Source organism: Gobio gobio, assembly GCF_949357685.1.
Source record: "Gobio gobio genome assembly, chromosome: 25".
NCBI classification, from domain to species: Eukaryota; Metazoa; Chordata; class Actinopteri; order Cypriniformes; family Gobionidae; genus Gobio; species Gobio gobio.
The window spans coordinates 40,000,282-40,072,370 of record NC_137121.1 but is presented as its reverse complement, the minus strand read 5'-3'; the positions used below and the strand labels follow the sequence as shown (position 1 = coordinate 40,072,370).

Here is a 72,089-nt window from a genome sequence, read left to right as displayed (position 1 = left end):
CAGGGTGGACGGGGTAAGACCAGCGGAGAAGCGATCTTGGAGGAACTCCAGCACTGAAGCCACTGGGCAGTTAACTGGGTCCACCTCACGCTCTTTACACCAAGTGGAAAATACATTCCACTTGAGGCTGTACAGTCTCCTGGTAGAAGGAGCCCTGGAGCTGAGTAAGGTCTCAACTACCTCTGCTGACAGGCCCGCCTCTAGGTACTGAGCCCCCTCAGGGGCCAGACCCAGAGGCTCCACAACTCTGGCCGGGGGTGATATATTGTTCCCCCTGCCTGAGAGAGCAGATCCCTCCTCAGAGGAACCTGCCACGGAGAGCCGTCTAGCAGAGCTATGATGTCCGAGAACCATACTCGAGTGGGCCACCGGGGTGCTACTAAGAGCAGGCTGATGCCCTCCCGGCGGACCCGCTCCAGAACTCCCGGGAGCAGAGCGATCGGGGGAAATGCATACAGACGCAGCCTCGGCCACGTCTGCATCATGGCGTCCAGCCCTAACGGAGCTGGATGCCTGAGAGAAAACCACAGTGGACAGTGGGACGTCTCTCGAGACGCGAAAAGGTCCACTTCCACTGGGCCGAATCTCTCGCACATGGCCTCCACCACCTCTGGGTGGAGTCGCCACTCCCCGGGCCTCAGCCCCTGCCTCGACAGGATGTCTGCTCCCTGATTTTGGTCCCCGGGAATGTATATCGCCCTGAGGGACGATAACTTCCCCTGGGACCACAGGAGGATTTGATGCGCCAGTCTGCATAGAGGGCACGACATCAAACCCCCCTGGTGATTTAGATACGCGACAACCGAAGTGTTGTCTGAGCGTATCAGGACATGGTGGCCGCAGAGGTCCGGGTAAAAGCTCCTCAGAGCTTTGTAGACCGCCAGCATCTCCAGGCAGTTGATGTGCCATGATGAATGCCGGGTCTCCCACAGACCTCTCGCAAAACGGCCTTCCATGACCGCGCCCCAACCAGTGAGGGAAGCATCTGTTGTAATGGCTCTCCGGCAACATGATGCTTCCAGCACTGGTCCCTGGGACAGGAACCAAGGTTTCCGCCATATGACGAGGGAACGAAGGCATTTGCGCGTTACCCTGATCATACGAAACGGATTTCCCCGCGGGGAAAACCCCAGCCTCTCTCGAGGCTGGCCTCGGGTGTCAACCGAGCCTCGTTCCCGACCCCCTGAAGCGGCTGACCGGCAGGGAGAAGTCGGGAACGATTTTTCGGTGGGTGCACACGTTTGCTGTCCAGCCGCAAGTCCTGTTGGAGGCGGCGAAGACAGCACGCGCGTGCGCGAGATCAGTGAGGCCCGAAGCGTCAGTGACGGCGGGAACACAGCACTGATCTCCCAAGAGCTCCAGGGGGAGAACGACCTCGGTCGTTCCGCCCCTGGGGGGGCAGCTCTCAGCGATCCAGCCGCAGCTAGGACCGCTTGGTGGCAGCCTTCTTCGCCTGAAGGACGGTCCTCAGATCGGCCTTAGGCTCGGAAGGCTTGCCACGAGAGCGCCGCCTCTTTTGCCAAGCTCCCTCAGGAGGGGCGCGAGAAGCAACGCTCTCCTTCTGCACCTGCCGGTGCGAGGAGCTAGTAGACGGCCGAGGCTGTCCCTTTGAGACAGCCTTCCCCGAGGAGCTGGACCGACGAGGGAGGTATTGTTGGAAGGCCGCCGCCTGTTTTCTCACCTCCTGGAACCTCTCGACGACGGTGTTAACCGCGCCGCCGAAAAGTCCAGAAGGCGAGACCGGGGAGTCTAGGAGAAAGTGTTTCTCTCTCTTCTTCATCCCCGACAGGTTTAACCACAGATGTCTCTCCACACAAACCATGTCCGCCATGGAGCGGCCGATGGAACGGGCTGTCTCCTTGGCAATGCGGAGAGACAAATCGGTGGCCTTCCTTAACTCGAGGACATCGTCCGGAGACGGGCCCTCGCCCTCATCGAGCTCCTTGAGGAGGTCGGCCTGGTAAGCCTGCAACACCGCCATAGTGTGCAGGCAGCTACCAGCCCGCCCAGCCGCCATATATGCCCTACCCACCAGCGCAGATGTATCGCGCGCTGGTTTGGTGGGCAACACCGGGGCCTTCAGGGACGAAGCGGCCTCGGGAGAGAGGTAGCTCGCGAGAGACTCCTCTACCCTCGGCAGCGTCCCATAACCCTGTTCGGCCGCCCTCAGCACGTTACCGTAGTCAAGTACTGGAGGGCTGGTAAGTCTGGCCGAATAGGGTTTGTCCCAAGACCTACACAACTCATTGTGTAGGTCCGGGAAAAAAGGCAGCCCCCGGCGTGGAGGTTGGGGCCTGCGCCTGAAGAACCGTTCATCCAGCTTACTGGGCGGCTGGATTTCGGGCTCTTCGTGTGGCCAATCAATGTTTAGCTTGGCCACGGCGCGGGACAAAACCTCCACTAGCTCCTCTGGAGCGGGTGTGTGAAGTGATGGCTCAGACTCCACTGCACCCGCCTCGATGCTCAGCACATCCGACTCCTCGGATCGCGGGCTTCCGCACGGGGCGGGAGAACATCGGACTCCTCGGACGAGGATAGGGAAAGTGCCTCAGCAGTCCCGTATCCTGTCACGAGGTCCCGCTGCGAGCCCCATGATCTACGGCGCCGCTGTGCCTCAGCAACAGCGGGCCCAGAACTCTGGGGCTCGCGGGCTTGGCCGGCCTCATTGAACACGGCCAGCCGTGAGCGCAACACTTTGAGCGGCAGCTTTTCACATTCGCCACAGGCGGCTCCCTCGAGAGCCGCCCTAGCGTGCTGCACGCCCAGGCATTGCACACACAAAAGGTGTGTGTCCGTGCCCGAAAGGAATCGCGGACACGGATGCACACACCTCGTGAACTGTTGCCCACTAGCCATACTTTCTGGTAATATATTTGTGACAAACAACACCAAATAGACAGACAAATGACATATAGTGCTTCGCTGAAGAGCAAAAAAGCTAGTGTGTGTTTGCATCGGCTTCCTTTTTGTATCTTCCGGGTATGCCGTCATCTACTACGTCACGACGCACCACCAATCAGATTGGCTTGATTTCATTCATGCTTCAGATGCGTAACGCTGAGGGCGTTCCCAGAGTGTCGTCACTCGACGACGCAGTGCGAGTTCCCACGAAGGGGAACTTAAAATGTTTTTTATTATGATATATGTAATTATAAGTGCTTTTTAAAATAACACACATTATAACATTTCAATTAAAACAATTGCATGTTAATCATTTTAAATATATAAACTAATATAGCTGAAAAACATAAAAGCTAGTAAATCATAAAGAGGAACAAAAAAACTATGAACAAGCAATGAACAATGAGTGCTTTCAGTATTTAAGAGTATCTGAACCGTGAGGGATTTCTCTCTTTACTGTTGCCTGATTATTAATGACATCATCATAGACAGCGGGAGATCTGCACTCACACTAATGCACAGATCTCTTTTGAAATATAAGATGTGCCCTATCTGATTAATTCATTAAGACATTACTGTCGGTGTTTACATTAATTTTGCGTCATAACAGCATTTTGAGACGCTCAGATGCGTGCGCGAGCACTCTTCATAAAGAGCGGCGCGAGCATTTGAAACAGAAAGCCTTCTGTCAGTGAGTTTCTTATTTTTAATATAAGCACTGCATTCCTAACGACATAAATTAAGCCTTCGTAGGGCATTTAGGAAAATACCGGCAGGCGAGAACACACACTGTAAGCGTGACATCAAGCAAAGTTTCTCACAGTGCATATCCTGTGCAATGAAGCCCGCGAATGTCATTGCAATTCGCATCAACCTTTCCCAATGTTATGAAATATTATTTTATGGTTTGTGTGTGTGAGAGAGAGAGAGAGAGAGAGAGAGAGAGAGAGAGAGAGAATGGAAGCAATCAGAATACGGGTGTTTCTAAAACACACGCTGCGCCACCGCGCACCTGCATTTAAAATCTAAGCTCAGAATCGATCCAGAATCATTGGAGAGAGAATCTTTTCTCCCTCCTCTATTGTAGCCTATAGAATGACCAACACAATATTATAGATAGAAAAAACACAAACAGTTTTTTTTCTGTCAGGCCAGGCAGAAAAATCAACAAAACCCAGTAATCAACAAAACTCTCTCCAGAATTTGGATATAAAATGGGGCCCCCTGTCAGAAACCACGTCTATCGGGAGGCCATGTAAATGAAAGACGTGATCTACGACAGCCACCGCTGTCTCCCTGGCAGAAGGTAATTTGGACAAGGGAATAAAATGAGCTGCCTTCGAGAATCGGTCCACGACGGTCAAAACGACCGTTTTGCCCAGGGAGGGCGGTAATAAAATCTAGCGCAATGTGGCACCAGGGTCTCGAAGGGACTGGCAGCGGTTGAAGTAACCCATCTGGAGGACGATTGGAAGTCTTATCAATGGCACAAACCGAACAAGCCAAAAAAATTACAGAATGTTATGTTTTGTTTTTACAAATCTTTCTGCAATTTACTGCAGCAACTCTGAACATACACTCAGAATGGACTCATTTGAACTCATAGAGTTATTAGTTTTTCCCCAAAGGAAGGGTGCTCTTATTTTTATGTATTATATATGTATTTATATGTATTATGGATATGTGGGACACTGTTATTTCAGTTTGTGAGCAGCCCGAAGCAAAAGTGTGTTAGAGGGTGTAAAGGCTACTTTTTTAACATGTCCCAAGGAAGGTCTTTTTTTGACGTCTCGACCAGTGATGGGAATAACGGCGTTATAGATAAACGGCGTTACTAACGGAATTATTTTTTTCAGTAACGAGTAATCAAACAAATTACTGTTCCTCCCGTTACAACGCCGTTAGCGTTACTGAGGGAAAAAAAAGCGGCATTAGTCGCGTTACTATAATTGAGCTCACTGAAGCGCTTTTCATCCGAACAGGCTCTCTGTCAGTCGGACCTGCAATGTGTGTGTGTGTGTGTGTATGCGTGTGCGCGCGCACCAGCCATGCGTGTTGGGAGTGGGTGCGGTGGTGCACATAACTGATGATGATTGGTGGGTGGGAGACAAGGTTGAAGTTGATAGGTTGAGTTCACACCTATTTTTTTCACGGTCTATGGCTCACACACACACACACACACACACACACACACACACACACACACCAATGTCGCACACGCATATGCACATTCAGCGATGGTCCAACGACTTCAAAGGTAGCTTTCGCAAACTGGAAGTATAAGCGCTACTTTTCCCTCGTTGAGGTGAAAGGTAAGAATATTTATGTAACGTGCAACTTATGCCCAGGAGGAAAGAGTCTCTCCACATCAGTGGCAAGTGATTCTGAAGCGCCTCACATCATCATAAGCCACAAAATTAGTGGCTAAAAACCCAGGTGATAACGTGAGCTCCACTACCAAAGGAAAGTATAGTACTGATAATATTTACACAATATTTACACTATAGTTGGCCTACTTATAATATTTACAATAATGCATTGAATTCGATAGGTGTCTCTTACATTGTCCCACAGCAACATTACAATAGTGTACATTAATGTACAATGTTTTATAATAATAATTTATTCTATTTAGTGTCCAATTCATTCATTTAACATATTTAATATTGGGGGAATCCAAGTTATTTGACATATTTGAACATTTGGGAAAAAAAAAAAAAATTACGCAGTAATTACTTTCCCTGGAAATTAGTTACTTTTATAATGATGTAACTCAGTTACTAACTCAGTTACTATTTGTAAGAAGTAACTAGTAACTATAACTAATTACTTTTTTAAAGTAACGTGCCCAACACTGGTCCCGACATCCATTGACACTTATTTTGAAGCAAGGCTGTTTGAAGTTGGACTTGTTGGGGTTTTAATAAAGGTCCTTATTAAATGGTCTTTTCAGCTATTTTTTCATGTGTTAATATTTAAGTTTGACTGACCAATGTAGATTCTTTGTAGATATTAGTTTGCTTCAATTTTTGAAATCTAGCAATTAGTACCGCCACCTACCGACTGGATTAAGGATCGGCATAATTAAAATTTTCCATAAATTGTATGCAAACCATACAAACTCATACAATTTAAATAATTTGATCTGACTCGTTCCTCAGCTAGCTATATTTAAACCATATTCATACTTTTAACTGCAATTACTGTCAGAACAGCTGATTATTGATTTGGGATCATATTTTTCTATATTAAAGTTCAGCGCCTTCTTCCGCATGTAAATGTGTAGCAGAAGTGAAAGTGGTCTGTTCCAGTCCAGATCCTGTAACCAATCAAAGAGTGAGACTGAAAATCCCATTTGCATTGTCAGGGTGGAGTGATTGTGATCCTCTCAGAATAGAGCAGCTCTGTCTCCAGAGACCATGTTCAAACCCCAAGAGCTTTATTTGACTGATTTACTGCTACTGATCAACCTTCTGAAAAGCACCTGCATCTTCATCTGTTAGTTGAATGATGTTGTCAGACACAAAGTGAACTTGTTGAGAAGCTTTATTGAATGTTGCAGCAAACACAGCAGATTGAAAGATCACACAGTGCTTTGACACATGCGAGCTCTCTTTCAGTATTGAGTTGTAAATCACTACAGCTGCAGCACTAGACTCATGTGAATCCTGCCTGACACAGGACACTCAGATACGGCTCATCTTCAGGAGAGAAACATCAGCACTCAGAGCTCTTGTGGAACGAGACCTCATGAGGAGCTCCATCATGTGTTACTCTGCAGACGTACACCTCTCCCGCTTCCCAGCGTGCTTTGCTGAGGGTCAGGACGCTACTGCGGCTGTAGCGGCCGTTCTGCTGGCTCTCTGCGCTGGTCAGAACCCCCTCGGTGACCTCTGACCCGTCCAGTGTCCAGCTCACCAGCGCCCCCTGTGGAGAGTAAGAGCTGAGCAGGCAGAGCAGTGCGGCTGAGCCTCCAGAGATCTGCAGAGAAGAGGGCGGCAGCAGAGACACTGAGGGCTTCACTGTGGGACCAGCTGCAGGAGACAAACACAACACATTCACAAACACAAAGAAAACACACTGCACTTTCATTCACAGCATTTCAACAGCAGGACAAATCACAATCACAATCTGATCCTTCATGTCCTTCAACATCACTACAGCTGATATATATACAATAAACAAACTACACAATCACTATATACATTTACATCAAACCTCATCAATCAAACTCAACATTGTAATACACCGACTGATTTCATCACAGCAGTTTTTAACTCAGAACATAAAGTTCTTACATTTTACTGAGATATTCAACTCAAAATCAAACTCAATTTCACACAGAATTAAAAGTCACACATAAATTGTGTTTGTATTATAAAGCACTGAATTATAATCACAACATGAGCAAAAGAGATTCAGTATCATTGACTGAACTACAGAAAGTACAACATTTACATTCTGATGTCAAATCTCTTTTCTCCATGTATGATATCTACAATAAAAGATGAACTATATATGAACTCTGTGTAGAAATAAATGAAGGAAAACAAACCTGTAATAAACTCAATAAACTCATAGTGAGACGCTTTATGGAAATATGTTTAGATTTTGTTGTTGAAAGGAATAATGCCGTTCTTCTGAATGTATAAACATGACAATATCATTGATTTAGATTAAATAATTATTAAACAATATCAGAAACACTTAAAGCCTTTATACACAATGCATTATAAAAGTATTTTAATGCATTAATTATGAATTGTTATACACATTATAATGTATGATCTCATGAATAATTGTAACCACAGTTATAACACATTATAATATTATCTATTCATTGTTACACCTTTTAACTTTGGTTACAATTATTAATGAAAAGATATAAGGCATTATAATCTACATTATGAATATCTTTATAATGCATTATACATAAAGGCTTCAAGTAAAGTTTCAGCACAATATCTAATAATCATTATCATTAATAAATGTTGTTCTTGTTTCGAGTGTAAAACACTTTCTGAAATCTAAACTGTATTTTTTTTATTAGGTAATTAAATAGACAGACTTACCGATCACCAGTTTGGTTCCTCCACCGAATGTGTACCACAGTGATACAATCTAATGAAACGCTCGTACAAAAACCTCTATTCCACTCGAGTGAACACACACTCCAGCAGAGAGAGAGAAACAACACTTCAACACACTGATATTAGAAGCTCCTCAGCTCTTCTCAACACTCACTCATTCAGATTGACTCAATGATTTCTGATATAACACTGTTTAAAGAAATATATTTGATGAGCTGTGACCTCTGAGGTGACCTTTGACCTCTTTGATCATGGATGATGTTGTGGAGTTTCTCATAATGATGCTTCTGTTCTTCATATGCAGCTCAATCTTCAGGATTCACAGAAAAAACTAATAAATAATCAATAATTCTGAACATTTCAGATGCTCATTGTTTAATCTACTCTCATATGATCTGATTATGAGTCCTGATGAACTTCAGAAAATGTGGGAGAAATAGACAACATTACAATATTTCCCAGACAGCAACACGTCAACATTGATTCCTAAGACCATAATGGACTTTTTTTTCTGGTTTACTCAAAATATAATAAAACTGATATTTAGTTCTTAATTTCTGTTAACATGATTTTAAAAAGATCTACACTCATGACAGACTCTAGTGTCTGCAAAACATAAACAAAACATATTTCACAATTAATCAATGTGTATAATTAACTACTAAATAGATGAACAACATTATTCTGAAAGTAAACTCTTCTATGTCTAGTGTGTGTGAGTTTGTTCTGAGCACAAGCTGTTGTAAATCCTGCCCACTTCTTTGCATTGTCAGCACATGCTTCAGTCTGAGAGTGTTTATAGTGCTGTGAGTTTAACACTTCATGACTGAGAGCAGAACAGAACACAATCTTCATCATCACACAAGACACAAGAACAACAATGAACACCATCAACATCTTCATCTGGACCATTTCACTCTTTATTCAAGGTGAGACAAACATGTTGACTCTGGTTTTGGTGTTCTTGTAAAAGTATATGATGATAGTAGTTTTAAACACTGATTGATTTTCTTTTCTCTTCTTCAGGATCCAGAGGAGTCACTCTGACTCAACCTGAAGTTAAAACTGTCCAACAGGGTCAAACAGCTTCAATAGAGTGTCATATAGATGTAGGAATATTAAGCAGCTACTTAGCCTGGTATCAGCAGAAACCTGGAGAAGCTCCTAAACTCCTGATTTATTATATAAACCGCCTCCAGTCTGGAACTTCATCTAGATTCAGTGGCAGTGGATCTGGCAGTGATTTCACTCTGAGCATCAGTGGAGTCCAGACTGAAGATACAGGAGATTATTACTGTCAGAGTTATCACAGTGGTCCAGTGTTCACACAGTGATAAAGAGTCGTACAAAAACCTGTGTCAGTCAGACGTCACAGTGACTGCACTGATACAGCTGAGAGATACTGCAGCTGCTGATGGACCATCACACACAACAAAATGCTGTATCAAACCTTTCACACACTTTATTTATTTATTATGATGTAAGTAAACATGTAACACAATCTTATATCTCTTACTATAATGTGGAGAAAATGTGAGTGGTGCTTGTCCCTGCAAAACTTTCCACTACAATATTATCTATATTATTTACTGTAGGAAAGTCAATCGCTTTAATTGCACTTCCACACTTCACCACTAGAGGGTCACATGTCTTTACATCACTGAGATCTACACACCTTTCCTTTAAGACCGTGGCTGCATCTGAAATCACACACTTCTCTACTATATAGTAGATGAAAAACAGAATGTGACACAAGAAGTATGTCTGGATTCACAGGACTCTGAGCTGGATTGAAATGGTGGCTACAAAGAAATCTCTATCACTCATTTTGGTCATGGTTTGTCTTGAAAAATGAAGACAATTTGATGGTCGTCGTAAGAGAAGTCACACTGCAGGACTGTGTGCCAAATCACCATAGTGAGAAAGTGCCAGAAGCACTGGAGGTCTCCGGCACGCAACGTGATGGCAAAGTCATACTGATCCGCTCCCCAGAAAAGATCCTGATCTGAAAGCTCTGGATGAGGGTCTTTCAACGCTCCACTGTTGCCCAACCCAAACAAGGACTTTAGGCAGCTGCCAGTCCGCTAGATGTGTGTGAACAAACAGACGGCTCTCCTTCTGTTAGGGTTAGGGTCTGGCACCTTGCACAATATGTATTTTGTTTTCAAGATCTGGAGGAGATGTCCCAGGACAGTATTGTCACTGTACTTCTAGTGGGTCAGATTGTTCAGGAATGGGCGTATTTGCTGTGGTTAAATCCACTGGAAGGTCCTCTGGGATTATTGTTGAACTCCAGAAGTAGTTGGTCTGTGTGATGATGCCACTACGTGAATGTTCAGAATGTTTGGTGGATGTCATCGGGGGAATTGATCTTCTCCTCTACATCTTCAGTTTCCTCATTTGAGGTGTCCACTGTATTTTGTAGCAGCTGGGGATGCTCTTGGAAAAGCCACTACATGGATAAGTATCTACGGACACAACTGATCCGGTGTTTTGTACCTCTGCACCTGCAGTGCCATTTACCAGTTTTACTATCAAAGGTGCAGAGAGTTCTTCAGAGCTTACACCAATTGTCCTTTTGGCCTGTATACACAGAAAAGTGTATATATGTATATATCACTCAGAGATGCCTTGCTCAACCCAGAAAACAGGAAAGACACAGTCAACATCCTCAGAGCAAGCCTTCTGGTTTAATGCTGTGCATTCTTCTTGTCTTGATTTTGAACAAAGTCCTTTTTCCAGCATCTCCTGCAAGGACTCATGGCTCAGTGCTTCTATATGATGTTGCTGTCTTGGTCTTTTCTAAGTGAAGACATTCTTTCCCTGGGTTTCCACTGTTTGCAGCTATGCTCATGAAATCCATGTCTCCACTTCACAGGCTAAATATTTCATAACTGAAGACTTTTGCACATGTACAGGTAGTCTCAACCTATGGGATTCTTCTGCTGTCACATATATTACATTCACAAAATCGATGCATATCATTGGTTCCTGCCTGTCATGCTGTTGTCTCTCATGTCTTTTGTAGCTGGATGTGTTTGTGAAATGAATCCCACATTTCTTTCAGAATAGGTTCCCCTTCTGAACTGGATCATGGGTGGTGTCCTGGCAGGGCTCTCCATCATCTAAGAAATTATCACGATACATGGCATTATTACATTTCCCACTTTATTTCAGTTACATTGATGTAGTATAACTGTGGGATGGTTATGTATTATGTGCTGAGCTGAGGGTTCTTCAGTAACCATCAGACCTGCAGCCACACCACAAAAACAAACTAAAGTCAATGACCGAAGATAAAATCAAGCATCTAAAAATCAAGAGTGCAAATTTCACAACTGAAAGTAAACTGAAAGTAATATATATATATATATATTTTTTTTTTTTTTTTTTTTTTTTTTTACAAAGGATGGAAATGAACACTCAATTAAAAATGAAAATCAAAAATTGATTTCTGGTCAAAATGACCCGAGGGAAGGATGAAGGTTAAGCGTGCAGGGCAACTACTCAATAATCTAGCCTTGAGGTCATTAACGCATGAACTAACTGTCCCATATTTGTCATTAAAGCATGTGTCATAGTATGAATGCGGTTTTACTAGAAATGTGGCTTTCAAATGAAAAATGTTGTGGTATCAAAGAGCACACCCAGGTTCCTCACTGACGATGAGGACTTGACAGAGCAGCCATCAGTTATTCTAGGTTACTACGTGCAGAGGTTTTTGGTCCAATAATTACATTCTTTAAAAGCCTTAAAAGTTTCTTCTCCATCTGATGATTTCAGACACACATGAGGCTTCATGATAGATGGAGTGACACCATCAACTCTGATTAGAGATTCACAATCAGTCCTGATACTTTCTGAACAGACTCATGATTCATGATCTGACTTTAGTGATGGCGGTTCATCTAGTGGAAGTGTAGCAGTGATGATGGTCACATGACTGAATATGGACACAGAGATGGACGTTCATCTGCACATCCTCAGTGTCTCAGAGTCACAATACAAATAAAACTACTGAACTAACTCAAATAACATGAGTCAGAATGTAATGATCATTGTGTAACTCTAGTGTGTGTGAGTTTGTTCTGAGCACAAGCTGTTGTAAATCCTGCCCACTTCTTTGCATTGTCAGCACATGCTTCAGTCTGAGAGTGTTTATAGTGCTGTGAGTTTAACACTTCATGACTGAGAGCAGAACAGAACACAATCTTCATCATCACACAAGACACAAGAACAACAATGAACACCATCAACATCTTCATCTGGACTCTCTCTCACTGTTACAGTAAGCTAGTCATCTAAAAACATAAAGGAAGTACTTACCACTACCTCAGTAGTCAGTCAAGAAAGTTTCTGTTTTGTCGAGCGGTCCACCTCCATATCCATCTGCATAGAAACAGACTGCATCAGCTGACATCTTCAGTTCTCTTAAAGATGATAGACCAGACAACTGAGAGGAAAAATGAACTGATCCAATTTCCTCTGCTAAAGATTGAGCCTCAATATTAATTCAGGATCTGCTGACATTTCTTTGACCTCCTGTAGGGCTTCTCTCACTGGTAGGGCCTGGTATTTAATGACTTCTACAGCGTTCACTGTGACTGACCATGACTTTACTGTGATCTTGACATCGTTTATTTAAGACAGACCATCTCTGGGTGGAAGATGAGAACAGGCTGAATATCTTCTACAGGAAGCCAGAATAGCGAGTAGCATTCGTTCAGCATCAGCTACAACACACACGGCACAAACAATGCTCTGGGGTTTATCACCAGCGATCTCGTCTGAACATCTTTCCTTTTGCCCCTCGTGCTTGTCCCGTTGTCATGTGACTGCCCCCTGCAGTCCTCAAAAGCTGTGTTCAGGTGTCACGTCCCTCAGTCATTATTAGATGTTATTTGTCTAGGAATATTATTAGACATAAAGCAGACATCCCAACCTGCAAAAAGACATTTCAGGGAGGTATCCTGAAGCACTCTCCCTCTGTCATATTGAAAACTAAAAGACTAAAAGGATGTTAATTGGCATAAATAAATAATGTATGGGTGTAGTGGTGCACAGTGGTCATGAGAGGGTGCATTTCTGATCAAATAAACCTCTCCGCGTGTCAGCCCCCTGTCATCTTGTGCCCTAGGAAACCGCCTATGTTGCCTATGTCACGTGCCGGCTCTGCTCAAATGTGTAAACATTGAGCCTCTCATGCAGCATCAAGACATTGAGAGCGGTTTGTCATGTTACAATGAAAAGACATTCAGCTTCAGTTACAGAGTGCAAGCCAAAATGTGCAGCATTCGGGGCGACCTCCCAGCCGAGCAAGCTCTGGATGACCCGCCAGTCTTAGACCAACAGACGGAAGCAATCCTCCTGCTCCAACCTGAGGTCCATCAGCGCCTGATGTTGTGTCTGATGAAGACCAGCGAGAGGCTTGACCAGTTCCACATGTGGCATTGGCTGTGACTTCACACACAGCATATTGGAGCTGTAATAGGTTTAATATGTGTCAGGAGTTATAAATATGAAAACAGAGTCAATCCCTTTTGATTGAAATATGAGCGTCAGCCACATTCATTGAGAAAAAATCTTTATGATTGTTATGAAAATGCTTTACATAACAACATCCCTTCAAAAGTGTGCAGATGTGGAGAAATACTGATAGATTTTCATACAGGTGAAATTCGAAAAATTAGATACCCCCGACGCCAGAACACATCTCTATCTCTTAAACCCTATGGTCTATATTCATAAATCTGGTCTTATTTTAAACTAGACACTTGAAATTGTGTTACCCAAGAGTCATAATAACTCAAAGTAGTATAGGAACAGAGTAAAACAAGGTAAAATATACATGTAAGGGACTCACGTTTTTTTAAATTGAAATTCACTTAGGGAAAATTGATGATACTTTAATGTTAAAGTCCTGAAAATAATCTAAATATAAAACTGAATGTCTGATCATGTTTTGATTCCAATTTGAGGATGATTCTCTAGTCAAACTCTAGTGTCTTATCAGCCAAACATAAATAAAAAAATATTTCACAATCATTATGTATAATTAATCACTAAAAGTTTCAACAACATTATTCTGAAAGTAAAATCTTCTATGTCTAGTGTGTGTGAGTTTGTTCTGAGCACAAGCTGTTGTAAATCCTGCCCACTTCTTTGCATTGTCAGCACATGCTTCAGTCTGAGAGTGTTTATAGTGCTGTGAGTTTAACACTTCATGACTGAGAGCAGAACAGAACACAATCTTCATCATCACACAAGACACAAGAACAACAATGAACACCATCAACATCTTCATCTGGACCATTTCACTCTTTATTCAAGGTGAGACAAACATGTTGACTCTGGTTTTGGTGTTCTTGTAAAAGTATATGATGATAGTAGTTTTAAACACTGATTGATTTTCTTTTCTCTTCTTCAGGATCCAGAGGAGTCACTCTGACTCAACCTGAAGTTAAAACTGTCCAACAGGGTCAAACAGCTTCAATAGAGTGTCATATAGATGTAGGAATATACAGCAACTACTTAGCCTGGTATCAGCAGAAACCTGGAGAAGCTCCTAAACTCCTGATTTATTATATAAACAGCCTCCAGTCTGGAACTTCATCTAGATTCAGTGGCAGTGGATCTGGCAGTGATTTCACTCTGAGCATCAGTGGAGTCCAGACTGAAGATACAGGAGATTATTACTGTCAGAGTTATCACAGTGGTCCAGTGTTCACACAGTGATAAAGAGTCGTACAAAAACCTGTGTCAGTCAGACGTCACAGTGACTGCACTGATACAGCTGAGAGATACTGCAGCTGCTGATGGACCATCACACACAACACAATGGTGTATCAAACCTTTCACACACTTTATTTATTTATTATGATGTAAGTAAACATGTAACACAATCTTTTATCTCTTACTATAATGTGGAGATAATGTGAGTGGTGAAGAGTTTTATTGATCAACTCTCCAGTGCAGGAGGAAAGAACAGACATAGTTCAGACATACAGAGGCATTACACAAAAAATGAAATATAACACAATGATAATATAATAAGTAATAGAAATATAGAAAGAAAATATTGACCTAGTTCTGGCATGGACCCATAACTCATTTAGAAGCGATCGCATCATCATCTACACAGAGCATCTGATTGGTTAACTGCGTCGGGCTAAAACTAGCAAAACACACTCGCGTCTCATCTGGCGTCTCATTGGTCCGGGTGTGTGATCGGCCCAAACAGTATCTTGTATGAAAAATAAATGTTAGTGTACAAAATAGACAATATTAAATTAAATACTTAAATGATGGCATGAAATGAACAGATTAGATGGACCTGTAACAAGATAATAATAAATGTATTAACATTAACCCCTAGAGGTCGACAATCACGCCGGCGCGACCTACTCGCTTTATTTCTCATCAGTGTGAAAGAGACTCAAAATACTCCGACATCCTTTGAGAAAGTTCTGCAGTGGCGGCTGGACACCAGCGATGTTTTCAAGGACAGTTTTCCTCATTTGACCCCAAAGCCACTTCACTCTGACCTCAGCCAAAACCATTTGACAGAGAACAAATTATAGATTCATGAGACCAAAGATCGCCAGTTAGATGTATCTCATGTTTAACCACTAGATTTGAGCTTTAAACAACTACATTCTCACCTGAAATACTCTTAAAACTACATTTTGTGACAATAACAGTAGTATTTTTTAATTATGTGGGCTTTCTCATTCGCTATTGACGCTTGCTGGTTGGTATGAGATGCATTCTGGGATATCTGTCTGTCTGAAGTCCACACAAGTCTCCTCTCGATGCGTCCTCAATAAAAGGGCCGGATCAAGAACACATCTGGGGATTTGAACTGTACTTGGCCAGATGTGAACTTTGAATAGGAACAGGACTTGGGCAGCGACTGATGACGATTCACAAGAACACCAGAACACGAGTCCAGACAAGAACACATATTGAGAAACGGCCACTGACTCCACCCATGTGTGTGTCGACTTCATCAGAAGTTCAGTGCTGATCCAACACACTTTAAACACTGAAATATCAACCTCAGCCAAAATGATGGTTTGGATCAAAACTCAACATTGTGTCAAAGTCACCATGATATCAGGAACAACACAATCACACACAACACTGATCACAGCACACACACTAATAACACTATATCATTACAATCAACATCAATCTGTGTTTATGAAGAGAATGAGTCAGTGTTTTAATATGATCATCATGTTTTAGGTGTAATATATGATCCCTGTCAATCAAACTGAACAGACTGCATTCAGTCACTTCTGCTGTCTGGACGAGATGCTTTCCATTTGACCCACAGAAAGATTTACATTCTTACACAATTACTGTCACAACGGCTCATTCTTGATTTGGGATCATGTTTTTATCATATTTTTCTATATTAAAGTTCAGCCCCTTCTTCCGCATGTAAATGTGTAGCAGAAGTGAAAGTGGTCTGTTCTGTTGGGGAAAAATTTAATCACAGAAGATTTAATCTTCCAGACCTGTTTTCTCTATTGTGTTTTAAATGAGTCAGATCAAAGAGGCCTCACCTGTGGAAGCCATACATTGTCCCTTTTATCTTTTATTGCTCTTGGAATCTGAGTTCCTGGCTAACATGCTTTGTTAGATGAAGATGAAGGACCATTGTGTTTCTTGCTTTTAATTCAAATGAGATCCAAGACAGGAGGGGGACCATTTGTGTATTGTCTCACCTCTTGCTCAAGGCGAAACCTTCAGTGGGTTTCGCCAGATGTATGGAAAATTACTGAGGGGGTTGTTGAGGGTATAAAAGTTTGTGCTTTCTTTTGTTTTAGCAGTTCACACTCAAGGTAGCCTCGAGCGGCTGCGTTTGACCGTGGCTCTTCCTTGCAAGGAAAATAAATCTTTATAAAGACAATTGGATCTTGGTTTGTCTCTTATTAGTGATGTCGACGAATTAATTTTTGCCATTACAGTTGGTGTCAGAAGTTTGGGATTCCTTGGATGTGCCTTCTGGACCCCGAGAGCAGACAGTGACCCGATCATCCTGGACTTAGAGTCACAGCCTTACCCCGAAGAATTGAGGGAGAAGGGCTGACTGCTCTGGGGGTGTCCGGAGGGTCCAGACACTGGAATCAGAGAAAAAGAATCCGATGGCAACGGGGCGCTTCTGGTAAGAGACAAACTCTTGAAAAAAAATTCAGGGGGAATTTTTATTTTATTTTTTAGAATTTGGTTAAATTGAAAATTGAATTGATAGGGATAAACCATAGGGGGAGTCTGACTCTGTGACGAATGCAACGTGGTTGATATGTTTATGGGATAGAAACTGAAATCACGTGGGCGAATTGGAGGACTGAGTTGTGTGCGGTCCGGGGACTGAGTTGTGTGCGGTCCGGGGACTGAGTTGTGTGCGGTCCGGGGACTGAGTTGTGTGCGGTCCGGGGACTGAGTTGTGTGCAGTCCCGAAAAGGGCACTATTGCGAGTGTCCGCCCGGCTGATCTTGGGTGAAGAGATCAGATCTGTACGGAGACGTCCAACAGATTAATAGCGCGCGCGCGAAAAAGCCACAGAATCAGACTGCCAATATGGGGAAATCCAAAAGAAAGCTAGCTGAATATGAGACACCGGTATTTTATCAAATGAGAAAATTATATGGCCAGAAATGCATGCAACGTATACGAAGTTCATTAAATGTCATGATTTGAGTGTCACCGCTGAGTGACCGGACTGGGACTGTGAAAGAGTCAGTTGAAGGAAAAGGATAAATCGATGGGCTGTTGTGAGAACGCGTGTGAGAACTGTGAGCAGACACCGAAATGCTGGGTGTGAGAGGCATTGACTGTGGAGAAATGAAACGGAGAAATTAAAATGCCACAGCTGTTTAAAGATCGCTGGTGAGTATGAACTTTGACAAAATTTTAGCTAACAATTTGAGTGATATGATCAGTAATTTGATTAGTCGGTATAAAGATTGTAAGATGAACAAGAGCAAATGCTGTAAGCAGCTCCGCTCTGAAACCCTGACTTCAAAGAAATTTGCTGGACTGATGAAGATAATGGGCAGAAATGTTTTTATTGTAATTGGAAGTTAACTAGCTACAAACAAAGAGAGAACAAGAGAATTCAAATTTGTAGATGTTTGTGCGTATTCATTAATTTATAAAATGGGGGAGGTGCCATACCCGAAGGGAGATATACAATTTGAGTAACTAAAAATAATGTTGGTAAAAAAGCAGATAAACTTTGATAAAGCACCATAAATTGCAAGCCATTGTCTGTTTTATTGGACCTCGAGAGAGCTCTGTTCTCAGACAGACTGCCACTTTTGGAGCACACAGGTTGCTGAACGTTGCTCCATAAGCTAAAGATGAGAGTGTTTTAATTGTGGTCAGCTGGGCCATTGATTTTGCACATAACTGTGTCTGAACACCCATAAGGTGTAAAAAGTGTGGCAAATCAGGCCACCAGACTAAATTCTGTAAATGAAATCAGTAAAAAAAAAAAAAAAAAAAAAAAAAAAAAAAAAAAGGATAAAACAGAGATTTACACTAAGAAAATGAGAAAATAATAAGCTTGATAAATTCTTTAGTGATTATTTTTGAAGGAAGGATTTGAGATAATTTTAATATGAGGTTAAAATTAAAGTTAAAGATGATAAAACATGTTGTAAAAGATATATATAAAATATATAAATCCTGATTAACCGAGTTAAATGAAAAAGATATAATAAATATGTTCTTGCTCTTCTCACCTTTGCAAAACTCTGATAATGATGATTTGACTGAATATTGGGTTGTTGAAATAACTATAGGTGTTAAAATGTTGAAAACCCTAGAAATTGATGTTTTGGTTTCAAAAGATAAGATTGTGCTGATCTGAAATAAACCATTTGTAATCTCAATCCGGCCACCACGTGGCCTAATTTGAGTAACAGAGACTCAATCTGAGTGGAAATTAAAGTTTCTGAATTAATTTTGGGGGCAAGAGACAAATATAAAGTTATGATCATTTGAAAATGTGATTTCTGTCTAAGGATAGAGTTAAAAGGAAAATGTCTCATTTATTTGAAAACAAAGCCAGATCTTACGCTGAGCTAGTGTGAAGAGTGAGAAGTTTATGAAAATGCAGTGTACCAGCCCTGAAGGCCTCAAAGTCTCTCTCTGATCCCAGACCAGCTCAAAGCTGATATATGAGCCTGTGCCACAGATGATAGAAGATATTGATGAGTAAAGGCACAGGGTATCATGTGAACATAATAGACAGTTATTTGTTAAGATAGAAAAAGGTGCCATCAAGAGGGCAATAAGACATGTTTTAAAAATACAGACTTTTAATGAACTGAAATGTTTGACTAATGTATGATATGACCAGTAACTTCTGTCTGCTTTTAGCCTTCACCATGTACAGAACTGATGGCCTTGGTCACAGATGTAGCAGAACATTAAAATGAATGGACAGGTGTTTTGGCTAAATTCACTGAAAATAATCTAAGCACTGCTATGGGGCAGCTTTGAAGAAGTATGCTGGATTTTAGTGATTAAGTTGTGTTATAATTAACCTGTCTCCATGTTTTTGCTAATTTGAAAGCAGACCAGATGGCTCTGATGACTCTTGAATGCACTTTCCGAAAGGCTCTAGAAAATATCGGATCCTGTTTAGGGTCAAAGATCTCAAAGCGATGACGAGGTTGAGCACGATGTGGTTGTTCCCGATGACGGGTAAGACTTCCTACGGCCTGACGGGGGGCAACCCAAGCCAGGGGAATCACGATAAGTCGCCTTGGACCCCCTACCAAAAAAAAAAAAAAAAAAAAAAAAAAAAAAAAGGAGGAGGGGGTTTTATGTGAGGTGTGTATGAGAGGTGAGGCAGATGTCTGTGAGGCCAGCAGCATCTCTGTTGGGGGGGGAGCTGTGTTTCGTAAGGGCCAAGGTCAAGACTGGACACAGCAGCCCCTGCCCTAATATTGGCCCCTCTATACCGCTCACCAAATACCGCATAAATTGAGAGCCAGGAAACACCCTGAAGGAAAAGAGCTATGAATGAGATCGGCATTCAAGAGCCAGCTGAGACCATGCTGTGATTGTGATTGATAACTTTGTGGAGCAGAACAAAATTTATTTGGATTAGTAAAACTGTATGATATTGAACTAATATGTCTCTATCATAGTCTTAATCCTGCAGGTCATTAGGATGGCAGAGGATAATTTGGAGACATGGTGATGGCTTTAAGATGAGGACGGCTTTTGAAGTTTAAAGAGAAGGTCTGAATAACAAAGAAATCTAAACTAAAGATAACTTGAAACAATAAGTTACACTATGAAATTTCTAAAACTTTGTGAAGGATTAATGATTTAAGGGTTAATGAATTTAACATTATAGTTAAAGTCTTAGAAGACTGTTGAAAAGATTATCTGGGTGAGAGAGAGAGAGAGAGAGAGAGGCTGGAAACAGGGATTGTACTATATCTGTTATTGCTCAGTTAAAGCTGAGACTACACAAAAACAATGATATCAGAACAAAACAACCCAGCTGACTTTTCTAAAAATAAACAACTAATGAACGAACATATTTGAAACTGGTTAAGAGACCATGTAAAAGCACATCTTGAGAATGAGCAGTTCATATTTATGCGTCATGATTGAGTGTAGTGTGTCAGTAACCTCTGGAATTAGTGTCTTTATCATTACAGATGGGTTGAGTTAAACAAAACAAAAAAACTTTAGAGGAAGTTGATTATTCTGAGTGAATCTGATGAAAAGATGATCAGAACATGGGACGAGCTTTAAGTGGATTGGACATCCAGCTCTGTCTGTCACTAGTAATTATGACCAAATTTGTCATGGATGAAGACTATTTTAATTTATCTTCGGATTAATTAAGAGACAAAGTGACAATTTAACCGAAGTCACTATCCAAATGATCTAGAGACTCACTCATATTTATGAAAGGCCGGAGGGCGAACCAAAAAGATAACTTCTAAAAGAATATCTAGATAACTTCTAGACATATTTTGATTCATACAGGAAACAAAAAAAAATAAATAGAAAATAAAAATAAAAATTAGGATTTCTGACAGGGATTGTGAACAATCAAAGTCAAATTAGGCTAAAATGGATATTGAAATATGAATGCTTTTTAAAATACAGATTGGTTTTAACCAGCGTTAAAGAAATTGATGTGGCAAGTTTGATGATAAGAATCACTGCCAAATTACATGATGTAAGAGGAGTTTTAATGGACAGGGCATGGAGAAAAGGGTACTTTAAAAGAAATCCTAATTGATTAATTAATTAATTTTGTTTATTGATAACAGGAGCTGAAAAGATTTTGATAAAGAATTGGGTATTGAGTATGATTAAGTATGATGTCACGAGATAAAGATGAGTGAACGAGCTGATTGAACGTAATACAAATTGATAATTTTGTCATTTTGATGAAGTATATTTAACATTAACAAATTTAGATTTATATTTGTTAATGGTTAAATATGAGGTGGGCTATGATGAGTGAAAATGGGTCTGTTGGAAATAGTAAGTAGGGCAGTTTGTGAAGAATTGTGTTGAAATGACTGACTGAAGGAAGGGTGATAAGAATGTGATGCACAGTGAGAAACTGTGGGCAAAGCACAAAATGTAAACTGAAGGATGTTTTATGCAGAGATTGAAGGCGCTAAGATGGATTATTATCTATCTTACTTATTTGTATTGTTTAGTTTGAGTTTGAGTGAATGCCAAAAAGGTCTGTTATGATTTTGATTAATCAAAAGAACCACTGATTGTTGGTTTTTCATATATGTTTTCTAAAGTGTTTAGTCTCTGAGGAGTGACTGTGGGTCTGGCCTAGGGATGTGTGTGTCGTCAAACGGTTGATAGCAGAAAGTTGGCATGTTTGAATTTTGTAGGTATCACACACCCCTAACATGATGGGAGAGCAGTGACAGTGATTACTGACTTAGCCCGGCTTACAGAGATGAAATACGGATTTGTCTTTCATTTTATTGGATATTTTCAGTATGTTTATGGGAAACTTTCAAGTTAAGACTTAAATGCGCAGCGTAACTAACAACAAAGAGTTTATTTCAACAGGAAACCGTGAGAGCAGATGCGGCTGCGAAGGCCGCGGCAGCACAGCAGTCAAAGGAACCAGAATGCATTTTATTATCTGAAACTAACACAAATGCTTTGATTTCCTTACAGAGTATGCAGGCATTTGCCACAGCAGCGGAGAAGCACCTGTGGAGACGTGGCTGGAAACTTATGAATGATGTGTGAATGTGCAAAATGGCGTCTAGACAAGAAGTGATGGCAAGCCTTGTTTACCCCAACAATATTTTCAATGATTATGATAAATGGCTGCATGGGCGAGCCTGCAGCCAAAGGGGGAATGGTAATGGTAATGGTACTCAAATGAATGAAGTTTATAAGGGGGTTACAATATTTGCTGAAAATTTCGCATTTTGATGCATATTGAAATACATGAAAACGAGAAAAGGCCTTGAGTAAATCTGAGCCCGTTTGAGAAATTTTTTTTGGAAGACCACCATTCATGGGAATGGAAGGGGGTAAACAATAGCTTGCATCAATAGAATTGTGAATTATTGCAAAGAAATGTCTTCTCTGTTGTCTGATGTATGTGTGCAGGCGAAAACTGCTACAGGGGAAACCGGCTGAGACTCCCTTGCACAACATCAAGCCAGGAGATCACGTGGTAAAACAGGACCTGAGTACGAAAAGCTGGAAGGCGGAAAGGCGGCTAGGGCCTTTTGTCAGGCTTCTGACGACACTGCCGTCAAAGTAGCGGAGAGAGCGACGTGGGTGCATGCGAGCCATTGCAGAAAGGTCCCAACAGTGATCGGGGAGGAGGAGCCAAGAGGAGAGAGAAGCAGGAGGAAAACGTCTGTGCGGGCAGATATATAAACATCATTTGCCGTTATCATCTCAGGAGCAGAGACACTGGCACAACGTGGTGCTGAGCCAACCAGTTTTCAAGTTAAACCCTATTTCAAGCCTACAGAATCCAGTAGGTGGTGCTTAGAGCTGCAGCGGACATCGAGCAAGGGAAGATTCCAACAAAACATCCAACGTCTGCTCGAAAGAGAACGCAGCGGTACAACCACACAGACATGTTGATTACAAAATTGAGAGTGATGCATGTTCAAGGAGATGTGTGCGTGTGCTCACGAGACTGAAGCTGAACGTGAAAGCAGGGTGTTCTGACTGCAGAGTCAGAATTGACATCAAGAATTCGACCACAGGGAACTGCACAGCGGTGATAGGCAGTATCACAACAGGTTTTACCTGTACGTTTAGCAAACCAAGTGACACTTCGCATGCTGTAATTTGGGTTTGTGGTGACAGAAACCATTTCATGCCACAGAAAGACTCGACAGGTTGCTGTTACCCAGCTTTAATGAATGTGATGAGTGACTATTATTACTACTTCTATTTTTATTATATACACATTTAAAATTTTTCTTTTTTGAAAGTTATCAAAGAATGATAAAAGGGGGAAATTGTTGGGGAAAAATTTAATCACAGAAGATTTAATCTTCCAGACCTGTTTTCTCTATTGTGTTTTAAATGAGTCAGATCAAAGAGGCCTCACCTGTGGAAGCCATACATTGTCCCTTTTATCTTTTATTGCTCTTGGAATCTGAGTTCCTGGCTAACATGCTTTGTTAGATGAAGATGAAGGACCATTGTGTTTCTTGCTTTTAATTCAAATGAGATCCAAGACAGGAGGGGGACCATTTGTGTATTGTCTCACCTCTTGCTCAAGGCGAAACCTTCAGTGGGTTTCGCCAGATGTATGGAAAATTACTGAGGGGGTTGTTGAGGGTATAAAAGTTTGTGCTTTCTTTTGTTTTAGCAGTTCACACTCAAGGTAGCCTCGAGCGGCTGCGTTTGACCGTGGCTCTTCCTTGCAAGGAAAATAAATCTTTATAAAGACAATTGGATCTTGGTTTGTCTCTTATTAGTGATGTCGACGAATTAATTTTTGCCATTACAGTTCCAGTCCAGATCCTGTAACCAATCAAAGAGTGAGACTGAAAATCCCATTTGCATTGTCAGGGTGGAGTGATTGTGATCCTCTCAGAATAGAGCAGCTCTGTCTCCAGAGACCATGTTCAAACCCCAAGAGCTTTATTTGACTGATTTACTGCTACTGATCAACCTTCTGAAAAGCACCTGCATCTTCATCTGTTAGTTGAATGATGTTGTCAGACACAAAGTGAACTTGTTGAGAAGCTTTATTGAATGTTGCAGCAAACACAGCAGATTGAAAGATCACACAGTGCTTTGACACATGCGAGCTCTCTTTCAGTATTGAGTTGTAAATCACTACAGCTGCAGCACTAGACTCATGTGAATCCTGCCTGACACAGGACACTCAGATACGGCTCATCTTCAGGAGAGAAACATCAGCACTCAGAGCTCTTGTGGAACGAGACCTCATGAGGAGCTCCATCATGTGTTACTCTGCAGACGTACACCTCTCCCGCTTCCCAGCGTGCTTTGCTGAGGGTCAGGACGCTACTGCGGCTGTAGCGGCCGTTCTGCTGGCTCTCTGCGCTGGTCAGAACCCCCTCGGTGACCTCTGACCCGTCCAGTGTCCAGCTCACCAGCGCCCCCTGTGGAGAGTAAGAGCTGAGCAGGCAGAGCAGTGCGGCTGAGCCTCCAGAGATCTGCAGAGAAGAGGGCGGCAGCAGAGACACTGAGGGCTTCACTGTGGGACCAGCTGCAGGAGACAAACACAACACATTCACAAACACAAAGAAAACACACTGCACTTTCATTCACAGCATTTCAACAGCAGGACAAATCACAATCACAATCTGATCCTTCATGTCCTTCAACATCACAACAGCTGATATATATATATACAATATACAAACTACACAATCACTATATACATTTACATCAAACCTCATCAATCAAACTCAACATTGTAATACACCGACTGATTTCATCACAGCAGTTTTTAACTCAGGACATAAAGTTCTTACATTTTACTGAGATATTCAACTCAAAATCAAACTCAATTTCACACAGAATGAAAAGTCACACATAAATTGTGTTTGTATTATAAAGCACTGAATTATAATCACAACATGAGCAAAAGAGATTCAGTATCATTGACTGAACTACAGAAAGTACAACATTTACATTCTGATGTCAAATCTCTTTTCTCCATGTATGATATCAACAATAAAAGATGAACTATATATGAACTCAGTGTAGAAATAAATGAAGGAAAACAAACCTGTAATAAACTCAATAAACTCATAGTGAGACGCTTTATGGAAATATGTTTAGATTTTGTTGTTGAAAGGAATAATGCCGTTCTTCTGAATGTATAAACATGACAATATCATTGATTTAGATTAAATAATTATAATACAAGTATTTTAATGCATTAATTATGAATTGTTATACACATTATAATGCATGTATGATCTCATGAATAATTGTAACCACAGTTATAACACATTATAATATTATCTATTCATTGTTACACCTTTAGAAATTATAATACATTAAAACTCACGACAAAATACCAATTTCAAGGAATTTGCAAAAATTATAATGCATTTTAACTTTGGTTACACATATTTATGAAAAGATATAAGGCATTATAATCTACATTATGAATATCTTAATAATGCAACCTACATTTCTGAAATCTAAATTGTATTTTTTAAATAGGGAATTGAAAAAAAGACTTACATTTGATCACCAGTTTGGTTCCTCCACCGAATGTGTACCACAGTGATACAATCTAATGAAACGCTCGTACAAAAACCTCTATTCCACTCGAGTGAACACACACTCCAGCAGAGAGAGAGAAACAACACTTCAACACACTGATATTAGAAGCTCCTCAGCTCTTCTCAACACTCACTCATTCCGATTGACTCAATGATTTCTGATATAACACTGTTTAAAGAAATATATTGGATGAGCTGTGACCTCTGAGGTGACCTTTGACCTCTTTGATCATGGATGATGTTGTGGATCTATTAATAACTTAACATTTCAGATAGACGTTGTTTAATCTGGACTAATGTGAACTGATTTCGAGTCCAGATCATTTTATAAATGTCAGTACGCTTTGCAGTATCTAGTTGTCACAGTTATGTTCTGTTTTGTCCATGGACTTTCAGTGTGTTTTCATGTCACACGCCTGTTTGTGTTGTCGTTTTGTGTCCTGATCACATGTTCCTTTTTTTCCAGTTTCCCGCCACTCATCTGTCACCATGGTAACCCTCGTTAGTTTAGTTCTGTTCAGCTGTGTCTTGTCTATCCCGTTTTATTCCCTATTTAAGCTCTGCTGTTTCCCTTAAGCTTGCTACATACTCTGAAAGAACAAGAAGAAAGGCAAAGCATACTCGGCAGCAGGTCAAGCCGCCGCGTGTCTGCACACAATGTCTATTGTGCAGGCATATCAGGCTGATCTGCTAAGGGTCCTGGGGGAAAGCCACGAGATCGGAGTCGATACTATTAATGAACTTCGATCGACTGCCGATCTCGCTCTCCGTGCCACCAAGGAGACGGCCCGATGCGTCGGCCGTTCTATGGCAGCCCTGGTGGCCACGGAGAGGCATTTATGGCTGAATTTTACGGACATCAAGGAAAGGGACAAGAGCTTTTTGCTTGATGCGCCGCTGTCTCCGGAGGGCCTGTTCAGTGACGCTGTCACCACGGTTACCGACAGGTTCCTGGAGGCGAAAAAACAGGCAGCGGCGCTCAAACAGTTCCTTCCCCGTAAGCCCCAGGTCTCATCTGCTGCTCCCGCCCAGCAGAGTACGAGTTCCTCACACAGGGCGCAGCAGAGAGTGAGTGTCGCCACTCGTACACCCCCGCAGAAAGGGTCGTCGGGTGCGTGGCGCTCACAGGCGCAGCCTTCTAACCCCAGGGCTGATCAGAGGACAGTCATTGTGGCGAGGAAGGCTGCGTCAAAGAAGTCCTGACGCCTCTGGGCCCAGGACAGTGAGGGTGATCCCCTCCGCGGGCGCACGGTGCTTACCGCTGTACACGGTACCCGTGTGTCCGCGGTACCCTCACGGGGTCAGTCCGCCAACCCCGCCCGAGTGCCGGGGCGCGGAGGGGCCCCGCGGGTCATCCGAGGATATACATATCACATATCTCGTTGGGTCCTGCGATGCGTAAAGTTGGGGTACGCGATTCAGTTCAGATGCCGCCCCCCCAGGTTCTACGGGGTCCTCTCCACTGTGGTGGACCCGGTGCAGGCTCTGGTGATGACTCAAGAAGTACAGACTCTGCTGCAAAAGGGGGCTATAGAGAGGGCCCCCCCCCCCCCCCGGACAGGGAGTCAGGCTTTTACAGCCGGTACTTCATAGTGCCAAAGAAGGATGGTGGGCTGCGCCCCATCTTGGATCTTCGCGTCCTGAACCGAGCCGTGGCAAAGCTCAAGTTCAGGACGCTGACACTCAAACAGATCGTGTCTCAGATCAGGTCCGAGGACTGGTTTGTCACGATAGATCTCAAAGATGCATATTTCCATATCTCCATCCTTCCGCAGCACAGGAAGTTCCTGAGGTTCGCTTTCAGGGGAGAAGCGTACCAATATCGAGTGCTTCCTTTCGGTTTAGCCCTTTCACCCCGCACGTTCACGAAGTGTGTGGACGCTGCTCTGGTCCCCTTGCGTTTGCAGGGGATCCGCATTCTCAATTACATCGACGACTGGCTGATACTAGCTCAGTCAGCGCGTCTTGCAGTTCAGCATCGAGATGTTGTTCTCGCACATATGAGGAGGCTGGGGCTGAGGCTCAACTCCAAGAAGAGTGTTCTTTCTCCTGTGCAGAAGATCACTTATCTCGGCGTGAGTTGGGATTCGGTCGCTATGCAGGCTCGTCTGTCGGAGCCTCGCGAGGGGTCGATCCTCTCAGCCGTAAAAGGGGTGAAGCTAGACCAGCCGCTCACTGTGAAGCAGTTTCAGAGACTGTTGGGTCTGATGGCAGCCGCGTCCAAAGTTATTCCTTCGGGCCTGCTGTTCATGAGGCCGCTACAGTGGTGGCTCAAGACCAGGGGTTTCTCCCCGAGGGGGAACCCCTTTCGCGTAATCAAGGCAACGCGGCGGTGTCTCCGCACCTTGGTTATGTGGAAGGACCCCAGGTTCCTGACCCAGGGCCCATCGCTGGGGGTACCGTGTCAGCGTACTTCTCTGACCACGGATGCCTCCCTGACGGGCTGGGGGGCGACCATGAGTGGTCGCTCGGCCCAGGGTCTGTGGCAGGAGCACCAGTGTTTGTGGCATATAAATTGCCTAGAAATGTTGGCGGTGTTTCAGGCTCTGAAGCACTTCCTGCCGCATCTCAGGGGCCATCATGTGCTTGTGCGCACAGACAGCACATCGGTGGTCTCCTACATCAACCATCAGGGGGGTTTGAGGTCCCGTCGCTTATACAAGCTGGCGCGCCTTATCCTCCTCTAGGCTCAGGGAAAATTGCTGTCAGTCAGGGCTATGTACATTCCTGGGCGGTTGAACGTGGAAGCAGACATCCTGTCGAGGCAGGGGCCAAGGCCCGGGGAGTGGAGACTCCACACCGATGTGGTGGAGCTCCTTTGGGAGAAGTTTGGCAGGGCCCAAGTGGACCTGTTCGCCACTCACGAGAACTCTCATTGTCATCTGTGGTTCTCCCTGTCGCCTCCAGCTCCTCTCGGACTGGATGCGATGGTACAGGAGTGGCCGAGGCTGCCCCTGTACGCTTTCCCCCCGATCGCTCTGCTTCCGGGAGGATTAGAGAGAGTGCGCCGGGACGGGGCCCGTCTCCTTCTAGTAGCCCCGTTCTGGCCGGGCCGGGTATGGTTCTCGGATCTGGTGTCTCTCCTCGACGGCTCTCCCCTGGAGATTCCGTTCAGGAGGGACCTTCTCTCTCAGGCGGGCGGAGTTTTTGTTCACCCCCGCCCGGAGTTGTGGAAACTGTGGGCTTGGCCTCTGAGGGGGCCCAGCTCATAAGTTCCGGTCTCTCAACTGAGGTTGTTGAGACCATTCTACACTCCAGAGCTCCTTCTACGAGGAAACTTTACTACCTAAAGTGGAGACTCTTCACCCTATGGTGTCGAGATCGCCTGCGGGATCCAGTTAATTGCCCTGCGAGCGTGGTTTCTCTGCTGGGTTAGCCCCCTCCACACTAAAGGTGTACGTGGCGACCATAGCAGCTTACCACACTCCTTTGAGTGGAGTTTCATTAGGGCGACACCCGCTAGTAACCCGTTTCCTCCGTGGAACCTTGAGACTGAGACCTGTGACACGCACCAGGGTGCCGGCCTGGGACTTCTATCGTCCTTCAAGGCCTTTCCGAGGCTCCCTTCGAGCCGCTTGAGGAAGTTTCTGAGAAGTTTCTCACTTTCAAAACTATTTTTCTTCTTGCTATTTCTTCTCTTAAAAGAATTGGGGACTTGCAAGCCCTCTCTGTTGCACCCTCTTGCTTGGAGTTTGCCCCGGGTATGGCTAAGGCCTTTCTCTCTCCGAGGCCCGGGTATATTCCTAAGGTCCTCACTAATCCTGTGAGACCTATTGTGCTCCAGGCCTTCTGTCCTCCCCCCTTTACGACGTCAGACCAGGAAAAGTTAAATCTGCTTTGTCCCGTTCACGCTTTAGACGCCTATGTCCACAGAGCTGCCCTGTGGAGGAAAACTGATCAGTTATTTGTTTGCTACGGACCTCCATCCCGTGGGGGTCCGGTGTCAAAGCAGAGGATGAGCAAGTGGGTAGTCGAGGCTATCTCACTGGCTTATGTGGCGGCCGGACAGCCCTCTCCTTTGGCTGTTCGGTCCCACTCCACTAGGAGTATGGCTGCTTCTCAAGCTCTCTTGGCAGGGGCCTCCCTGCAGGAAGTGTGTGATGCGGCGGGGTGTTCCTCTGATAGGGAACGAGACGCTGCGTCACCCGGCCATACTCCTTGCATGCCCGCAAGCGCCTTGTTTCAGGCCTTCTTCAGAAGCTAACGGCGTGTGTTTGCCGGTGTGCTTTATAGCTTCCGGGTCTATGACGTCACCCGCCTATGACGTTCCGTCTCTCTATTGGACTGATGACATACGTGCTTCACGACGCAATTACGCAGAGGCGTTCCCAAAGCGGTGACGCAGCGTCTCGTTCCCTATCAGGGAACTAAGGTTACAGTCGTAACCGAGACGTTTTTAACTCAGAACATAAAGTTCTTACATTTTACTGAGATATTCAACTCAAAATGAAAAGTCACACATAACTTGTGTTTGTATTATAAAGCACTGAATTATAATCACAACATGAGCAAAAGAGATTCAGTATCATTGACTGAACTACAGAAAGTACAACATTTACATTCTGATGTCAAATCTCTTTTCTCCATGTATGATATCTACAATAAAAGATGAACTATATATGAACTCAGTGTAGAAATAATGAAGGAAAACAAACCTGTAATAAACTCAATAAACTCATAGTGAGACGCTTTATGGAAATATGTTTAGATTTTGTTGTTGAAAGGAATAATGCCGTTCTTCTGAATGTATAAACATGACAATATTATTGATTTAGATTAAATAATTATTAAACAATATCAGTAACACTTAAAGCCTTTATACACAATGCATTATAAAAGTATTTCAATGCATTAATTATTAATTTTTATATACATTATAATGCATGTATGATCTCATGAATAATTGTAACCACAGTTATAACACATTATAATATTATCTATTCATTGTTACACCTTTAGAAATTATAATACATTAAAACTCACGACAAACAACCAATTTCAGATGCAACAATGAATTTGCAAATATTATAATGCATTTTAACTTTGGTTACAATTATTAATGAAAAGATATAAGGCATTATAATCTACATTATGAATATCTTTATAATGCATTATACATAAAGGCTTCAAGTAAAGTTTCAGCACAATATCTAATAATCATTATCATTAATAAATGTTGTTCTTGTTTCAACTGTAAAACACTTTCTGAAATCTAAACTGTATTTTTTTATTAGGTAATTAAATAGACAGAATTACCGATCACCAGTTTGGTTCCTCCACCGAATGTCCACCACAGTGATACAATCTAATGAAACGCTCGTACAAAAACCTCTATTCCACTCGAGTGAACACACACTCCAGCAGAGAGAGAGAAACAACACTTCAACACACTGATATTAGAAGCTCCTCAGCTCTTCTCAACACTCACTCATTCAGATTGACTCAATGATTTCTGATATAACACTGTTGAAAGAAATATATTTGATGAGCTGTGACCTCTGAGGTGACCTTTGACCTCTTTGGTCATGGATGATGTTGTGGAGTTTCTCATAATGATGCTTCTGTTCTTCATATGCAGCTCAATCTTCAGGATTCACAGAAAAACCTGCAGCTTCAGACTTCAATCTTCAGTGAAAATCTGCTCAAATCATGAGTTTATTGAATATTATAGCCAAAGTCAATAGAAAGTGTCAAGAATGAAAATATAAAAGGTATTTTGCATGTTCTCCACAGTCAAGCATGTTTTCATATTCAAGGTCTGTTCTAAAAGTCTCTGGACTGGTTCTGAATCTCCACACAAGATCATGAAACGTGAACAAGCTCTAATATGTCTCCATCTTTAACAGCCTGTTTCTTCTCCATCTGATGATTTCAGACACACATGAGGCTTCATGATAGATGGAGTGACACCATCAACTCTGATTAGAGATTCACAATCAGTCCTGATACTTTCTGAACAGACTCATGATTCATGATCTGACTTTAGTGATGGCGGTTCATCTAGTGGAAGTGTAGCAGTGATGATGGTCACATGACTGAATATGGACACAGAGATGGACGTTCATCTGCACATCCTCAGTGTCTCAGGAGTCACAATACAAATAAAACTACTGAACTAACTCAAATAACATGAGTCAGAATGTAATGATCATTGTGTAACTCTAGTGTGTGTGAGTTTGTTCTGAGCACAAGCTGTTGTAAATCCTGCCCACTTCTTTGCATTGTCAGCACATGCTTCAGTCTGAGAGTGTTTATAGTGCTGTGAGTTTAACACTTCATGACTGAGAGCAGAACAGAACACAATCTTCATCATCACACAAGACACAAGAACAACAATGAACACCATCAACATCTTCATCTGGACCATTTCACTCTTTATTCAAGGTGAGACAAACATGTTGACTCTGGTTTTGGTGTTCTTGTAAAAGTATATGATGATAGTAGTTTTAAACACTGATTGATTTTCTTTTCTCTTCTTCAGGATCCAGAGGAGTCACTCTGACTCAACCTGAAGTTAAAACTGTCCAACAGGGTCAAACAGCTTCAATAGAGTGTCACATAGATGTAGGAATATACAGTGACAACTTAGCCTGGTATCAGCAGAAACCTGGAGAAGCTCCTAAACTCCTGATTTATTATATAAAAACCCTCCAGTCAGGAACTCCATCTAGATTCAGTGGCAGTGGAACAGCAAATACTGGACGAGATTTCACTCTGAGCATCAGTGGAGTCCAGACTGAAGATACAGGAGATTATTACTGTCAGAGTTATCACAGTCAGTATGTGTTCACACAGTGATAAAGAGTCGTACAAAAACCTGTGTCAGTCAGACGTCACAGTGACTGCACTGATACAGCTGAGAGATACTGCAGCTGCTGATGGACCATCACACACAACACAATGGTGTATCAAACCTTTCACACACTTTATTTATTTATTATGATGTAAGTAAACATGTAACACAATCTTATATCTCTTACTATAATATGGAGAAAATGTGAGTGGTGAAGAGTTTTATTGATCAACTCTCCAGTGCAGGAGGAAAGAACAGACATAGTGCAGACATACAGAGGCATTACACAAAAATAAATTATAACACAATAATAATATTATAAATAATAGTAATATAGAAAGAAAATATTGACCTAGTTCTGCCATGGACCTGTAGTGGGATGTACTGTGGCCCTGTAATTAAACTAATGTGCTTGGGGTAGTGCGGGTCCAATCACGAACAGGATGGGACGGTATAAAAATAGCACGAAAACCACTCTTTGCGTGTGCTTACCACTTGAGTGTCACGTCGTTGCCCGTGGGACCGCCCCTTGTTCCCGTAACACTTCCGCTCTGAGGTAGGTGTCGTTTGAGCTAGATAGTAACACAGGTGTGGGATTTTGTGTAAACGATTGTTTTGCTCATAGTTCGGGATAGTTTGCGGCTGTTGGCGGCTCCAGATCTCATCACATGTCTCTCTTGCAGTCCCGTGTCTCATGATGCTTTGAGGTAACCTTATGTGTGTGTGTTGGCTGATTAATTAGTGCACAGGCATATGATGTGTCGTAACGTCTATGTGATTTATAGCTGCGGGGATAGCTTACAGTGTGAGCTTTTCGTGCCCCTCTCGCATTCCCGTGCTTTGGGGGAGGTTGTGTCCCGTGTCCTGTGTATGCGTGGTGTGGATGGGCGACGGGTTCATGAATTAAAGGTATGTGAAACCTCCACTTCGTACAGCACTCATGTTTTTATATGTTGCAAGTATGCTTATGTGTGTATTTTTAGGAGGAATCGATGTTCTGCGACGCCTGGGGAGCAACGCGATTTGACGCTGCTGCTTTATATATTAAGATATCTTGATCACAAACTCTTCTCCACGCACGTGTACACAGCCTACGTGTCGTGTGTGTGACGCTCGCTCGTCCTCTAGTATGTGCCACCGCTGGATATCTTCCCCCTGATATGTTCTAATTGTTTTGTATTGGGTTTGTTTTCATATATTTGGGGATTTTTTTTGTATTTCTTTGATTTTTCTACTATATTAATTTTTTTCATTGTTTGTGTTGATTTGTTTTGATTGGTTTACCTTGAGTGTTTTGCAGTGTGGTATTCGTTAATTTTGTTTGATTTGTGCTCTGTTTCTAAGATGCTGGTAGAAGGCCAGTGAAGGTCATTTCGTTGGCACTGAACCTTCATATTTTTATTGTAGTATTGTTTTTTTGTTTTATTAATTTAAATGTTATTGTGTATGTTTGGTGTGAGTGTTATTGTATGAGACCTGTAGTAATGTTTTGCTCTCGTTACAGGAGCCGAGGCTTCAGGGCAGGCCACTAGTGGGCCCTTACGTGGTGGCGGGCTTTTCACAGAGTGCTGCGTGGTTATTTCTTGATGTTATTGCGGTGTGTGTGCTGACAGTTGTACACAGGGGCTGAGAGTGATATAGAAGTCTTGTGCTTACTAAGTTTGCCGTTAAGCCTCGGCTTCCTTTATCTCGTGGTCTCCCTTTTTTTATTGTGAATGTTGATGACCCAGTTTTGATACCCTTTTAAAAATCATTGTGAGTAATTAAATAAACCTTTTTGATTATTGGTATCCACGTCTCTAGCCCTTCTTGACAATTTCGTTCCTGTGTGTCTTGTGTAAAATCTTAGATCCATAGTATTAATGTTTTCACTGGTAACCAGGGTGGCGTAGTCATGTTTAAGCTAGAGGTAGTATCCCTGTAATCGCTCCTCGGGTAGGAGAGGGAGCTCCGCTACAGACCCATAACTCATTTAGAAGCGATCGCATCATCATCTACACAGCGCATTTGATTGGTTAACTGTGTCGGGCTAAAACTAGCAAAACACACTCGCGTCTCGTCTGGCGTCTCATTGGTCCGGGTGTGTGATCGGCCCAAACAGTATCTTGTATGAAAAGTACATGTAAGTGTAGAAAATAGACAATATTAAATTAAATACTTAAATGATGGCATGAAATGAACAGATTAGATGGACCTGTAACAAGATAATAATAAATGTATTAACATTAACCCCTAGAGGTCGACAATCACGCCGGCGCGACCTACTCGCTTTATTTCTCATCAGTGTGAAAGAGACTCAAAATACTCCGTCATCCTTTGAGAAAGTTCTGCAGTGGCGGCTGGACACCAGCGATGTTTTCAAGGACAGTTTTCCTCATTTGACCTCAATGCCACTTCACTTTGACCTCAGCCAAAACCATTAGACAGACAACAAATTATAGATTCATGAGACCAAAGATCGCCAGTTAGATGTATCTCATGTTAAACCACTAGATTTGAGCTTTAAACAACTACATACTCGCTTGAAATACTCTTAAAACTACATTTGTAGTTACATTTCAGTAGTATTTTTTAATTATGCTGGCTTTCTCATCCCCTATTGACTCTTGCTGGTTGGTATGAGATGCATTCTGGGATATCTGTCTGTCTGAAGTCCACACAAGTCTCCTCTCGATGCGTCCTCAATAAAAGGGCCGGATCAAGAACACATCTGGGGATTTGAACTGTACTTGGCCAGATGTGAACTTTGAATAGGAACAGGACTTGGGCAGCGACTGATGACGATTCACAAGAACACCAGAACACGAGTCCAGACAAGAACACATATTGAGAAACGGCCACTGACTCCACCCATGTGTGTGTCGACTTCATCAGAAGTTCAGTGCTGATCCAACACACTTTAAACACTGAAATATCAACCTCAGCCAAAATGATGGTCTGGATCAAAACTCAACATTGTATCAAAGTCACCATGATACCAGGAACAACACAATCACACACAACACTGATCACAGCACACACACTAATAACACTATATCATTACAATCAGGGGCGCCGCTAGCGATTATGGGCCCTATGAAAAAATATGAGGTTTGGCCCCCGCTAACACACCCATTCTGCACCAAACATACAAGCCAAGCTAGCTATCCAAAATCTAATACTGACCTCGAGCTTACTCATTCCGCTCAGCGCTGCTCGCTCATCCCAGAATGCACATTGTGACATTGGTTCAAAAATATGTGAAATAAGTAGGGCTGTCTCCGACTAAAGTTTTTTTTTATATAATAGCAGGCCTAGTTGTTCATTTAAGCCATTCGTTGACTAACCACTTTTATTAATTTAATTACATAAATATGAGAATTCTAAACCCGAGCGTTTACGTTGGCTAATATATTAATAATATATCACTGTAATGAGTATGCCACCAATATAATAGGCTATTATTATCACCACTCAAGCGCAAGCATTAAGCTTGCCACAAAGAACCGGCAAAAGTATTGATTATGAATGTGTAAAAAATTGCAAGGAGACACTTGAATTGTTTATTAATAATTAAACTATAGAGTTTTCTGTGTCATGTCAGCTGACGGTGCTGACTCGCCATCTCCGCAGTAGTGGACGCGCCAAGAGAGAAATGCCCATTTTATGACATAATCAGAGAGTAGCCTATTTCTTCTCATTTATAATTGTTTTGTTTAAAAGTAGACATTTCAAGCGACATATTTCTCACGTCTGTGAGTCGCGCTCCAGTTCACATGCAATGCTAATAATGTCGCTGACGCCTCCATGTCACAATTATATTGACTGCTATATTTCATAATTGTTTATTAAATCCAGCCAATTAGTATATGAAACACTGATTGTAATTATGATAAAATGTATACAAAATTAAATTAATTTTAAAGAAAGAATTTATAGGAAACAAAATTAAATGAAATACATGCTCAAAATCCATGTCCCCAGACATCCTATATGCACATCTGATTATGTAGCCTTTCTCATAATGCTCACTTTTCATAATCAACATATGAAATTAAAATAATAATACAATTTAAACATAGCCTAACTATGAAACGAAATAGGCTGCATTTTCTTTAACCCATGGCCGACGAAGTCGTCGGCGCCTTCTAATGGATTTTTTCCTTTATGACAGTGGAAAAAACTCACAATACTCCGTCATTTTTAGCCATACAGAAAAGTGCAAGATGTAATTATAAACTATAAACTGTCTACTGTCTACTTCAATAACAGCAAAGGCCATGGACTCAGGGAATGGATTATTTTGCACTCCAATCCAAACACTGTCTTCATTTCAAAAATATATTTTGTTTATTAAACGCAAAGTTTTTCATTTCAAAAGCGTTTCTAAATTCAGTTTATATTTCCAACAAACGAAATTCCGAGCCAAAATAACAAAGTGGTAAAAAAACCCTTTGAATTACCACCATCAAATTAAAACATTAATCCATCAATGCTTGGATAACACACACGTCTCCTTCTATTAATAATAATGGCGTGCGGTGGCTGGGATATAAACCTAACAACATACATGGCATAATTTTTGGAATAACTTATCATGAGAGGAAAAAAATTGTTTTAGTCACATAACATCAGTTAATGGAAACGCTGTCATTTCGTAATATTTTTGATCGACTTATATATCGACAAAAATATATCGCAAAAGTGTTGTGCAAATCTGTAATGGAAACGTAGCTACTTATGAGTGCGTTAAGGCAGGACCAAACCATTTCATGCAGATACAGGGGGGTGGTCGGTCAATATGGATGTTTACCTTTTGGTTAATGGGGATATTTAACTTTTATTGTCAAAATAAGTAAAATTAAAGACATCATTCATTTTATTATTATTTGAAATATACTCAATGATGATGGTTTATATAGTGTATAATATAATTAAAAAATTTAATTAGTTTTTACCTATTTGTTGGGGCCCTGTCAGTCAAGGGCCCTTGGAATTGTCCTAACTTTTCCCCCCTATACGGCGCCCCTGATTACAATCAACATCAATCTGTGTTTATGAAGAGAATGAGTCAGTGTTTTAATATGATCATCATGTTTTAGGTGTAATATATGATCCCTGTCAATCAAACTGAACAGACTGCAATTAGTCACTTCTGCTGTCTGGACGAGATGCTTTCCATTTGACCCACAGAAAGATTTACATTCTTACACAATTACTGTCACAACGGCGCATTCTGGATTTGTGTTTTTATCATATTTGTATATATTAAAGCTCACCACCTTCTGTAAATGTAAATGTGTAGCAGAAGTGAAAGTGGTCTGTTCCAGTCCAGATCCTGTAACCAATCAAAGAGTGAGACTGAAAATCCCATTTGCATTGTCAGGGTGGAGTGATTGTGATCCTCTCAGAATAGAGCAGCTCTGTCTCCAGAGACCATGTTCAAACCCCAAGAGCTTTATTTGACTGATTTACTGCTACTGATCAACCTTCTGAAAAGCACCTGCATCTTCATCTGTTAGTTGAATGATGTTGTCAGACACAAAGTGAACTTGTTGAGAAGCTTTATTGAATGTTGCAGCAAACACAGCAGATTGAAAGATCACACAGTGCTTTGACACATGCGAGCTCTCTTTCAGTATTGAGTTGTAAATCACTACAGCTGCAGCACTAGACTCATGTGAATCCTGCCTGACACAGGACACTCAGATACGGCTCATCTTCAGGAGAGAAACATCAGCACTCAGAGCTCTTGTGGAACGAGACCTCATGAGGAGCTCCATCATGTGTTACTCTGCAGACGTACACCTCTCCCGCTTCCCAGCGTGCTTTGCTGAGGGTCAGGACGCTACTGCGGCTGTAGCGGCCGTTCTGCTGGCTCTCTGCGCTGGTCAGAACCCCCTCGGTGACCTCTGACCCGTCCAGTGTCCAGCTCACCAGCGCCCCCTGTGGAGAGTAAGAGCTGAGCAGGCAGAGCAGTGCGGCTGAGCCTCCAGAGATCTGCAGAGAAGAGGGCGGCAGCAGAGACACTGAGGGCTTCACTGTGGGACCAGCTGCAGGAGACAAACACAACACATTCACAAACACAAAGAAAACACACTGCACTTTCATTCACAGCATTTCAACAGCAGGACAAATCACAATCACAATCTGATCCTTCATGTCCTTCAACATCACTACAGCTGATATATATACAATATACAAACTACACAATCACTATATACATTTACATCAAACCTCATCAATCAAACTCAACATTGTAATACACCGACTGATTTCATCACAGCAGTTTTTAACTCAGAACATAAAGTTCTTACATTTTACTGAGATATTCAACTCAAAATCAAACTCAATTTCACACAGAATTAAAAGTCACACATAAATTGTGTTTGTATTATAAAGCACTGAATTATAATCACAACATGAGCAAAAGAGATTCAGTATCATTGACTGAACTACAGAAAGTACAACATTTACATTCTGATGTCAAATCTCTTTTCTCCATGTATGATATCTACAATAAAAGATGAACTATATATGAACTCAGTGTAGAAATAAATGAAGTAAAACAAACCTGTAATATACTCAATAAACTCATAGTGAGACGCTTTATGGAAATATGTTTAGTATGTATATTTTGTTGTTGAAAGGAATAATGCCGTTCTTCTGAATGTATAAACATGACAATATCATTGATTTAGATTAAATAATTATTAAATAATATCAGTAACACTTAAAGCCTTTATACACAATGCATTATAAAAGTATGAATGCATTAATTATGAATTGTTATACACATTATAATGCATGTATGATCTCATGAATAATTGTAACCACAGTTATAACACATTATAATATTATCTATTCATTGTTACACCTTTAGAAATTATAATACATTAAAACTCACGACAAACAACCAATTTCAGATGCAACAAGGAATTAGCAAATATTATAATGCATTTTAACTTTGGTTACAATTATTAATTAAAAGATATAAGGCATTATAATCTCCATTATGAATATCTTTATAATGCATTATACATAAAGGCTTCAAGTAAAGTTTCAGCACAATATCTAATAATCATTATCATTAATAAATGTTGTTCTTGTTTCAACTGTAAAACACTTTCTGAAATCTAAACTGTATTTTTTTATTAGGTAATTAAATAGACAGACTTACCGATCACCAGTTTGGTTCCTCCACCGAATGTCCACCACAGTGATACAATCTAATGAAACGCTCGTACAAAAACCTCTATTCCACTCGAGTGAACACACACTCCAGCAGAGAGAGAGAAACAACACTTCAACACACTGATATTAGAAGCTCCTCAGCTCTTCTCAACACTCACTCATTCAGATTGACTCAATGATTTCTGATATAACACTGTTGAAAGAAATATATTTGATGAGCTGTGACCTCTGAGGTGACCTTTGACCTCTTTGATCATGGATGATGTTGTGGAGTTTCTCATAATGATGCTTCTGTTCTTCATATGCAGCTCAATCTTCAGGATTCACAGAAAAACCTGCAGCTTCAGACTTCAATCTTCAGTGAAAATCTGCTCAAATCATGAGTTTATTGAATATTATAGCCAAAGTCAATAGAAAGTGTCAACAATGAAAATATAAAAGGTATTTTGCATGTTCTCCACAGTCAAGCATGTTTTCATATTCAAGGTCTGTTCTAAAAGTCTCTGGACTGGTTCTGAATCTCCACACAAGATCATGAAACGTGAACAAGCTCTAATATGTCTCCATCTTTAACAGCCTGTTTCTTCTCCATCTGATGATTTCAGACACACATGAGGCTTCATGATAGATGGAGTGACACCATCAACTCTGATTAGAGATTCACAATCAGTCCTGATACTTTCTGAACAGACTCATGATTCATGATCTGACTTTAGTGATGGCGGTTCATCTAGTGGAAGTGTAGCAGTGATGATGGTCACATGACTGAATATGGACACAGAGATGGACGTTCATCTGCACATCCTCAGTGTCTCAGGAGTCACAATACAAATAAAACTACTGAACTAACTCAAATAACATGAGTCAGAATGTAATGATCATTGTGTAACTCTAGTGTGTGTGAGTTTGTTCTGAGCACAAGCTGTTGTAAATCCTGCCCACTTCTTTGCATTGTCAGCACATGCTTCAGTCTGAGAGTGTTTATAGTGCTGTGAGTTTAACACTTCATGACTGAGAGCAGAACAGAACACAATCTTCATCATCACACAAGACACAAGAACAACAATGAACACCATCAACATCTTCATCTGGACCATTTCACTCTTTATTCAAGGTGAGACAAACATGTTGACTCTGGTTTTGGTGTTCTTGTAAAAGTATATGATGATAGTAGTTTTAAACACTGATTGATTTTCTTTTCTCTTCTTCAGGATCCAGAGGAGTCACTCTGACTCAACCTGAAGTTAAAACTGTCCAACAGGGTCAAACAGCTTCAATAGAGTGTCATATAGATGTAGGAATATACAGTGACTACTTAGCCTGTATCAGCAGACACCTGGAGAAGCTCCTAAACTCCTGATTTATCAAATAAACAGCCGTTATACAGGAACTCCATCTAGATTCAGTGGCAGTGGAACAGCAAATACTGGACGTGATTTCACTCTGAGCATCAGTGGAGTCCAGACTGAAGATACAGGAGATTATTACTGTCAGAGTGTACACTATCCAAACAGTCAGTATGTGTTCACACAGTGATAAAGAGTCGTACAAAAACCTGTGTCAGTCAGACGTCACAGTGACTGCACTGATACAGCTGAGAGATACTGCAGCTGCTGATGGACCATCACACACAACACAATGGTGTATCAAACCTTTCACACACTTTATTTATTTATTATGATGTAAGTAAACATGTAACACAATCTTATATCTCTTACTATAATGTGGAGAAAATGTGAGTGGTGCTTGTCCCTGCAAAACTTTCCACTACAATATTATCTAAATTATTTACTGTAGGAAAGTCAATCCCTTTAATTGCACTTCCACACTTCACCACTAGAGGGTCACATGTCTTAACATCACTGAGATCTACACACCTTTCCTTTAAAGGGTAACTAACATAGATATCCATCATAGGCTAGATGTCTTACGGCGGAGTCTCTAACGTCATCAGCGGCGGCCATCTTGTCACAGGCAGGGCTCTGTGGCTCCTGATGATCTGCATGAACACAAATACTTGTATCTCACTGAAATCTTGACGGATTTACAAATGATTTGGTTTCTTACAAACGTTATTAACGTGGCTATAATTATGAATGCGTGAACAAATTATGAATATTTTTTCATAAGTATGCTGTGTCATAACTACATCTCTGATGTTTTTAACAAACCAAACAGTTTGAAAATCGGTAGAAAATTGAGCAAGTTATGGTTATTTTAAAAGTGCAAGCACCATGAAAACAATGTTACGAGTGAGCGAGCTGACTGTGACAAGATGGCCGCCAGGTGCGGACGTCGACCTCCATTGGCCAGCAGCGCGCACGAGACATCTAGCCTTTATTATGGATATCTATGGTAACTAAACCCCAGCTCAGAGCTTAAAACCCCTTAAGCTGCATGAGCGCGTGCACGGGTTGAAGCGCTATTTTTAGCACGAGTGTAATGTTTGTTAATAGATTTAATGTAAAAAAAACATCATTAATCTTGACAAACTATATATCATTCTAAAGGTCTAAACCTCAAGCATCGAGGACAGACCACTGTTTTTCAATGAAAAGCTTATAACGGCTGTATTTTTGCATCAATGTAAGCAATACACATCAAATCAAGCATAAATAAAAACAGAGCACATACCTTTAGTGTCCTAATTACGAGCCACACACGCATCCTCTGCTAAAAAATCCAGAATGAATGGAAAGGTGAAGGTCCACTGAATAACATCCCATAGAGCATTTTAATCCAACGAAACAATAACGGTGTAATATTGATGGTTAATCCTTTGTTTACATCGCATTTCTGCGGAGCGAAGTATCATACTAGACTGTAATGCAATAAAATAATGCATAAAATAATGTCTCCCGGTAGCATAAAGTGGCATGGGTTTATAGTAGGGGTGTAACGATTCATCTACTACATCGATGTATCGATTTATTTTCCTATGATCTAACTACATCGATCTGTGCTCGGCAAGATGGCCTTCCGGAAGACATATATCGATCTAACATCGTTTTAAAACAGTGGTCACCAACCTTTTCAAGCCAAAGATCCCTGACCTCAGCCTTGATGAAAGGCAAGATCTACTTATAGATTTTTCATGGCCGATTCAGAGTTTTTTTTTATTTATTTCGAGAACATCTGTCGTTTTTTTTTCTTTGCTTAAGCAAATTATTTTGTTGTTTATTTGCTCTATAACAGCCCAAACTAGCTTAACAAATTAGCCATTTGAAATGTGAGGCAACCACTGCATTTTAATCACTACCCAAACAAAGGTACACACATGTAGCATGAGCAGTGTTTTTTTTATTTAAATTAGATTGCATAATTTCAAGACTTTATTCAGCTTTAGCTTTGTGAAATTGATACATAAGACACACCTGCACAAAACAAAAACAGATGGACTGAATAAAAATGCTAATTCACTTTTTGACAGTAGATGGTGCTTATGGAAAAGAAGCGTTTCTTTTGGTACCGCTGTAAAATGCCATCAAAGCTGAGACAGTTTTGTTCAGAAATACATTAATTTAACCCCCCTCCCCTCCCCTCCCCAATTCAATATTTATATTTTTCTTCCTATATTTCAAGCATCAAATATGAGCTGCATTGTATTGATCAAAACAGCTAATTTCAAATCAAGGACTGCAATAGGAGAGAGAGTGGCATAAGCACTGATCATTTAGTTACTTTACTTTTAATGATAGTGATTGTGTATGAGCGTCTGCAACTTTTACTTTCCTTTGCGGCAGTTTGCTGAAGAGATATTCAGCTGCAGTAGCGCTGTCATAACTTTAGCATCGGTCAATTTGTTGCTGTGTGAATTGAGGTTGCAGATAATACATTTTGGGAGCATAAGGAGCGATTTCGTGCCTTGATAATGTGTTTGTACGACTTTACACAGAGAGGCCGGATAGCTGGCCTGAATGGTTGTAACGTTAGTCAAGTGAAAGCAAAACTCACGTATCTGATATTTCACAGGGGTTTATTATCAGCGTCGTCGATCCCACGCCCACATGGGGCAGTTTGCAAAACACTTCACTAACAACTGCGTTACTGAACAGAAAATAAACAGTGAGAGCAACAGAAATATTACACGCATACATGCGACGTTCACAGCACGCGCTCCGTCCACGGCACGGACTGCCTTCTGCATTAAAGGAGCAGTACATAATTCTACTTGTTACATGTTGTTAATTATTTTTCGGTTATTTGTCGGGAGCTACCGGGACAGTGATAAAGATCGACCAGTCGATCGCGATCGACGGGTTGGCGACCACTGTTTTAAAAGGTAATCAATCGATTGTATCGATCATGGGAAATAACGCATTGGATTTAAGCACGTCAGACTTGATATGGATATTTTTTCTTAGCACTTTTAATGATAAAGCCGTTAAACGTTACTCGATTAAGTCTGCCTATCTGTGACATCATCGCAACGCACGCACCAGCAGCAGCGCTAAGAAAACAAAACATAGCATGGCGGATGACAGAGAAGCCAACGTGCGAGAAATTATCAAGCCACCAGGAGAAAGAGCTAAGTTAGTAACGTTTTAGCTGTACTTTCAAGCCTTGCTAAATGTTACCTGTGAATTCCTGACACCAGTGTGCCTGCAGAGCGAGTTTTTGTACTGCTGGCGACATAGTGAACGCACAGAGAAGTGTTCTGCGGTCAGATCATGGTGATATTTTTGAAAAAGAAATCTGTAGAGTCATTGAAGAGTAGTTGGTTACATTTTATCTTTGTTAAATATTGTTTGTTTATTAAACTGAGAGTAGTAGCAGGTTTCGCCAGTTTATTCAATCTGAAGAAATGTAGGTTGCACTTTATTTTTGATATTAATATTGTATTTGTATTATTTTAATGTTGTAAAACAACAGCAAAAGTAGCAGGTAAACCTACTATTAATTAAACCTGAAGAGTAGTTAGTTGCACTTTATTTTTTATACTAATATTGTAATATTTTTATGTTGGAAAACAAAAGCAGAAGTAGCAGGTTAACCTACTGTTGAAATGTTGGTTGCACTTACTGTGCTTTTATTGAATATGTATTGTACATTGAAAATGAGAGCAGAAAAGGTTATCTTCCTGTTAATTCAACCTAAACTGTTGGTTGCACTTTATTCAAATAAAATTTGAATGCATTTGCCATTAATTGTTGTTTACTTGTTTGTTTATATCCATAATTAATTGATACCTGATTCCCTTACAAGAAACAACAGGAATCTAGGAAACTTCACCTGCATTGAGCAGTATCCAGATATTTATTTCAGTCACACAATTTTTGGCTAAAAAGTTACTGAATCGATTTCAAGTCACTGAATCGTTTCGGATTCGGTTCTAAATGAACCAATATCGTCCTTGAATCGTATCAACAACCTCAAATCGTGATACGAATCGAATCGTTGTTAAAACGAATCGTTACACCCCTAGTTTATAGGTTAGAATGTTACGAACATAATACAACCAACCCCACTCAAAAACATGCAAAGATAGCCGGGATCTAGTCAAAAATATCCAACCATAGCACTCGGTTTAGCTGATGTCAGGATGTGCTCATCCAATGATAATGTCTGTTTATCTGGAGCCAATAAAAGCATTGAATCGTCATGACTGACAGAAAGCCAATGAGCACACGATTCCAACGACAGCTGGCATGTGTATATTTGTCACATGGGCGTGAATATTTATTCATTTGAATGTGGCGCCATCTCCCCACGAGATGCTGCGAGTAGTCTGTGTGACTGTGACACCCACACACACCCCTCCCCGTCATCTGACAGCTAAGAGCTAACGGGCTAGTACAGACGGACTCTTTGTAGTAACTGTTTGCTAATCTTACTAACTGGACGGAATTTATTATCCAATGGATCGTCAAAAGAAGTTTTTATTGTGCTGAAGATGCTTTATTTGAGCTCACTCGAAGCAGCGATGTGGGAAACATTGAGGAGAGTCAAGACAGCGATGACGGTGCTTGTTGACAGAGAAGTTGATCCAATAACATACCGGTGAGTTGCTATGTGTAGTTGTTTATGTATATTGAGAATGTGTGTGAGAATGTATTTATTTTATTGTTTCTGTGTGCTAGAAAAAATGCAATATACCAGTATGCATTATACATATGCTGATATTTTGCATTTTTCCTAGCACACATGGGGAAAAATTATATATAATTTTTCCCCATGTGTGTGTAAATAAAACATATGTATATAACACATGTAATTGTTTATTTATATATATATATATATATATATATATATATATTGAGACTGTATTTATTTTATATTTTTCTGTGTGCTAGAAAAATTACAATAAACCAGTATAGATTATACATATACTGATATTTAGCATTTTTTCTAGCACACACAGGAAAAAAAAAAAAAAAAAAAAAAAAAATATATATATATATATATATATATAATATATAAAATGCATTTTTTTCCCGTGCTACAAAACACAAATTGACGAAAAAAGAATAGCCGGCCATTATATTGATTGTAGGACTGTGTGAGAATGTATGGGCCGCCGTCAATATGAATGCTCACTGTATAGCCGGCCGTTAGATTGATGCCTGGGCTGTGTGAGAATGTATGGGCCGCCGTCAATATGAATGCTGTCTAACCGACTGCCCATCAGTTTCATTGTTCATGGGATGGCCTGTAATTAGAGTGAATGATGACAGTGTGATTGTTGATTGAATGGGCAAACTATACAGAAATAATACATGCAGTGCTAATTCTCATTCCTTTCCTTGCCATTCTACAGGCATCAGGTTGAGTCTTCAGATGAGCTATGGCATCCAAGCACCAGCCAACCAGCAGAAAAGAGAAGAACGCTTTCAGATTCTTCAAGATCTGCACTTGCTGTTGTAGACCTGAATCCGCCAGTAAAAGGCCAGTAAATGTTTTTTTTTACATTTGCAAATTGTGTGTGTTTTTATAGCTATATATTTATATTATATTGTTATTTATATTACTAGTTATATTTATAGTTATTATACTTATATTACTTGTTGTATTTTCAGTTGCAAAGAAGTTTAGCTCTTTTTTATTAATATTTCATTTTTATTATATTTTTATAAGTTCTCTTGTACAAATAAATCACTTATACAAAGTCTTATGGTTCTGCCTATTATTTTATAGTTGAAAAAGCATTCAAGCATCATATATGATGGCTAAAACAGCTTGCAGTACACTTCATAACATTAGGTTATCAAGTCTCCTGTAGGTTTCTTGGCACCTGGACATATTCTTAGAAAAAAGCATGCAGGAACCCCATTTTTCATGATATCTTCGTCAAATTTTAAATATAAACTGATGAGACTTGTGCCTTTCAATTCATTAACTAACTGGATTCCTCCAGGCTTATTTTCATATATTTTTACATCAAATAATAAAGTGTTCATTGTAGCACAAATCATCTTCAAGACACTTCAACTTCTATAACTGTTTGTCTTTCTAAGTTTTTTTCTACTTTAATGTTTGGGTAATAAACTCTAAAGTGTCTTCTTTTTAAAGATGTCTAAATTGTGCATGTAGTGCAAATTGTTCAGCAACTGCAATTGTTTTAGTTGGGAGATGTCATTTCTGGGGATGTGCCTCAAGCAGGCGGAGGGAGAAATGGAACAGACATAGTCTTGGAAAAAAGCTTCCAGGAACCACATTTTTAATTATATCTTCCTCAAACTTGAACTATAAACTGATAAGTCGTGTGGCTTTCAATCCATAACTGAACTGGATTCCTCCAGGCCTATTTTCATATATTTTAACATGAAATAATACAACATTCTGTGTAGTGCAAATAATTTTTGAGGCATTTCAACTATTATAATTTTTTATCTGTTTAAGAATTGTCAACTCTGCTTTTTATTAGAGTCCAAAGTGTCTTCTTTCCAAAGATACATTAATTGTGCCTGTAGCACACTGTTCTCAGGAGCTATAATTGTTTTAATTCAGGTAGGTCGTTTTCAGCTGTGAGCCCCAAAGTGGGGTTGCAGTTTAACAGGTTAAAGACTGTTATGAATTCCATAAAAATAATCTATCAATAACATTACGCAGCTTAACAGGTTAAATAGCTGGTGTTTAGAATACAGTTACATTGTTGAAATCAATGGATTACATTACAATAGTTCTCGGTTTCACGAGTTTATTCACTCTCTAAATAAATTAAGACAAATCCATGCATTTCCCAGAACGCCCTAATATGAAAACGCGCGGTTTGCTTGATCAGTCACAATGGAGTCGGAAGAGGAGACGACAGAGAACAACAGAGCCAGGGCAAGAACGCGTCTCTATCTGGGACATTCAAACAGCATTTCACATTAAAGAAAGAGAAGAACGAAATATAACTGTGCAGCGTCAGTGAAGAGCAGCTCTGGGATCAGTTCTATAAACGCTGCTCCGTCTGAAAGCACTGCGAGTTTGAGTCGCTTATAACGGGAGTTTAAAAATCACGTGTCAAACATCTTCACCAACTAGTAAAACCAAGCATTCATATACCTGTCCAACAAAAGACTGAGTTTAATAACAGGTTTGAACTCACTTCATATCGTCAGTCGAGTGTGTGTGAGCTGATGTGGCTTCCTATCACAGAATGAGGCAGACAATGCATTATTCTATAGTGTTCTATACAGTGATGAGGTCTATGTCAATCAGCACTTTATTATTGTGAAAATACCCGAGAAGGCTTGAAGGACTAAAAAGCGTTTCTATATTTTACTGTATCTCTTTACATAAATATTATTTTCTACTTAAAAATCATAATTTTGTAATTTTACTAACCCAACTAATGACGCAGCCGGGCTTTCCAATAGTTTGCACGTGAGGGGGGGAAACGTAGATCTCTTCAAAGAAGAGTTGTGAACTTTTAAGCAATTTTTATTTTACTATATCTCTTTACATAAATATTATTTTCTACTTAACTATAGTTTCTCAGTTGGAAAAGGGTGGCTTGCCCGCTTCAGGTTGGTGGAGAGTTCCTGCCCCAAGTGGAGGAGTTCAAGTATCTTGGGGTCTTGTTCACGAGTGAGGGAAGGATGGAACGGGAGATTGACAGACGGATCGCTGCAGCTTCTGCAGTAATGCGGTCGATGTACCGGTCTGTCGTGGTGAAGAAAGAGCTAAGCCGTAAGGCGAAGCTCTCGATTTACCGGTCAATCTACGTTCCTACTCTCACCTATGGTCATGAGCTTTGGGTCATGACCGAAAGGACAAGATCCCGGATACAGGCGGCCAAAATGAGCTTTCTACGCAGGGTGGCTGGGCGCTCCCTTAGAGATAGGGTGAGGAGCTCAGTCACTCGGGAGGAGCTCAGAGTAGAGCCGTTGCTCCTCCACATCGAGAGGGGACAGCTGAGGTGGCTCGGGCATTTCCCAGGGAGGTGTTCTGGGCACGTCCCACCGGGAGACATCCCCGGGGAAGACCTAGGACACGCTGGAGGGATTATGTCTCCCGGCTGGCCTGGGAACGCCTCGGGGTTCCCCCGGAAGAGCTGGAGGAAGTGTCTAGGGAGAGGGAAATATGGGTGTCTCTGCTTAGACTGTTGCCCCCGCGACCCGGCCCCGGATAAGCAGAAGGTGATGGAAGAATGGATGGATAACTACAGTTTCGTTATTTTACTCACTCAACTAGTTACTGGCTTTCCAATAGGTTACACACACTTTTCACAATCCATTACAGAGCTGATTAATTTTGTTATTTCGTGTAGATCATACAACCCCTTTACAATATTTCAATAACATAATTTATTTTGTAGCCTATGCTATGCTTTCACAACAAAAAGTAAAATACTACTAAAATTTGAATTCCCGGGGCTAAATATCACATAATTGGGGTCTCTTGCGGACTTGGCATCACTGAGCCACGCTTCCCTTGGAGGGATGGGGCAATAACAAAAGAAACACGCCTCTACTGAATGCTAGAATCTCTGAAAAACAACCCGATTTCAACCTCAAAGTGTTTGCTTTTAAATATACCAATACTGCTATCTCAAATACGGAGAGGTTTCTTCGTGATCTCAACTAACAGATTCTGCAAAAAAGCGATTCAACAATTTTGAAAAAAAAAAAACGCTTCTTTCTCATTTTGCTCGAAAGTTGTGCTGCCGACTTGTGTCCCTACTTTCCGTGACGGGTCACATATGGTCCTGATCTCTCCTTCGGTCTCATCCTGAGCTCAGTCTACAGCAGCTTTTGCATTCAGAGTGTGTGTTCATGAGCGCCACATGCTTCACTGCTCTGCATGTGTTTATAGCTCTATGACCTGAACATGACATGATCAAGAGCTCTTCTTCATCAACCAACAAACATGACTTTCAGCATCATCATCATCATCTGACCATCAGTAAAGATGTGTTCACACAGTGATAAAGAGAACACTAATAACACTATATCATTACAATCAACATCAATCTGTGTTTATGAAGAGAACGAGTCAGTGTTTTAATATGATCATCATGTTTTAGGTGTAATATATGATCCCTGTCAATCAAACTGAACAGACTGCATTCAGTCACTTCTGCTGTCTGGACGAGATGCTTTCCATTTGACCCACAGAAAGATTTACATTCTTACACAATTACTGTCACAACGGCTCATTCTTGATTTGGGATCATGTTTTTGAATGATTATGGTATTTTTCTATATTAAAGTTCAGCCCCTTCTTCCGCATGTAAATGTGTAGCAGAAGTGAAAGTGGTCTGTTCCAGTCCAGATCCTGTAACCAATCAAAGAGTGAGACTGAAAATCCCATTTGCATTGTCAGGGTGGAGTGATTGTGATCCTCTCAGAATAGAGCAGCTCTGTCTCCAGAGACCATGTTCAAACCCCAAGAGCTTTATTTGACTGATTTACTGCTACTGATCAACCTTCTGAAAAGCACCTGCATCTTCATCTGTTAGTTGAATGATGTTGTCAGACACAAAGTGAACTTGTTGAGAAGCTTTATTGAATGTTGCAGCAAACACAGCAGATTGAAAGATCACACAGTGCTTTGACACATGCGAGCTCTCTTTCAGTATTGAGTTGTAAATCACTACAGCTGCAGCACTAGACTCATGTGAATCCTGCCTGACACAGGACACTCAGATACGGCTCATCTTCAGGAGAGAAACATCAGCACTCAGAGCTCTTGTGGAACGAGACCTCATGAGGAGCTCCATCATGTGTTACTCTGCAGACGTACACCTCTCCCGCTTCCCAGCGTGCTTTGCTGAGGGTCAGGACGCTACTGCGGCTGTAGCGGCCGTTCTGCTGGCTCTCTGCGCTGGTCAGAACCCCCTCGGTGACCTCTGACCCGTCCAGTGTCCAGCTCACCAGCGCCCCCTGTGGAGAGTAAGAGCTGAGCAGGCAGAGCAGTGCGGCTGAGCCTCCAGAGATCTGCAGAGAAGAGGGCGGCAGCAGAGACACTGAGGGCTTCACTGTGGGACCAGCTGCAGGAGACAAACACAACACATTCACAAACACAAAGAAAACACACTGCACTTTCATTCACAGCATTTCAACAGCAGGACAAATCACAATCACAATCTGATCCTTCATGTCCTTCAACATCACTACAGCTGATATATATACAATATACAAACTACACAATCACTATATACATTTACATCAAACCTCATCAATCAAACTCAACATTGTAATACACCGACTGATTTCATCACAGCAGTTTTTAACTCAGAACATAAAGTTCTTACATTTTACTGAGATATTCAACTCAAAATCAAACTCAATTTCACACAGAATGAAAAGTCACACATAAATTGTGTTTGTATTATAAAGCACTGAATTATAATCACAACATGAGCAAAAGAGATTCAGTATCATTGACTGAACTACAGAAAGTACAACATTTACATTCTGATGTCAAATCTCTTTTCTCCATGTCTGATATCTACAATAAAAGATGAACTATATATGAACTCAGTGTAGAAATAAATGAAGGAAAACAAACCTGTAATAAACTCAATAAACTCATAGTGAGACGCTTTATGGAAATATGTTTAGATTTTGTTGTTGAAAGGAATAATGCCGTTCTTCTGAATGTATAAACATGACAATATCATTGATTTAGATTCAATAATTATTCAACAATATCAGTAACACTTAAAGCCTTTATACACAATGCATTATAAAAGTATTTTATTGCATTAATTATGAATTGTTATGCACATTATAATGCATGTGTGATCTCATGAATAATTGTAACCACAGTTATAACACATTATAATATTATCTATTCATTGTTACACCTTTAGAAATTATAATACATTAAAACTCACGACAAACAACCAATTTCAGATGCAACAAGGAATTTACAAATATTATAATGAATTTTAACTTTGGTTACAATTATTTATGAAAAGATATAAGGCATTATAATCTACATTATGAATATCTTTATAATGCATTATACATAAAGGCTTCAAGTAAAGTTTCAGCACAATATCTAATAATCATTATCATTAATAAATGTTGTTCTTGTTTCGACTGTAAAACACTTTCTGAAATCTAAACTGTATTTTTTTATTAGGTAATTAAATAGACAGACTTACCGATCACCAGTTTGGTTCCTCCACCGAATGTCCACCACAGTGATACAATCTAATGAAACGCTCGTACAAAAACCTCTATTCCACTCGAGTGAACACACACTCCAGCAGAGAGAGAGAAACAACACTTCAACACACTGATATTAGAAGCTCCTCAGCTCTTCTCAACACTCACTCATTCAGATTGACTCAATGATTTCTGATATAACACTGTTTAAAGAAATATATTTGATGAGCTGTGACCTCTGAGGTGACCTTTGACCTCTTTGATCATGGATGATGTTGTGGAGTTTCTCATAATGATGCTTCTGTTCTTCATATGCAGCTCAATCTTCAGGATTCACAGAAAAACCTGCAGCTTCAGACTTCAATCTTCAGTGAAAATCTGCTCAAATCATGAGTTTATTGAATATTATAGCCAAAGTCAATAGAAAGTGTCAACAATGAAAATATAAAAGGTATTTTGCATGTTCTCCACAGTCAAGCATGTTTTCATATTCAAGGTCTGTTCTAAAAGTCTCTGGACTGGTTCTGAATCTCCACACAAGATCATGAAACGTGAACAAGCTCTAATATGTCTCCATCTTTAACAGCCTGTTTCTTCTCCATCTGATGATTTCAGACACACATGAGGCTTCATGATAGATGGAGTGACACCATCAACTCTGATTAGAGATTCACAATCAGTCCTGATACTTTCTGAACAGACTCATGATTCATGATCTGACTTTAGTGATGGCGGTTCATCTAGTGGAAGTGTAGCAGTGATGATGGTCACATGACTGAATATGAACACAGAGATGGACGTTCATCTGCACATCCTCAGTGTCTCAGGAGTCACAATACAAATAAAACTACTGAACTAACTCAAATAACATGAGTCAGAATGTAATGATCATTGTGTAACTCTAGTGTGTGTGAGTTTGTTCTGAGCACAAGCTGTTGTAAATCCTGCCCACTTCTTTGCATTGTCAGCACATGCTTCAGTCTGAGAGTGTTTATAGTGCTGTGAGTTTAACACTTCATGACTGAGAGCAGAACAGAACACAATCTTCATCATCACACAAGACACAAGAACAACAATGAACACCATCAACATCTTCATCTGGACCATTTCACTCTTTATTCAAGGTGAGACAAACATGTTGACTCTGGTTTTGGTGTTCTTGTAAAAGTATATGATGATAGTAGTTTTAAACAATGATTGATTTTCTTTTCTCTTCTTCAGGATCCAGAGGAGTCACTCTGACTCAACCTGAAGTTAAAACTGTCCAACAGGGTCAAACAGCTTCAATAGAGTGTCATATAGATGTAGGAATACGCAGCGATGACTTAGCCTGGTACCAGCAGAAACCTGGAGAAGCTCCTAAACTCCTGATATATGACATAAACAGCCGTTATACAGGAACTCCATCTAGATTCAGTGGCAGTGGAACAGCAAGTACTGGACGAGATTTCACTCTGAGCATCAGTGGAGTCCAGACTGAAGATACAGGAGATTATTACTGTCAGAGTGAACACTATATCAACAGTCAGTATGTGTTCACACAGTGATAAAGAGTCGTACAAAAACCTGTGTCAGTCAGACGTCACAGTGACTGCACTGATACAGCTGAGAGATACTGCAGCTGCTGATGGACCATCACACACAACACAATGGCAGAGTTTAGTAAAATGTATAAAGACTACATTTATATGTAGTGATTTCTTTGTATATCACTGCATGAAAAGTGGGATTTTCGTCAGTATGTGGCACTGTAGATTGCCGTGAAACTTCAGGTTTACGACTGTGCATGGAAATTTGCAGGCAACACCGAAAACTGCCGTAAATTGTCTGAAATTGACGTGGGCCTTGCTTGGCAGTTGTCCCCCCATGACCCCCCCTCCCCTTAATTGTAGCGGAGGCTTTATCATGTAAATGAACATGCTGTGAGCTACACAAATGCAAATCAGAGTAGCAGCAGGGGGAGTTTTATCTAGGTTCTGAATTTTTTTGACTAAAACAAGTTTAAAGTTTAAGTTAAAATGTTAACTTAAATTTAAGTTAAATGTACTCGTTTTAGTTCACATTACTAAATTTTTAGGGCAACCAGTTTGCTCCAATTTTTTAAGTAGATTCAACTTGTCCGGGCTCACAGTGTAGATTAATTACTCTGTATGTCATTAGCAATAACCAATGTTATGTAAAAAAAAAAAAAAAATACAGGACAGCAGTTCATGTCTTCAACCTTTAGAGAGGTTATGTGATGCAACAAGACAATGAACCAAAGCACACAAATAAATCAAGTAAAGCATACAGTTTACATACCAACATTAATTTTTCCACCCTGCACTGTGAATGATTTTTTAAATGGCTATTAATCATAAATGTGAAAAGTACAAGTTTGTGTGTTTATAGTTAAGTCAGATTGTGTTTTTCTGTAATTGTCATTTAAATTGAGCTCACACCACATTTTATGAATTATCAATGCAGATTTTCAAGAGGTGGTTTCCTGGACAGGGTTTAAATTATGCCAAGAGTAGGCCTTAATCTAGTTAATCGTGAGTTAAAAAATTGTTGCCTGGAACAAAGATTAAGCACAAATTACTAACACCTGGACTATGAGTCCTGAACTAAAATAAACTGGATTCATTTACAGTGTTATCTAATTGCTTACACACAATTTCTGAAAATATGGCTCCATTTCTTGTAACTCTACACACAAAACATCAGACATCGCTTGCAAAAGCAACACTTTGTGCAAAACTATTTTAACTATTTCCAAAAATGTTGTTTTTGCATATATCTAACTACACACAAATATGCACAACTGAAGAATTTACAGTTGAACTGAAATCAGCTGAACTGAATCAACACTGAAGTCACTTGAGCTGAATATTGACACTATATTGGCTTGTTAGAGCCGGTTTACAGCAGAATTTGTTTTGAACTTGTTACTGAAGCTGCTATGAAACAATATATTTTGTTGTATGCATATTCTTTCTTTCTCAAACCTTAGTTTTGATTTTAAGTGATTTGATTTCAATTTATGTATGTGTTTTCACACATGATCATTGGCTGTATGGGTCCTCAGTAAATGAATGTGGCATTTAAATGGCAAAAGTTATTCTTGTCTCTATAACTTATGGCTTCCTAAAGACACGTTTATGGGTAAATAAAATATTAATAATATAAATAAAATGTATATCAAAACATATTTTAAATATAATGAAGTCATTTTATTATAGCACTCATCAGATGTTCCTGGAAACAAAACAGAGACAGAACAGTATAAACAAACTATACAACAAACTAAACACCAAATTACAAAAACATTATTATGTGAAAGTGAATAAAGTTGTGTGTGTTTTCAGTTATAAATATGTGCTGTGTAAATTAGCCTATACTTTTAGAAATTATATATAGCCTAACTTTAAAAAACAAACAATAACCCATATAGATAAATTATAATAATTGTATAATATTAAGCATTTACTTAATATACATTGTAACATTAGGCTACTTTACTCTAGCACAGTAGTCAGTTAAGCAATTAATTAATATCTTATATTAATATGTATGTAGCCTAGGCTACATCTAAAGGTAAGTCTGCTTTAAAAAAAAACATATTACACTTCGACATGTACAGAATGTGCGCGTTAAGAAACACGTTCAAATGTGTCTTCTTAACATGTTAAAACTGTGCGTCGACTGTGCGTGTATGCCTGTTACACGACCAGAATGTGCGTGTCTACACCATAGACCGTAAAAAAATATGGACGACGCGACTTCATTGACTTCCGCTGACCAAAGTTGAAGCTTTCATAGGCCCGCTCACGGCGCTGACATCTTGGGACCGAGTCTGCGCAGTAGCGATCTCGGGACCGGAGTTGCGCAGTAGAGAACAGGAAGTAGAGGCGCGATTATCAAAAGCCCGCCCACACTCTCGCAGATGCAGAACTAAGAATTATGTTGGTGTGAAATAAACAGTTATGGAAGTGCAGAAATTAAAGCTAAAGCTCCAATCTCCTCCCAAAAATCCAGAAAAAAGTCTGTTAGTGCCTCAGTGACAAGTTCACTCAGAGAAGCCGTCAATCTCAGCTGTCAATCATGACGTCACACCCCCCGTTTTTATAGCATCAAATAACTCACTAAAACTAAACTTATTTAAAAAACGAACACTTGAAATTAAATTATTGTAATAAAAACTGCCTAAAATGACAGAAACCATCTTTAGGAAACAATTATTTGAAGTGTAATTAAATTGTTTAGTGTGTCTCGCGCCCATTCAAATACATGGAGAGGCGGGGTTTAGGAGCTGTACTGGGACCGGCCACCGGGGGGCGATCGAGGCACGAAAGCTTCAATTTCTGACTGGAGCACTACAGGCTTGGTCTACACATACAAAAGAAACACGTAAAAAATTGCTGCGTTGAAGCGGAAAACAGGGCGTGTTGAAACGGTCTTAAGTCACGCGTTTCGTATTGAGATTTGGCCCCGGGCGCGTTCCATATTAGAGCTCTAGTCCAATGAGGTGCGAGGTCGAGGTCATGGCCATGACGCGTAGAAGACGAGCTTTAAACTTTTTTTTAATGTTTTTTGCTGCTTTCCTTTTTCGTGATCAACTATGACAGGACACCGTCTTCAACTCAATCTCTGCATGGACACGACAAACTTTTTGGACTCATTTTCAGGAGGCTGTCTTCGTCTTCACAACTCTGAGGCAAACTGCAGGCGCTATGAACCACAGCATGGGTAATGTAACGTTACGATTTAAAGAATATGCTTTTATTCAGCTGTATAACGTTAAGGAAATGGATGCGTTAATAGATCCGAGCTTAAAACTGCACATTTTGTTTTCACAGACTATCCTCGCCTCATAACGAAGCCGTGACCTCTTATCTGCTTGGAGCGATTTCCGCGAGTCCAGATTTAACCGCTGATCATGACGAAATTGTGTGTAAGTAACTTCTAATGTGTTTCTCATTCCTTGTTTAATTTTACCGTGACTGTTTTTATTAATACCAGTCTCATGTAATTGTTTTCCAGCTGCCTGTAAGACGTATTATGAATCGACACGCCGGGGCTTCAGATACAAACAACCTGAACTTACATCGCAGGCGGAAACTGCGAAGTTTAGCTCGGAGTCGATCAAGAAGAAAAAGGGTAAGATTTATTATATTAGATCCGTTTTTTGTCAATGTGAGTATTTTTCAGGTTGCTTATTGTCTTTATGGATTGTATTACAGTTGCTGGAAGCGAGAGTGTGCTGGATGAGGTGGACATTTGGAAGTCCGCGACCATTGAACTCATGTTTGACGAGGAAGACGGCTTTGTTGACGGGGTGTCTGGATGGATTGTGCGGTCGCAGCCTGGAGCACGCCGAACTTTACATTACATTACGAGACATTACTGCTGCACTGTACATAGTTGTGTGTTTAACAATAAAGCTCTTTCTTTGAATAAACAGCTGTGTTTTATAAATGAAGCCCTTTCTTTGAATGAACAGCTGTATGCTTATAAATGAAGCCCCTTGTTTGAATAAACGGCACGGTCCGTATAATTTTCCCATATATTCCTTGATGGTATGAATACTTCATAGCACAATAACATTAATATGAAACAAATTATTACAACATAAATTATATATTTATTATTATTATTGGGGTTTACATTTATAATGAGCCAGGGGGACCAATAATGATTGGTTTGCAGTGATCTGCCAACCAATCACGAGGGATTTTTCTTTTTTAAATGTAGTGGCTTCAGCCAATAGTGAGTGAGTAAATTCAAGTCTGGCTGTTGACTCTCTGGTTTCGCTGCTATTCATATGCAAATTAGAGGCGTCGCACCTCCGCGCGGTCTCTCAGCGGGGGGCTCTCCACCTACGTCATGGTTCGTTTACGACAATTTGTGGCACAGACGAACGCGACGTTCGCTGCCTCTAAATTGTCGAAAACTGCCGAAAATTAGGGAGATTTCCAGGAGTATACAGGCGTTCACAGGGTCAAAAATCCCACTTTTCATGCAGTGAAAGCGTACTGACATTTATAAAATGATCTGGACTCGAAATCAGTTCACATTAGTCCAGATTAAACAATGTCTATCTGAAATGTTCAATTATTAATAGAAAATGGTAAGATTTTTAAATGTTTTATACAGAAGTCTCTTCTGCTCACCAAGGCTGCATTTATGTTATAAAAAATACAAAAAAGCTGTTATATTGTAACAGTTCTGTTGTGAACTGATTTCTATGTGAATATATAGTAAAGTGTCATTTATTCCTGTGATCAAATCTGAATTTATCATCATTACTCCAGTCTTCAGTGTCACATGATCCTTCACAAATCATTCTGATATGAGGATCTGATGATCAACAAACATTTATGATTATTATCAGTGTTGCACACAGTTGTGTGTAAGTTTTTTTTTAGGATTATTTGATGGATAGAAAGTTCTAAAGAACGTCTCGGTTACGTATGTAACCCTCGTTCCCTGAGGAGGGAACGGAGACGTACGTTAGTGACTAACGAATGGGGGTTTCGCTTAGAAGCCAATTATCTTCGAGTATTCAACAGCGCCCAATGGCAGTGCCAATGCCATGGGCATGCGGAATTTGCATGCGTAACTCCGCCCCACCTCGTGGGTATATAAGGAAGTACGCTGGCAACATCGCATTATGTTACTGCTGCAGGAGCCAAGACTGAACTCCGCGTTCCAGGCAGCACAGCTGACGTGGCAGAGGAAACGTACGTCTCCGTTCCCTCCTCAGGGAACGAGGGTTACATACGTAACCGAGACGTTCCCTTTCGTTCAGTCACTACGACATACGTTAGTGACTAACGAATGGGGGTTCCAATACAACAACGCCACTCAGCTGTCATCCAGTGCCCTGCGTAAGTGTGAGTACCCCGTCGTAAGACTAGTACGGACGAAGGACTCCCACTTATCGCAGGAATACCAAGGTACACTGGGAAGCATATCCCAGTGAGGGAATGCCAAGATGCCTACCGTAGGGAGGGCTTAGAGAATACACATATGACCCGCTGAGGGCTGCATATGGAAGATCACTAGGGTACCAGCCGAAGGTGGATTTTTAACCCTAGGGGTGGCAGGGACTTGCCAAGGGAAAGACACCTGCTCACTGAGGAGGCTTACGGTGGAAATACTCGAGTGGGGGTCGCCGGAGGGAACCATGCACACGGAGCACCTGGCTGGACATGAGGGTCTGGGCTCGAAAGGGCAGACTGAACTGATGTCGGCGTAAGCAGTGCTGGAGGAGCTCAGGGCTCTGGGGGAGCTCACCTGAGGAAAATATCGCACGTATCCAGTCCTGGGAGTGGAAGCGAAGACACCTATGCCTGGCCCATTACCGGCCACCCGTAGGGGCGAGTACATAGTCGGACACTGGCTCCACTCGGAGATTGTAGAATCTGGCGAATGTGTTGGGTGTCGCCCAGCCTGCAGCTCTGCAGATGTCTGTTAGCGAGGCGCCATGCGCTAGAGCCCAAGAGGAGGCCACACTCCGGGTGGAGTGTGCCCTCACACCAAGGGGACATGGTCGGCCTTGCTGCTGGTACGCCAAAACAATGGTGTCCACTATCCAGTGAGACAACCTCTGCTTTGAGAGAGCACTTCCCTTCCGCTCTCCACCATAACAGACACAGAGCTGGTCTGAGGTCCTTAAACACTGCGTCATGTCTACGTAGGCGCGGAGAGCGCGTACTGGACAGAGCAATGCCAAGGCTGGGTCTGCCTCCTCCAAAGGCAGCGCTTGCAGGTTCACCACCTGATCTCGGAATGGAGTGGTAGGAACCTTGGGCACATATCTGGGCCGGGGTCTCAGGATCATGTGAGAGTTAGCCGGCCCGAACTCAAGGCACGCTTCGTCAACCGAAAATGCTTGCAGGTCCCCGACCCTCTTAAGCGAGGCCAATGCGGTCAGCAGAGCCGTCTTCATAGACAAGAACTTAATCTCGGCCGACCGCAAAGGCTCAAAGGGAGGCCTCTGCAGAGCACTTAAGACTACTGAGAGGTCCCAAGAGGGAACGAGAGGAGAGCGAGGAGGATTCAGTCTCCTCGCCCCCCTCAGGAACCTGATGATCAGGTCGTGCTGACTTACCTTTTTGTCCCCCAGGAGATCGTGGTAGGCAGATATTGCGGCCACATATACTTTAAGGGTGGAGGGAGACAGCCTTCGCTCCACCCCCTCCTGGAGAAACGATAGCACGGACCCGATCGGGCATTTCCAGGGGTCTTCTTGGCGGGAAGAGCACCATGTGACGAAGAGGTTCCACTTCAACGCATAGAGGCGTTGCGTAGACTCAGCTCTAGCGGAAGTGATGGTAGCGACCACCGCAGGTGGAAGGCTACTCAAACCTGCCGCGTCCCGTCCAGAAGCCACACGTGGAGCTTCCAGAGCGCTGGACGCGGGTGCCAAAGGGTGCCCCGTCTCTGAGTGAGGAGGTCCGGTCTCAGAGGAATAGGCCAGGGAGGGGCTGTCGCAAGGAGTAAAGTTCTGGGAACCAGGTCTGGCCGTGCCAATACGGGGCGACCAACATGACCTGCTCCTTGTCCTCCCTGATCTTGCACAGTACCCGTGCAAGAAGGCTCACTGGGGGAAACGCATACTTGCGTAGCCCTGACGGCCAGCTCTGCGCCAGTGCATCCGTGCCGAGGGTGCCCTCGGTCAGGGAATAATACAGGGAGCAATGGGAAGAGTCCTGGGAGGCAAACAGATCTACCTGTGCGTCGCCGAACCGTTCCCATATCAGCTGGACCGTCTGGGGGTGGAGTCTCCACTCTCCGGGGAGAGGCTGAATCCGTGAGAGCTCGTCGGCTGCACAGTTCAGGTCTCCCGGGATGTGGACAGCACGAAGGGACCTCAGGCGCTTCTGACTCCACAAAACGAGATGGCGGGCGAGTTGAGACATACGGTGGGAGCGTAGACCACCCTGGTGATTGATGTACGCTACTACGGCCGTGTTGTCTGTCCTGACTAGTACATGTTGACCCCTCAGCAACGTTCGGAAGCGGTGCAGGGCGAACCGTACTGCCAGTAACTCGAGGCAATTGACATGCAGAAGGCGCTGGGGTCCTGTCCAGGAGCCCGCGGCTGCTTGTCCATTGCACATGGCACCCCAGCCCGTGGATGATGCATCTGTTGTCACAACAACATGCCTGGAAGCTCGTTCTAAGGACACTCCGGTCCGTAGAAAACTGAGGTTCGACCACGGGGTGAGTGTCTGTAAGCAGGCCCGAGTCACTTGTACCCGGAGCGTGCCAGACCGCCATGCCCATCTCGGGACTCGATCGCGTAGCCAGTGCTGAAGCGGTCTCATATGAAGCAATCCGAGCGGCGTTACCGCGGCTGCAGATGCCATATGCCCCAGGAGCCTCTGAAATAGTTTCAGTGGAACCGCACTCTTGCCCTCGATTTGTCGAATGGAAGTCAGCAGAGACTGCGCGCGCGCTCGAAAGCTGCGCGCACATGGCGACCGAGTCGATATCCATACCGAGAAAAGAGATCCTCTGCGCGGGGCAAAGTTTGCTCTTCTCCCAGTTGACCCGAAGGCCCAGACGGGCTAGGTGATGGAGCACCAAATCTCTGTGTCCGCAAACCTGCTCTCGAGAGTGACCCAGTATGAGCCAGTCGTCGAGGTAATTCAGGATGCGGACCCCGTGCTGCCGAAGGGGCGCAAGGGCTGCCTCGGCAATCTTCGTAAAGACGCGAGGGGACAGAGATAGCCCGAATGGTAGAACTGCGTACTGATATGCCCGCCCCTCGAAAGCAAACCGTAGGAACGGTCTGTGTCGAGGTAAAATGGAGACATGGAAGTAGGCGTCCTTCAGGTCGATCGCTGCAAACCAATCGTGTGGACGAACGCATTCGAAAAGGCGCTTCGCTGTCAACATCTTGAACAGAAACCGGTGAAGGTAACGGTTCAAGACGCGCAGGTCCAGGATTGGCCGTAGCCCACCGGTCTTTTTGGGTACAATGAAGTACGGGCTGTAAAACCCGTAATTCATCTCGGCTGGAGGGACAGGTTCGATCGCACCCTTCGCCAGTAGGGTGGCAATCTCCGCTCGCATGACAGGGGCGTTGGCCCCGATCATGGTGGAACGGACTTCCCGGAAGCAGGGAGGAACCTGCGCAAACTGAATCGCGTAGCCGCGCCTGACGGTCCGGGCGACCCAGCGGGACAGCCCTGGAAGCTGAAGCCAGACATCCGGAAACTGCACCAGCGGGGTCATACGGAGTACAGACGTACCCGGTGTGGGCTTGCAGCGATGCAGCGTCACCGGCCCGGACAAGGGAGGCTGTGGGGCGTCCCGGTGCGGGGGCACGGTTGACAGCTGCGTCCTGACAGAGGAGACCAGGGAAGGACGCACGTTCCACTGGGGTCTGCTCTGCCAGGAGGCTGGCGACAGAGTGGGATGCGAGTGGCGGGACCCGTGGGTGGCGCGCACCGTCATCACCGGACTCTGTGGGCTCAGGGATGGGAGTGTTAATTCTTTCTTTGACCAAATTAGGGTGCTGCTGACCCGGGGGCCAGCAGCTGAACAAAGGATTCTCCCCCGGCCCTCCACCGGGGGAAGGAGTGGTCCTGCTACCATCTCCTCGAAAGAATTTCCCATCCCTGAGCCGTCCGTCTCAGGAGTGCCACTTGGCCTGGCGTTTAGCGGGGCGCGGGGCGGCCTGAGGGGACTTGGACGCCTTCCTACGGCTTCCTCCGCGACCCGGCCCGGGTGAAGGCTGCTGCTTGGACCGGGTGGGAGGGGCGGGAGCCTTAGGAGGGCGTCCTCGGCGTGGAGCAGACTGAGGCGACTGTGCCAGCGGCTGGGTGGAAGCAGCAGCTGGCCGCCGGGGCAGTACGTGTTTGATAGCCTCAGTCTGCTTCTGGGCGATTGAGAACTGTTGGGCAAAGTCCTCAACCGCCCCGCCGAAGAGGCCGGCCTGGGATATGGGGGCATCGAGGAACCGGGTCCGCTCGGTGTCCCGCATATCAGCCAGGTTCAGCCAAAGGTGACGCTCCTGGACCACATTTGTGGACATCACTTGACCCAGGGAGCGTGCAGTCACCTTCGTCGCCCGGAGAGCGAGGTCGGTGGCGGCACGCAGCTCATTTAAGAGCCCCGGATCAACTCCGGCCTCGTGCATGTCCTTCAGGATCCTGGCCTGGTAGACCTGGAGGATCGCCATGGCATGCAGCGAAGCGGCAGCCTGCCCCGCGGCTCTGTGCGATTTCGCCACCAAGGTCGATGTGAATCGACAGACTTTGGAGGGGTGCTTAGGATCGCCACGCCAGGTTGAAGCGCTCTGAGGACAGTTGCATCGCAACAGAACGTTCAACTGGAGGGACCCCAGTGTACCCTTTAGCTGCCGCCCCATCGAGGACGGAGAAGGCGGAGGAAGTCGCCGAACGGTCAAGGGAAGACAACGGGGACTTCCAGGACCGCGCGAGTTCCTCATGCAGCTCGGGAAAGAAAGGTATTGGGGGCGGGGACTGACTGCTGTCAGCGCGGGCTCCCAAAAACCAATCATCGAGCCTTGAACGTTCGGGACAGGGTGGAGGGTTCCACTCTATCCCTAGGCTCGCGGCTGCCCGAGACAACATGGCTGTCAGCTCTGGGTCCGACTCGGGCAATGCTGGCACGCCCGAAGGCGGCAGCAGAGCCGAGTCATCATCCTCAGAGGACTCGAGCCCACCTTGTGATGCGGTGATCGACATCGCATCTTCCTCTGGAGCGCCAAACGAGACACGCGGGGGGGCCGGAGCCGGCCCCGCGATCTGCGTCTGAACACTCGCGGGTTGCAGTGTGCAAGAAGGGGGTGTGGCCCGAGGCATGAGCGTCGGGGCTTTGTTCCACACCGTAACCGTCAGGTCACCCTGACCACCAGCCGAAGTACTGGGCCTCTGGGACTCAGTAGATCGGGGTGTGGTAGAGGGGACTCTCACTTCTGTACGAAGGTCATGGAGTCTTGACCGCAACACCGCGATGGTCATGTTCCCGCAGTGGGAACATGACTCATCCACAAACGCTGCCTGGGCATGTTGAAAGCCCAAACATACCAGGCAGTGTGTGTGCCCATCAGAGGGAGATAACGACCGACCACACCCAGAAGTACACGGAAGAGACATCCTGAAAAGGACGCGTCACGTGTAAGCTCTTTTAGGAGAGGAAGCCTCGCAGAGAACGCCGAAGCGCCCAGGGACCACACACCAGCTGTCTAGCGGACCACTGCGCAGATCAGCAGGCAGGCAGTATGATGATCACTGGAACGCGCCGTAACACCAACGCCTCTGGAAAGCTGTTCGTCTCGAAAAGCTGTCGAAGACTCAGATCAGGCTTGAAGGAGTGAAGAGATCCTCTTGGCTCCAAAGCAGAAACATAATGCGATGTTGCCAGCGTACTTCCTTATATACCCACGAGGTGGGGCGGAGTTACGCATGCAAATTCCGCATGCCCATGGCATTGGCACTGCCATTGGGCGCTGTTGAATACTCGAAGATAATTGGCTTCTAAGCGAAACCCCCATTCGTTAGTCACTAACGTACGTCGTAGTGACTGAACGAAAGGGAACAGCATTTATCTGAAATAGAAAGTAAAAAAAATAATTTCTGAAGGATTATGTGACTCTAAAGTCTGCAGTAATGATGCAGAAAACTCAGCTTTGAATCACCGAAATAAATTGCATTTTAAAATATATTGAAACATAAAATAGTTATTTTAAATTATAAAAAAAAAAAAAAAAAAAAAAAATTCACAATAATAGTGTTTTTGCTGTATTTTGGATCAAATAAATGCAGCATTGGTGAGCAGAAGAGACTTTAAAAGCATTTTAAAAATCTTACCATTCTCAAACTTTTGACCGGTAGTGTGTGTGTGTATACATTTTTTGTGAGATCAAAATTACTGATTTTGTGGTGGTCATTTTCAGAAATGTGCATGTTTTTTTTTTCTTCCATAATTAGGATGCCACATTTACCATATCATTATGTTAGATGCACAATAGTCACACATGGCAATAAAACAAACTAAATTCATGAATGTTGACAATAGGACAAATAAATACAACTTAAATATAATGATACAAACAGTGCTTAAAGTTTAGGTAGGCTACTGTTTGATTTTCCCCGTTGTTTGATTAAAGGTCCCGTTTTTCGTGTTTTTTTGAAGCTTTGATTGTGTTTACAGTGTGCAATATAACATGTGTTCATGTTTCATGTGTAAAAAAAAACAGTATTTTTCACACAATTTACTTATCTGTATACTGCTGTTTTCACTGTCCTCATAACGGCCTGAGAATTTCCTCGTTCTATGAAGTCCCTCCTTCAGAAACACGTAATGAGTTCTGATTGTGCCAGCGGTTCCCGTGTTGTGATTCGACAGCAGCTTAGCTCACGTTGCCCGGGAAGGTCACGCCTCTCACCATAACGGGGAGATGAACGCGCTCAAACTACAGCCCCTGAAGGCGATTTGACTCCGGGATGAAAATAACAGCGTCTGAACGACATGGCGACAAAACGCAACCGAACCGGACCAAACCAAACCGAACGCAACACTTCCTCTTCTCCACGAGGGAGCAACAAGACCACGCCCCCTTTTTCGCGTATTCTTGTGGGCGGAGGTTAGTCGACAAACTGTTCTACTGACGTCATTAAAGCAGGATGTACATGGATGTAGTCCAAACCGGCCGCTCGCTGTAGGCTTTGAAAGGGAACTTCTGTCAAATAAAATATCTCGCTTGGCATTGAACTTTGAGCTTTATAATTTTACAGGTATTATAAATGCTCTAACAGCAACATTACACACTAACTAAAGTTTGAAAAATGGGATCACGAAGAACAGGACCTTTAGTATTAACGACACAGGCAGGAGGGGGTATAGGCTAGGCTATATTGGGTGGCTTTCACTTTAAGACCTACAGTGCCTAGATTCGGTACACTCGCGCGAGCGCTGACAGGCGGCAAACGCGTGCACAGACACGACCAGTCTGACATCGGTCCGTGTGTCAGTAGCGAATGAATTCGGGGTTTACATCGCTTTTTAAACTCTTTTTTTAGTGCTATCGGGCATGTCATACTTTTATATGGTCATTATGCGAGATGGCAGGTAAGAAAGATTCGCCTTTGCTTTCACTGTCGCAGAACTGGAAGAACTGGAGAACTGAAGAATAAAATCCGTTTGATGTGTCTGGTGCAATCGGAAAGAGACTAGCGCCAATAACACGAAAGCTGATTGGCTGCTATATAAGACGCATGTTGGTCTCACTAGCGAAAAGACGAACTAACAACACACACACACACACTCTCTCTCTCTCTAAACCGCTGCAGGAGCATTTCAATGAGCAAGAGGTAGCGTTACATGGACGTAGGAAAATTAAGACCCGTTTAAAATTATTTAAGACCTAGAACTCAATACTTCAGCGAATTTAAGACTTTTTAAGGCCTAAAAATTTTGATTTTGAATTTAAAGACATTTAAGACTTTTTAAGATCCCGCGGGTACCCTGGAAATGACTGAAGCACATCTGATAAAAATCTTTTTATTTAATTATTTAATAGAATGTTAGGGATAAATAAGGAGAGGATGAAGTGAATGGGGGAAGGGGATAGGGGTCAGGTTGATCTGGGCGTCTGGTGTTGGCGGCCCAGAGACTCAGAGTGGGGGCATCATCTCAGGTAAAAGTAGGCCGAGTGATTTGGACCCCCGAACCTGGAAGGGAAGAGAAGAGGGGATGGTGAGGATGGTTGAACGGATGATAAAGAGAGAGAGGGTTCGAGAGAATGAGATAAACAGTACTGTAAGGGACGGCTCGATATATGAGAAGTCAGGTGATTGGTTGACCTCAGTTAACTAGTTAAGTACATTAAAGTTAATAGATATTACTCTGATAATAGTATGTAGATTTCATATTATGTAGCAGAGACTTGGTCACATGCTTCCTCATATTTATCTCAGTGCTGGTGATGAATAAATCAATCATAGTTGTGTCATTAAAGCCAGAGTCAAATTGGTCACATGACTGAATATGGACACAGAGATGGACGTTCATCTGCACATCCTCAGTGTCTCAGGAGTCACAATACAAATCATGAAACGTGAACAAGCTCTAATATGTCTCCATCTTTAACAGCCTGTTTCTTCTCCATCTGATGATTTCAGACACACATGAGGCTTCATGATAGATGGAGTGACACCATCAACTCTGATTAGAGATTCACAATCAGTCCTGATACTTTCTGAACAGACTCATGATTCATGATCTGACTTTAGTGATGGCGCTTCATCTAGTGGAAGTGTAGCAGTGATGATGGTCACATGACTGAATATGGACACAGAGATGGACGTTCATCTGCACATCCTCAGTGTCTCAGGAGTCACAATACAAATAAAACTACTGAACTAACTCAAATAACATGAGTCAGAATGTAATGATCATTGTGTAACTCTAGTGTGTGTGAGTTTGTTCTGAGCACAAGCTGTTGTAAATCCTGCCCACTTCTTTGCATTGTCAGCACATGCTTCAGTCTGAGAGTGTTTATAGTGCTGTGAGTTTAACACTTCATGACTGAGAGCAGAACAGAACACAATCTTCATCATCACACAAGACACAAGAACAACAATGAACACCATCAACATCTTCATCTGGACCATTTCACTCTTTATTCAAGGTAAATGTTTCAAAGATATTGTTAAATTAAAATATTATAATATCAACAGTGAATGTTTATCATTGCTTTTTCTAACTCTCTGTATTTCTCACAGGTTTCAGTGGACAGGTGACTGTGACTCAGACTCCTTCTGTAAAAATGGTTCAGATTGGAGAATCAGTGACTATAAACTGCAAAACAAACTCAATAGTGAGCAATGCCTGTCCAGGTTCATATACGTGTATGTCCTGGTACTCACAGAAACCTGGAGAAGCTCCTAAACTCCTCATATATTACGCAAAAACCCTTAATACAGGAACTCCATCTAGATTCAGTGGCAGTGGATCTGGCAGTGATTTCACTCTGAGCATCAGTGGAGTCCAGACTGAAGATACAGGAGATTATTACTGTCAGAGTTATCACAGTAGTGGTTATGTGTTCACACAGTGATAAAGAGTCGTACAAAAACCTGTGTCAGTCAGACGTCACAGTGACTGCACTGATACAGCTGAGAGATACTGCAGCTGCTGATGGACCATCACACACAACACTGATCACTGACGGTTGGGGTTTATCATAAAAGATCACTATACAGTTAAAATTAACAAACTTCAAATTTTACTTATTCGTTTAAAAAAACACTTTCCCCCCAAAGTGACTTTAAATGAGGATCTACACGATTGGATCATCAATGAGTCAGAAATACTGCTCTGTGTTTGAGTGTAATAATATAAATGAGATGATTAAGTACACAGTCCACTATTATTAATCTGGTTATTCTCAAACTTAAATAATAAAGTTCATAGTGCAGATGAATTTCCCAACATCTGAAACCAGGGCTTCATCACCATAATTGTGACCAATCACGGAAAGTAGGGACACAAGTCAGTTCTGGGGCATTTTGAGTTATTTACAGATTCTGAAAGTGTAGTCTCCAAGCTTTCCAACGATGTGTAACACATGGAAATCTGATAATATTTGGAGAAGTTGAGGCCATTTGAAGGCATTTAAAAAACCTTAATAGGGAGAAAACGACCTCTAAAGATTGTGCAGTTCTCACTCAGAGAGTGACAATAGGGCTCATTTACATCTCATTTAGATAAGCCACACCCCCTGTAAAGCTGCATGTTTGCAATCGGACCGCATACTATTAATAATAAAGGATAATGTGCATTGTAAATGTCTGTAATTGATCTTTTTTGACTAAAAATGATTTAGAGGCTGAAATATGTGAGCTTTATCTTTTTATAAAACCTTTTTTGTCAAAACTCTATTTGAACTTGTGCATTGTAGATAACTTGTTGCAAGACACTCCTTTAAAATCTGGCCATCATTTTTAATGTTATTATTTTAATGTTTATGTAAACAAAAAGTACATATTGATGATAATTTTCCACATAAACTTGGTGAATTGATTTCATTGTGTAGCATTAGGACTTTTTGAACAGGATTCTGGGATAACCGTGATCATTTTGGTCACTATAATCATGAAATGAAATTTTCATGCCATTTCATCTCTAGTTATGATCAACTATGATAAATTAAAATCAGCTATAATTATGTGTTTTTATTATATAATATGCAAAGTACAATTTTCTATAAGAAAAAAATTAATCTCTGATTCTGTTCTTTTCTCTAACATTTAAGGGTAACATAGGTCTACAAAGACTCTTTTAGGTCTAAAACAGTTTGGATAGTTGTTAATACAGCGTTCCCACAGCTTGGTTAACTTCAAATTCAAGAACCTTTCAAGGACTTTCCAGGTCCAGCTTTTTTTTTTTTGCATTTATTTTTGGCCATATGACAGAGGTCTGATATTCTATTGGTCACACTTTACAATAACAGTACATTAATAATCATGTATTAATACATTAATTAGTAGTTAATTCAACATGAACTCATGATTAGTGAAGATATGAACTAATGATGAACAAATGAGGAGCTATCATGAACTAAGACAGGAGTCATAATGATTCATGAATGAATAACAGCAGCATTAATACATGTTAGTACATGTTTGATAATTAATGCATTAATTAACATGTATGGGTAAACTAAATCAAGCAGGCTTTCTAAGAATGAATAACTAATATTTTGACTTTGAAATACATTTTAAAATGTATTATTGTCATAATTTAAACCATTTTTATCAGAAGCTTCATCATAAATATTACTGAAAGCCACAGGAATAGTTTTTCATTACTTTCACTGATCACCCTTATCAAACATAGAAAATACTAAATCTGCTATACTTTATCTCAAAAGGTTTTGTGATATTCTCTTTCCCATCAAACTAAACCTACTGTGACTTATAACAGTTCCTGAGACACAACTAATGCACTGGGAGCACCGAGAGCGCCACTAATGAGTGTCCCACCAGAAACAAACCCTACACACTGTAGTTCCGGGAAGAAAACTAGCTGTGACTAAACGTGCATCCCAATTCGCATACTATCCGTACTAAATAGTATTCGAAAAAAGAATTAGTATGTCCCAAATCGTAGTATGTTGAAAAGAGTATTCCAAAGATTCCCGGATGGTCTACTATTTCCGGTCAGAATTCGAAGTGCAGATCGATGCGCACTCTAACGGCTGATATTGCCCACAACCCATTGCGAGAACTACAAACGCAGATAAAAAGTATTAAAAAACTACAAACATGACGGTTACGCGAGTCTGACGACTAAGTAGAGAGGATTAAATAAAGGGGCTTGAGTGAGCAATTATCAGTATTTAACCTGACGAAAAGATATTTATTCAATGTTAGCCACATTATATTTCACCTGCAGCAGCATTCAGAACTTTTGTAATGATTTGGCCATTAACTTTTCAAACACATGAGAGGAGTCTCTACAATAAAAAGGCCCACGAATGGCAGACAAACGTGCTACAACACTTCTCTCCGATACGGTAGGAAATTAAATTGAATGTGGAGGATTTGAACTGTGACGATGATTGACAGGGCAGTTTAAACGGTGACGGGACTCACGTAACTAAGCAACAGAGTCCGAAGATGACGAAGTAGTATGTCCCAAAGCTTGCATACTTTTCTGCTACACACTCAAAAGTATGTACTTTTTCTTCACAGAGAGTAATATAGGGCACAGAGTGCCACTTTTGATTGATTTATGACCCCTAATTAACATTCCACCCCCCTCCCTCCCACCGGACTGGACACCTGTTCTGGACACCTGTTCTGGACACCTGTTCTGGACACCTGTTCTGGACACCTGTTCTGGACACCTGTTCTGGACACCTGTTCTGGACACCTGTTCTGGACACCTGTTTTGGCCATCTGTTTTGACCCCCTGTTTTATTATCCTCCCCCTGCTATTCCTCCCCATTCAAAGGTATTTACGACTGTTTGTAACTTTGTGTGTTTTTCTAAAAAGTTAGAAAACGATCAAAGAATGTTTAAAAAACGAATGTGCTTGAAACGTTTTAAAATGTCAGACATTGTGTTTGGATAACAGTGACAAGATCAGGGAATAGTATTTATTAAACAAAGATAGTATTTCACATACATTTGAACTTTGAGCCGTTAAAATGTTTTTTCATAAATATAAAAACAAGTTAGAGAATATCTTTGACTTACAATTTGTAAAGATAGAGCAAACACTGTTTTCAAACAAGTATAGGCATTAAACATATCAAGTTTTTCTTTAGTTTTAGTTAAAATAATTCTCTCTTACGGACATCAGTGCGAACACGTCCTTTCAGGTTGACGACAGAAACAAGAATGTACCCGGAGGCTTGCGCGAAGCCCCCTCCCTCAGCTCCGCCCCTAACACCCACCCTCTGTACGGAACAGATGTTAAAAATAAATAAATAAATAAAGCAAAAACGAATAATATAAAGTTTTTCACATTACAATTACTGTTCATTTTCTATTTAGTTTAGGCAAAAACACACTCTCTCTTACACACCAAGAAGCAAACACGTCCTTTCTCTCTGACGATGAAACATGAATGGGCTCAGGTGAGCTGTGCGTAAACCCGCCCCAGACCCCGCCCCTTACAATCCCCTCGGCGCAGAAGAATACACCTCCCAGTCATACAGACGTTTAAATAACGGTAAAATAATTAAGCAAATGACTTTTAATAAATAGGCCTAGTATTTGGTTTAACATTTAGTTATTCACCCTTAGCTCTCCCAACTCTAACAGCCTCAAGGTATGGGGGTAGA

The 72,089-nt window shown here is 41.9% G+C and overlaps 3 gene segments (V, D, J or C); 1 reads left to right on the top strand and 2 right to left on the bottom strand.

Annotated features, from left to right (window-relative positions):
• Window positions 1-24,227: 24,227 nt before the first annotated feature.
• On the bottom strand, window positions 24,228-33,251 carry LOC307121299 (immunoglobulin lambda constant 7-like). The segment is given in 3 exons: window positions 33,048-33,251; window positions 31,019-31,067; window positions 24,228-24,732 (listed from the first exon to the last, which is right to left on the bottom strand).
• A 4,831-nt stretch (window positions 33,252-38,082) lies between these two features.
• LOC307121298 (immunoglobulin lambda constant 7-like) lies at window positions 38,083-41,640 on the bottom strand. The segment is given in 3 exons: window positions 41,521-41,640; window positions 39,715-39,763; window positions 38,083-38,587 (listed from the first exon to the last, which is right to left on the bottom strand).
• Window positions 41,641-53,298: 11,658 nt separating this feature from the next.
• Window positions 53,299-54,560, top strand: LOC307121561 (immunoglobulin kappa variable 1D-13-like). The segment is given in 2 exons: window positions 53,299-53,397; window positions 53,495-54,560.
• The last annotated feature ends 17,529 nt before the right edge of the window (window positions 54,561-72,089 follow it).